General features: G+C 44.0%; 1 protein-coding gene and 2 pseudogenes across 1 annotated transcript; 1 reads left to right on the top strand and 2 right to left on the bottom strand.

Annotated features, from left to right (window-relative positions):
- Positions 1–24,922: 24,922 nt before the first annotated feature.
- Positions 24,923–26,354, bottom strand: LOC147988212 (protein FAR1-RELATED SEQUENCE 5-like; annotated as a pseudogene).
- A 4,592-nt stretch (positions 26,355–30,946) lies between these two features.
- On the bottom strand, positions 30,947–32,305 carry LOC125538312 (uncharacterized). Its single transcript, XM_048701600.2, has one exon. The coding sequence runs from the start codon at positions 32,223–32,225 to the stop codon at positions 31,107–31,109; it is 1,119 nt and encodes a 372-aa protein (XP_048557557.2). The 5' UTR covers positions 32,226–32,305; the 3' UTR covers positions 30,947–31,106.
- A 3,354-nt stretch (positions 32,306–35,659) lies between these two features.
- Positions 35,660–48,510, top strand: LOC125538399 (F-box/LRR-repeat protein 14-like; annotated as a pseudogene).
- Positions 48,511–51,066: the final 2,556 nt, after the last annotated feature.

The following is a 51,066-nucleotide window of genomic DNA, read 5'->3' as shown; positions in this document are numbered from 1 at the left end:
GTGCGCCCTATCCCCTGGGCGTGCCCCCTATCTCGTGGCTGCCTCAGGGACCCCCCTGACTTGTTCCCGACTCAAACACCTCTTATTTATACCCAAAGTTCCAGAAAGAAACCTAGATTGGAAGTTCCACTGCCGCAAGCCTCTATAGCCACGAGAAATCAATCTAGGCCCTCTCTGGCACCCTGCCTGAGGGGGCCATCATCACCGGAGGCTATGGAGGAGGATCCTAGAGGGGCCATCATCACCATGAAGGCCAAGGACCAGAGGGAGAACCTCTCCCCGTCCAGGGGGGAGGCCATGGAGGAGGAAGCACAAGGGGGAGAACCTCTCCTCCTCCCTCTCGGTGGCACCGGAGTGCCATCGGGAGGGGAATCATCGTCGCGGTGATCGTCTTCATCAACATCGCCATCATCATCACCATCCTTATCTCTTTTATGCGGTACGAGTTGTATGTTTTGTTTTGGTGTTGTCCTATTGTGCCCTCCGTGTCGCCCAAGCGTGAGGGATTCCCGCTATCGGGTGTTGTAATACGTTCATGATTCACTTATATTGGGTTGCTTGAGTGACAGAAGCGTAAACCCGAGTAAGGGGGTTGTTGCGTATGGGATAAAGGGGACTTGATGCTTTAATGCTATGGTTGGGTTTTACCTTAATGATCTTTAGTAGTTGCGGATGCTTGCTATAGTTCCAATCATAAGTGCGTATGATATAAGAAGAGAAAGTATGTTAGCTTATGCCTCTCCCTCATATGAAATTGCGATGATGACTATCGGTCTTGTTAACAATTTCCTAAGACAATTCCGCACACCGATCCACCATTATTCCACACTCGCTATTTATAATATTTTGTAATATATTCTAACTTTATGATAACATCGCCTACTTTTATATTTTATCTCTCCGATACCATGCAAAGTTATCCTTTTCATTCCCACAACATAGTTTTATTTCTCGTTTCTTGTTGGAAGCAAATGTTCGGTGTACGTAGAGTCGTATCAGTGGCAGATAGGACTTGAGAGAATATTGATCTTACCTTTAGCTCCTTGTGGGTTCGACACTCCATACTTATCACTTCCACCTTTGGAAATTGCTACGATGATTCCCTGCACTTGGGAATTATCAGTGCCAAACCCCATACCAGCATGTGCGGTAGAGCATCCAATGCATGGCTTAGTAAGAGTGTGTTTTGTTGATGAACCAAATGAAATTTCTAGAGATGATGAGATTACCTCCCATATGTTGAAGTTGTACAATCAAAACAAATATAGCTTTTGCAATTTCAATTACTATTCAATTTTTAACCAGCATTTAATTTGCACCTATAGAACATACAATTAACATAAAAACCCTAAGACACATATATGTGCGTAGGTATAATGGCGTGAGTGAGTCCTTGTGATCTAAAGAAGAAGAAGCTCCACCAAATAGAAGCTGTCTGCTCCACCAAGTGGAGGTAAAACAAATGCAAGGGGATACGTGCACGTGAATGCGAACCACGTTAGGACTCAGCTGCTAAGTAATCATCGTCTTCCTTCTAATCATCATCAGGGTTTGCAGTAAGACAATGCATTAGCCAAGATAGCTTTTGGACTGTGGAAGAGGCAGTACGCAAGGCAAAAGAATTACTCTCTCTATTCCAAATTAAGCGTCGCTGATTTAGTACAACTATTCAAAACAAAGGGAGTACTAAACACCGAATTCTCTTCAATTAAGAAACAATATTTTGTGTGGCTCCCATTCCCACTCGCATGAGGACTGTGGAAGAGGCAGTATTGCGTGTCGCCTGAGCCATCCCCGCATCGCCGGTTGGCGAGAGGTGATTGGCACGTTGCTGGGTCCGTGGCGCGACCAGCGAGAGGCGGCCTCATGTCGCCTGCAGAGGCGGACGCTGCAGCGCATGCGCCCGCGGCTGCACCCGCATCTGTTGCGACAGATCCTGAGGGGGATCGGAACAATATTGATGATCACTTGTTGTCTAATCCCGCTGATATTCTGCATGAGACTTGTGTTGATGAAACAGGCACAAATGGTGAAAACAATGCAGAAAATGTTGCAAATATTGGGCCTTATTTCATGTGTCCAGAAACAAGAGACATAGTCTCCTCGGGATCGGCGCAGCATCAGGAAATCAGAGACAGGCGGAAACATCTTACCCGATCTAGGGAAACGTGCTGCATGTTTAATAGGCAGGGTGCGACCTGATATGCGTACAAGAGTTTGTTGGAGATACAACTTGGGAAGAAAGAAATACAAGAGATAAGCTAGCTAGTGGTTACAACAGAATATATCCTATGTGCCTAGCTATCCAATATCTCTCCAACCGAATGATCTTCTCAGCCTCCTGTACGTGACACATAACCATGTGTTTAACACCCTCCCTTAGTCACAACTTGGTCAAGTTGAGATTATGTTTGAAGTCTCCAAAGCTTCGTACATGCAATGCCTTTGTGAATCCATCTGCAACTTGATCTCTGGAGTGCACAAAACGAAAGTCAAGTTTCTTCTGAGCAACTCTTTCTCTGACAAAATGGAAGTCAATTTCTATATGCTTTCTCCTAGCATGAAAAACTGGATTTGCAGAGAGATAAGTGGCACCAAGGTTGTCACACCACAAACATGGAGCTTGTGTGGTTTTCACGCCAAGTTCCTGCAACATAGACTGAACCCATTATCTTTGTTGTAGCACTTGCCAATGCTTTGTATTCTGCATCTGTACTTGACCTGGAGACAGTGGCATGTTTTTGTGCACACCATGATATCAAGTTAGGTCCAAAGAATATAGCAAACCCACCAGTTGATTGCCTGTCATCCAAGCATCCTGCCCAATTCGAATTGGAAAAGGCACTGACCAGAGTAGAGGGTGACTTGCTGAAATTTAGACCAATGCTCAAGGTGTTTTTAACATATCTAACTATGTGTTTTGCAGCAGTCAAGTGAACACTGGTGGGTGCATGAAGAAACTTACAAACTTTGTTAACTTCAAAGGAAATGTCAGGTCTAGTAAGAGTAATATACTGTAATGCTCCCACTAAATTTGTGTATCTTGTGCTGTCCTCTTGGTTCAAGAGTGTCCCTTCTGTGAGAGATAATTTTTATGAACCGGATAGTGAAGTAGGTGAAGGTTCACAATCTTGCAAACCAACCCTTTTTACCATATCAGTTGCATACTTTTCTTGAGAGAGGTGAAGTCCATCCTTGTTTCTCTTTACCTCAATCCCAAGAAAGAAGTGCAAGTCTCCAAGATCCTTCAAGGAAAAATCTGCACCCAAGTCCTTTTAAGAGCCCTGTGTTTGCTTCATTAGATGAGCTTGTCACAATAATGTCATCTACATATATGAGGACAAATATACATGTGTTGGACTTGTTGTAAATAAACAATGAGGTGTCAAACTTGGATGGGACAAAGCCAAGTGCCTGCATCTTATGACAGAGATGAGAATACCATGCCCTTGGAGCTTGCTTTAACCCATATAGTGCTTTATCAAGTTTGCACACATGAGAGGGAGCACTTTTACTTACAAACCTAGGAGGTTGCTTCATGTACACTTCCTCTTCCAGAACACCATGGAGGAATGCGTTATGGACACCTAGCTGTCTGAGACTCCAGCCCCTGGAAACAGCAATAGATATGACAAGGCAGATGGTAGCAGCTTTTACAACGGGACTAAATGTGTCCTCATAGTCTATGCCATACGGATGTTTAAAACTTTTGGCAACAAGCCTAGTTTCATAACGATCAATGGTTCCATCAGATTTTCTTTTAATCCTGAATACCCACTTGTAGTCAATCAAATTTTTACCTTGCTGTGGGGGAACCAAATGCAATGTTTTATTTTTCTTAAGTGCCATGTACTCTTCATTCATTTGCGCTATAGCTCTCGCGCTCGGCAAAGGCAATTTTGGAGCATGGAGCAACAATACCATTCCCACCTTTGTGATGTCCACTTCAAGAACTTGCTAGCTTTCCATATGAGCAGATCCTAGTTTATCTAAGAAGTAACCTAAGCAGATAATAACACAAGCTTTAACTATCAACAAATTCTGGAAGTACAAAAATGACGTATTGTATAGAAGAAACAAAATAATTAGAGGTGCATGAAAGGGGAAAAGCCAAACCACGTGTTTTTTTGCATTTGCTCAAAAAAGAAACATTTTTTTTGCAACATTACCAAACGACTTGGATGTTGTCCGGTTTAGATCGTGTGGTTGCAATCTCCTTATTCGGTTGCTGAAAAAATGGAGAAGATAGAGTTGAGACGAATTAATGCACATATGCCAGCACAAACTAAAGCGCGTAACGGTTCACTTGATCAAAATCAGGCGGTGGCCGTTTCCTCTGTTCTCTCTCGCACCCTGCCGCGTGGATAAGTTGGAATTCCAGTTTGTTGTGTGGATAAATTGTCAAAACTTCTACCAAAGCGGCAGTTTTAGTTGTACATTATCTAGCTACTTTGCAGAAAGGATTTGTTTGCGAAGATACCGTCAGATATATTAATTGGCCAATAGAAATACAAGGCAACCCTGTGTTGGAAATATGCCCTAGAGGTAATAATAAATTGGTTATTATTATATTTCCTTGTTCATGATAATCGTTTATTATCCATGCTAGAATTGTATTGATAGGAAACTCAGATACATGTGTGGATACATAGACAACACCATGTCCCTAGTAAGCCTCTAGTTGACTAGCTCGTTGATCAATAGATGGTTACGGTTTCCTGACCATGGACATTGGATGTCGTTGATAACAGGATCACATCATTAGGAGAATGATGTGATGGACAAGACCCAATCCTAAGCCTAGCACAAAGATCGTGTAGTTCGTATGCTAAAGCTTTTCTAATGTCAAGTATCATTTCCTTAGACCATGAGATTGTGCAACTCCCGGATACCGTAGGAGTGCGTTGGGTGTGCCAAACGTCACAACGTAACTGGGTGGCTATAAAGGTACACTACGGGTATCTTCGAAAGTGTCTGTTGGGTTGGCACGAATCGAGACTGGGATTTGTCACTCCGTGTAACGGAGAGGTATCTCTGGGCCCACTCGGTAGGACATCATCATAATGTGCACAATGTGACCAAGGAGTTGATCATGGGATGATGTGTTACGGAATGAGTAAAGAGACTTGCCGGTAACGAGATTGAACAAGGTATCGGGATACCGACGATCGAATCTCGGGCAAGTATCATATCGATAGACAAAGGGAATTGTTTACGGAATTGATTGAATCATTGACATCGTGGTTCATACGATGAGATCATCGTGGAGCATGTGGGAGCCAACATGGGTATCCAGATCCCGCTGTTGGTTATTGACCGGATAGTTGTCTCGGCCATGTCTGCATGACTCCCGAGCCCATAGGGTCTACACACTTAAGGTTCGATGACGCTAGGGTTATAGGGAAAGTATGTACGCGGTTACCGAATGTTGTTTGGAGTCCCGGATGAGATCCCGGACGTCACGAGGAGTTCCGGAATGGTCCGGAGGTAAAGATTGATATATAGGAAGTATGGTTTTGGCCACCTAAAGTGTTCCGGGCATCACCGGTAGTGTACCAGGACCACCGGAGGGGTCCGGAGGTCCACCAGGTGGGGCCACCAGCCCCAGAGGCCTACATGGGCCAATAGTGGGAAGGGACCAGCCCCTAGGTGGGCTGGGGCGCCTCCCACCAAGGCCCAAGGCGCCTCCAAGAGGGGAGGGAGGCAAACCCTAGGGCAGATGGGCCCTAAGGCCCACCCCAGGTGCGCCTCCCCCTCTCCCCCTTGTGGCCGCCACCCTAGATGGGATCTAGGGCTGCCGCCCCCCTTGGGGTGGAAACCCTAGGTGGGGGCGCAGCCCTCCCTCTCCCCCTATATATAGTGGAGGCAAAGGGGCAGCCCAACACATGAAGTTCTTCCCCTGTTGGCGCAGCCCTACCCCTCTCCCTCCTCGTCTCTCGAGTGCTTGGCGAAGCCCTGCTGGAGTCCCGCGCTCCTCCACCACCACCACGCCGTCGTGCTGCTGCTGGACGGAGTCTTCCCCAACCTCCCCTTCTCCCCTTGCTGGATCAAGGCATACGAGACGTCATCGGGCTGTACGTTTGTTGAACACGGAGGCGCCGTTGTTCGGCGCTTAGATCGGAATCGACCGCGATCTGAATCGCTGCGTGTACGACTCCACCAACCACGTTCTTGCAACGCTTCCGCTTAGCGATCTACAAGGGTATGTAGATGCACTCCCCTTCCCTTCGTTGCTAGATTACTCCATAGATTGATATTGGTGATGCGTAGAAAATTTTAAATTTCTGCTACGATCCCCAACACCCTGGAAATTTAAGAAATTGTAAATTAGTCCCTTGGAAATTTAAGAAATTGCAAATTAGTCCATGGGAAGCCAGCTATACCCATCCTCTTGAGCGAACGATGGGGAGCCATCGCTGCCGCTCCCGATCCATAGCCAGAGCATGCAAAACTTTTCTCCACATGAATGGGAAGTCATCACTGCCAAACGACCCAAAGTAGGAACCGCCATCACTGATGTAGTCCAAAATCAAAGATCTAGCCACCCGACGCAAGCCGCATCAAGGCCGCCGTCGCCACCGCGTTAACCTCGCCCGGCAATTCCTCCTCCGAGATCCATGGCCAAACACAACAGGAGGTTTCCTGCATCATGTCAGTTTACCGTGTATTCCTCTTCTTTCTCAAATATTTCTATTACGGTCATCTTAAAACTATGTTTTCTGTGTACTATTCCCAACGTTCACAAATATAAGATGTTTTGGATATTTCAATATAAACTACACACCGACTTAAATGAGTGAACAAACACACTAAATACATCTATACACCCAAAACAAAGAAAAGGTAGAAGTAGAACATCTGATATTGGTGAATGAAAGGAGTATCATACTATGTGGAATATGTTGTTGCGTCAATATTTTAGTTTTGCTATTTTGAATAAATAAGAGGCCGTCAAATGGAGTGAAATGGTAACATAAAGCAAACTCATGATCCATGATAGCACTATTTTGATGATTTCATTTTCTATGCAGCTAGAGACGATGTGCTTGGCGATGGCTAAGGCTTATTTAAAGTTATAGCAATTAATGATGGCCAATGCTCGTTTAAAGAAGACATGACGCGCTTGATAATATTGGATGATGGAACAAAAAGTGAATGGCTACTAGAGGTTTGTCTTTCCATAACTTGAGCATTACTAATGATCCTTATATATTGAAGATGAATACTTGGCGGTTGTCTTAAATAGATTTCATGCATTGTTTATATCTATAACTACGTTGAGATGTCTCTCCAAAGTAACCAGAAAAACAACGCATGATGGCATACCGCGTACCCAAGGAAGCGCAAGCAGCATCGATCTATGATAAGAGGGGTACTTGGTATGTCTCCGCTTGAACCAAACACCAACGAACCCCACGTGTCCCAGTCAATTGGTTGCACGTAACTTTGTGTCCACATGCAGCATGCGTGTGATACTCTTGTTGCATGGCCTACTTTCGAGAGAGCACTTAAGGTATCTACGACGTCCAAGACGCCTTGCACGAGTGCATAACCACCACCATAACAATTTCATTTTCGTAACCACACAAGACACACATACAACCTCCAAAGCATAGATGATGCTTTCGGGTACACACACCCCATTGTTCCTCCAGATCTACCGCCAACACATCAGCATGGCTTGAATCACTTCGCCTAGCATGGAGCCGAGGAAGACAGGAGGGGAAGAAGGAGGTGGTTGGAGGACCCTGCTGCCGCTGGCAATGGCATGGGGGGTAGAGAGTTGACAAAGGGTCAGCTGCGACATGTGGTGCTGAGGCGCTAGGGTTTTCCTCGATGTTGCTCCACGGTCAATGTGGGTGCCTATTTCCAATGCACTCCAAAGATTCCCATGACTCGCCTTGTTGACCAGGTGGCTTCCTACCATGTTAGGGCTCCAGGGGCCTGGACGATGCTCGGATTTGGTGGGCATCATGGGTCTAACTGTGTTGGTGTTGCTTGTCTGGCAGCGTATCCCAGTCTTGGTGTGTTACCTCAATCGACCAGGCTCTTGGTCTTGTGGAGGCACGACACATTGCCCGAGTCGATCCTTTCCCACTGCCCTCTCAGGTGCCTTGTGAGTTGTTCTTGAATTCCGTTAAGTTTGTCGTCTTAGAGTGGTGCCTGATACGTCTCCAACGTATCAATAATTTATGAAGTATTCATGATATTATATTATCATCTTAGATGTTTAATGGGCCTTTATATGCCGTTTTATATGATTTTTGGGACTGACCTATTAACCTAGAGCCTAGTGCCAATTTCTGTTTTTTTCTTGTTTTTGAGTATCACGGAAAAGGAAAATCAAACGGAGTCCAATTGACCTAAAAATTCACGGAGATTGTTTTTGGACCAGAAGAAACCCATGGAGTACCAGATATGGACCAGGCGAGTCCCGAGGCCAACACGAGGGTGGGGGTGCGCCCTATCCCCTGGGCGTGCCCCCCTATCTCGTGGCCGCCTCAGGGACCCCCTGACTTGTTCCCGACTCCAACACCTCTTATTTATACCCAAACTTTCAGAAAGAAACCTAGATTGGAAGTTCCGCCGCCGCAAGCCTCTGTAGCCACGAGAAATCAATCTAGGCCCTCTCTGGCACCCTACCGGAGGGGGCCATCATCACTGGAGGCTATGGAGGAGGATCCCAGAGGGGCCATCATCACCATGAAGGCCAAGGACCAGAGGGAGAACCTCTCCCCGTCCAGGGGGAGGCCATGGAGTAGGAAGCACAAGGGGGAGAACCTCTCCTCCTCTCTCTCGGTGGCACCGGAGTGCCATTGGGAGGGGAATCATCGCCACTGTGATCGTCTTCATCAACATCGCCATCATCATCACCATCCTCACCTCTTTTACGCGGTCCACTCTCCCTGACCCCGCTGTAATCCCTACTTGAGCATGGTGCTTTATGCCACATATTATGATCCAATGATGTGTTGCCATCCTATGATGTTTTGACTAGATATCCTTTGTCTTTGGGTTGATTGATGATCTAGATTGGTACGAGTTGTATGTTTTGTTTTGGTGTTGTCCTATTGTGCCCTCCGTGTCGCACAAGCGTGAGGGATTCCCGCTATAGGGTGTTGTAATACGTTCATGATTCGCTTATAGTGGGTTGCTTGAGTGACAGAAGCGTAAACCCGAGTAAGGGGGTTGTTGCGTATGGGATAAAGGGGACTTGATGCTTTAATGCTATGGTTGGGTTTTACCTTAATGATCTTTAGTAGTTGCGGATGCTTGCTATACTTCCAATCATAAGTGCATATGATATAAGAAGATGAAGTATGTTAGCTTATGCCTCTCCCTCATATGAAATTGCGATGATGACTATCGGTCTTGTTAACAATTGCCTAAGACAATTCCGCACACCGATCCACCATTATTCCACACTCGCTATTTATAATATTTTGTAATATATTCTAACTTTATGATAACATCGCCTACTTTTATATTTTATCTCTCCGATACCATGCAAAGTTATCCTTTTCATACCCACAACGTAGTTTTATTTCTCGTTTCTTGTTGGAAGCAAACGTTCAGTGTACGTAGAGTCGTATCAGTGGCAGATAGGACTTGAGAGAATATCGATCTTACCTTTAGCTCCTTGTGGGTTCGACACTCCATACTTATCACTTCCACCTTTGGGAATTGCTACGATGATTCCCTGCACTTGGGAATTATCAGTGCCAAACCCCATACCAGCATGTGCGGTAGATCATCCAACGCATGGTTTAGTAAGAGTGTGTTTTGTTGATGAACCAAATGAAATTTCTAGAGATGATGAGATTACCTCCCATATGTTGAAGTTGTACAATCAAAACAAGTATAGCCTTTGCAATTTCAATAACTATTCAATTTTTAACCAGCATTTAATTTGCATCTATAGAACATACAATTAACATAAAAACCCTAAGACACATATATTTGCGTAGGTACAATGGCGTGAGTGAGTCCTTGTGATCTAAAGAAGAAGAAGCTCCACCAAGTAGAAGCTGTCCGCTCCACCAAGTGGAGGTAAAATAAATGCAAGGGGATACGTGCACATGAATGCGAACCACGTTAGGACTCAGCTGCTAAGTAATCATCGTCTTCCTTCTAATCATCATCAGAGTTTGCAGTAAGACAATGCATTAGCCAAGATAGCTTTTGGACTGTGGAAGAGGCAGTACGCAAGGCAAAAGAATTACTCTCTCTATTCCAGAATTAAGGGTCGCTGATTTAGTACAACTATTTAAAACAAAGGGAGTACTAAACACCGAATTCTCTTCAATTAAGAAACAATATTTTGTGTGGCTCCCATTCCCACTCGCATGAGGACTGTGGAAGAGGCAGTATCGCGCATCGCCTGAGCCATCCCCGCATCGCCGGTTGGCGAGAGGTGATTGGCACGTTGCTGGGTCCGTGGCGCGACCAGCGAGAGGCGGCCTCGTGTCGCCTGCAGAGGCGGACGCTGCAGCGCGTGCGCCTGTGGCTGCACCCGCGTCTGCTGCGACAGATCCCGAGGGAGATCAGAACAATATTGATGATCACTTGTTGACTAATCCTGCTGATATTCTGCATGAGACTTCTGTTGATGAAACAGGCACAAATGGTGAAAACAATGCAGAAAACGCTGCAAATATAGGGCCTTATTTCATGTGTCCAGAAACAGGAGACATAGTCTCCTCGGGATCGGCGCAGCGTCAGGAAATCAGAGACAGGCGGAAACATCTTACCCGATCTAGGGCAACGTGCTGCATGTTTAATAGGCAGGGTGCGAACCTGATATGCGTACAAGAGTTTGTTGGAGATACAACTTGGGAAGAAAGAAATACAAGAGATAAGCTAGCTAGTGGTTACAATAGAATATATCCTATGTGCCTAGCTATCCAATATCTCTCCAACCGAATGATCTTCTCAGCCTCCTATACATGACACATAACCATGTGTTTAACACCCTCCCTTAGTCACAGCTTGGTCAAGTTGAGATTTTTTTTGAAGTCTCCAAAGCTTCATACATGCAATGCCTTTGTGAATCCATCTGCAACTTGATCTCTAGAGTGCACAAAACGAAAGTCAAGTTTCTTCTGAGCAACTCTTTCTCTGACAAAATGGAAGTCAATTTCTATATGCTTTCTCCTAGCATGAAAAACTGGATTTGCAGAGAGATAAGTGGCACCAAGGTTGTCACACCACAAACATGGAGCTTGTGTGGTTTTCACGCCAAGTTCCTGCAACATAGACTGAACCCATTATCTCTGCAGTAGCATTTGCCAATGCTTTGTATTCTGCATCTGTACTTGACATGGAGACAGTGGCATGTTTTTGTGCACACCATGATATCAAGTTAGGTCCAAAGAATATAGCAAACCCACCAGTTGATTACCTGTCATCCAAGCATCCTGCCCAATTAGAATTGGAAAAGGCACTGACCAGAGTAGAGGGTGACTTGCTGAAATTTAAACCAATGCTCAAGGTGTTTTTAACATATCTAACTATGTGTTTTGCAGCAGTCAAGTGAACACTGGTGGGTGCATGAAGAAACTTACAAACTTTGTTAACTTCAAAGGAAATGTCAGGTCTAGTAAGAGTAATATACTGTAATGCTCCCACTAAATTTGTGTATCTTGTGTTGTCCTCTTGGTTCAAGAGTGTCCCTTCTGTGAGAGATAATTTTTCTGAACTAGATAGTGAAGTAGGTGTAGGTTTACAATCTTGAAAACCAATCCTTTTTACCATATCAGTTGCATACTTTTCTTGAGAGAGGTGAAGTCCATCCTTGTTTCTCTTTACCTCAATCCCAAGAAAGAAGTGCAAGTCTCCAAGATCCTTCAAGGAAAAATCTGCACCCAAGTCCTTTTAAGAGCCCTGTGTTTGCTTCATTAGATGAGCTTGTCACAATAATGTCATCTACATATATGAGGACAAATATACATGTGTTGGACTTGTTGTAAATAAACAATGAGGTGTCAAACTTGCATGGGACAAAGCCAAGTGCCTGCATCTTATGACAGAGATGAGAATACCATGCCCTTGGAGCTTGCTTTAACCCATATAGTGCTTTATCAAGTTTGCACACATGAGAGGGAGCACTTTTACTTACAAACCCAGGAGGTTGCTTCATGTACACTTCCTCTTCCAGAACACCATGGAGGAATGCGTTATGGACACCTAGCTGTCTGAGACTCCAGCCCCTGGAAACAGCAATAGATATGACAAGGCAGATGGTAGCAGCTTTTACAACGGGACTAAATGTGTCCTCATAGTCTATGCCATACGGATGTTTAAAACTTTTGGCAACAAGCCTAGTTTCATAACGATCAATGGTTCCATCAGATTTTCTTTTAATCCTGAATACCCACTTGTAGTCAATCAAATTTTTACCTTGCTGTGGGGGAACCAAATGCAATGTTTTATTTTTCTTAAGTGCCATGTACTCTTCATTCATTTGCGCTATAGCTCTCGCGCTCGGCAAAGGCAATTTTGGAGCATGGAGCAACAATACCATTCCCACCTTTGTGATGTCCACTTCAAGAACTTGCTAGCTTTCCATATGAGCAGATCCTAGTTTATCTAAGAAGTAACCTAAGCAGATAATAACACAAGCTTTAACTATCAACAAATTCTGGAAGTACAAAAATGACGTATTGTAAAGAAGAAACAAAATAATTAGAGGTGCATGAAAGGGGAAAAGCCAAACCACGTGTTTTTTTGCATTTGCTCAAAAAAGAAACATTTTTTTGCAACATTACCAAAAGACTTGGATGTTGTCCGGTTTAGATCGTCTGGTTGCAATCTCCTTATTCGGTTGCTGAAAAATGGAGAAGATAGAGTTGAGACGAATTAATGCACATATGCCAGCACAAACTAAAGCGCGTAACGGTTCACTTGATCAAAATCAGGCGGTGGCCGTTTCCTCTGTTCTCTCTCGCACCCTGCCGCGTGGATAAGTTGGAATTCCAGTTTGTTGTGTGGATAAATTGTCAAAACTTCTACCAAAGCGGCAGTTTTAGTTGTACATTATCTAGCTACTTTGCAGAAAGGATTTGTTTGCGAAGATACCGTCAGATATATTAATTGGCCAATAGAAATACAAGGCAACCCTGTGTTGGAAATATGCCCTAGAGGCAATAATAAATTGGTTATTATTATATTTCCTTGTTCATGATAATCGTTTATTATCCATGCTAGAATTGTATTGATAGGAAACTCAGATACATGTGTGGATACATAGACAACACCATGTCCCTAGTAAGCCTCTAGTTGACTAGCTCGTTGATCAATAGATGGTTACGGTTTCCTGACCATGGACATTGGATGTCGTTGATAACAGGATCACATCATTAGGAGAATGATGTGATGGACAAGACCCAATCCTAAGCCTAGCACAAAGATCGTGTAGTTCGTATGCTAAAGCTTTTCTAATGTCAAGTATCATTTCCTTAGACCATGAGATTGTGCAACTCCCGGATACCGTAGGAGTGCGTTGGGTGTGCCAAACGTCACAACGTAACTGGGTGGCTATAAAGGTACACTACGGGTATCTCCGAAAGTGTCTGTTGGGTTGGCACGAATCGAGACTGGGATTTGTCACTCCGTGTAACGGAGAGGTATCTCTGGGCCCACTCGGTAGGACATCATCATAATGTGCACAATGTGACCAAGGAGTTGATCATGGGATGATGTGTTACGGAATGAGTAAAGAGACTTGCCGGTAACGAGATTGAACAAGGTATCGGGATACCGACGATCGAATCTCGGGCAAGTATCATATCGATAGACAAAGGGAATTGTTTACGGGATTGATTGAATCCTTGACATCGTGGTTCATACGATGAGATCATCGTGGAGCATGTGGGAGCCAACATGGGTATCCAGATCCCGCTGTTGGTTATTGACCGGATAGTTGTCTCGGCCATGTCTGCATGACTCCCGAGCCCGTAGGGTCTACACACTTAAGGTTCGATGACGCTAGGGTTATAGGGAAAGTATGTACGCGGTTACCGAATGTTGTTTGGAGTCCCGGATGAGATCCCGGACGTCACGAGGAGTTCCGGAATGGTCCGGAGGTAAAGATTGATATATAGGAAGTATGGTTTTGGCCACCTAAAGTGTTCCGGGCATCACCGGTAGTGTACCAGGACCACCGGAGGGGTCCGGAGGTCCACCAGGTGGGGCCACCAGCCCCAGAGGCCTACATGGGCCAATAGTGGGAAGGGACCAGCCCCTAGGTGGGCTGGGGCGCCTCCCACCAAGGCCCAAGGCGCCTCCAAGAGGGGAGGGAGGCAAACCCTAGGGCAGATGGGCCCTAAGGCCCACCCCAGGTGCGCCTCCCCCTCTCCCCCTTGTGGCCGCCACCCTAGATGGGATCTAGGGCTGCCGCCCCCCTTGGGGTGGAAACCCTAGGTGGGGGCGCAGCCCTCCCTCTCCCCCTATATATAGTGGAGGCAAAGGGGCAGCCCAACACATGAAGTTCTTCCCCTGTTGGCGCAGCCCTACCCCTCTCCCTCCTCGTCTCTCGTAGTGCTTGGCGAAGCCCTGCTGGAGTCCCGCGCTCCTCCACCACCACCACGCCGTCGTGCTGCTGCTGGACGGAGTCTTCCCCAACCTCCCCTTCTCCCCTTGCTGGATCAAGGCGTACGAGACGTCATCGGGCTGTACGTTTGTTGAACGCGGAGGCGCCGTTGTTCGGCGCTTAGATCGGAATCGACCGCGATCTGAATCGCTGCGTGTACGACTCCACCAACCACGTTCTTGCAACGCTTCCGCTTAGCGATCTACAAGGGTATGTAGATGCACTCCCCTTCCCTTCGTTGCTAGATTACTTCATAGATTGATATTGGTGATGCGTAGAAAATTTTAAATTTCTGCTACGATCCCCAACACCCTGGAAATTTAAGAAATTGTAAATTAGTCCCTTGGAAATTTAAGAAATTGCAAATTAGTCCATGGGAAGCCAGCTATACCCATCCTCTTGAGCGACCGATGGGGAGCCATCGCTGCCGCTCCCGATCCATAGCCAGAGCATGCAAAACTTTTCTCCACATGAATGGGAAGTCATCACTACCAAACGACCCAAAGTAGGAACCGCCATCACTGATGTAGTCCAAAATCGAAGATCTAGCCACCCGACGCAAGCCGCATCAAGGCCGCCGTCGCCACCGCGTTAACCTCGCCCGGCAATTCCTCCTCCGAGATCCATGGCCAAACACAACAGGTGGTTTCCTGCATCATGTCAGTTTACCGTGTATTCCTCTTCTTTCTCAAATATTTCTATTACGGTCATCTTAAAACTATGTTTTCTGTGTACTATTCCCAACGTTCACAAATATAAGATGTTTTGGATATTTCAATATAAACTACACACCGACTTAAATGAGTGAACAAACACACTAAATACATCTATACACCCAAAACAAAGAAAAGGTAGAAGTAGAACATCTGATATTGGTGAATGAAAGGAGTATCATACTATGTGGAATATGTTGTTGCGTCAATGTTTTAGTTTAGCTATTTTGAATAAATAAGAGGCCGTCAAATGGAGTGAAATGGTAACATAAAGCAAACTCATGATCCATGATAGCACTATTTTGATGATTTCATTTTCTATGCAGCTAGAGACGATGTGCTTGGCGATGGCTAAGGCTTATTTAAAGTTATAGCAATTAATGATGGCCAGTGCTCGTTTAAAGAAGACATGACGCGCTTGATAATATTGGATGATGGAACAAAAAGTGAATGGCTACTAGAGGTTTGTCTTTCCATAACTTGAGCATTACTAATGATCCTTATATATTGAAGATGAATACTTGGCGGTTGTCTTAAATAGATTTCATGCATTGTTTATATCTATAACTACGTTGAGATGTCTCTCCAAAGTAACCAGAAAAACAACGCATGATGGCATACCGCGTACCCAAGGAAGCGCAAGCAGCATCGATCTATGATAAGAGGGGTACTTGGTATGTCTCCGCTTGAACCAAACACCAACGAACCCCACGTGTCCCAGTCAATTGGTTTCATGTAACTTTGTGTCCACATGCAGCATGCGTGTGATACTCTTGTTGCATGGCCTACTTTCGAGAGAGCACTTAAGGTATCTACGACATCCAAGACGCCTTGCACGAGTGCATAACCACCACCATAACAATTTCATTTTCGTAACCACACAAGACACACATACAACCTCCAAAGCATAGATGATGCTTTCGGGTACACACACCCCATTGTTCCTCCAGATCTACCGCCAACACATCAGCATGGCTTGAATCACTTCGCCTAGCATGGAGCCGAGGAAGACAGGAGGGGAAGAAGGAGGTGGTTGGAGGACCCTGCTGCCGCTGGCAATGGCATGGGGGGTAGAGAGTTGACAAAGGGTCAGCTGCGACATGTGGTGCTGAGGCGCTAGGGTTTTCCTCGATGTTGCTCCACGGTCAATGTGGGTGCCTATTTCCAATGCACTCCAAAGATTCCCATGACTCGCCTTGTTGACCAGGTGGCTTCCTACCATGTTAGGGCTCCAGGGGCCTGGACGATGCTCGGATTTGGTGGGCATCATGGGTCTAACTGTGTTGGTGTTGCTTGTCTGGCAGCGTATCCCAGTCTTGGTGTGTTACCTCAATCGACCAGGCTCTTGGTCTTGTGGAGGCACGACACATTGCCCGAGTCGATCCTTTCCCACTGCCCTCTCAGGTGCCTTGTGAGTTGTTCTTGAATTCCGTTAAGTTTGTCGTCTTAGAGTGGTGCCTGATACGTCTCCAACGTATCAATAATTTATGAAGTATTCATGATATTATATTATCATCTTAGATGTTTAATGGGCCTTTATATGCCATTTTATATGATTTTTGGGACTGACCTATTAACCTAGAGCCTAGTGCCAATTTCTGTTTTTTCTTGTTTTTGAGTATCACGGAAAAGGAAAATCAAACGGAGTCCAATTGACCTAAAAATTCACGGAGATTGTTTTTGGACCAGAAGAAACCCATGGAGTACCAGATATGGACCAGGCGAGTCCCGAGGCCAACACGAGGGTGGGGGTGCGCCCTATCCCCTGGGCATGCCCCCCTATCTCGTGGCCGCCTCAGGGACCCCCTGACTTGTTCCCGACTCCAACACCTCTTATTTATACCCAAACTTTCAGAAAGAAACCTAGATTGGAAGTTCCGCCGCCGCAAGCCTCTGTAGCCACGAGAAATCAATCTAGGCCCTCTCTGGCACCCTACCGGAGGGGGCCATCATCACTGGAGGCTATGGAGGAGGATCCCAGAGGGGCCATCATCACCATGAAGGCCAAGGACCAGAGGGAGAACCTCTCCCCGTCCAGGGGGAGCCCATGGAGTAGGAAGCACAAGGGGGAGAACCTCTCCTCCTCTCTCTCGGTGGCACCGGAGTGCCATTGGGAGGGGAATCATCGCCACTGTGATCGTCTTCATCAACATCGCCATCATCATCACCATCCTCACCTCTTTTACGCGGTCCACTCTCCCTGACCCCGCTGTAATCCCTACTTGAGCATGGTGCTTTATGCCACATATTATGATCCAATGATGTGTTGCCATCCTATGATGTTTTGACTAGATATCCTTTGTCTTTGGGTTGATTGATGATCTAGATTGGTACGAGTTGTATGTTTTGTTTTGGTGTTGTCCTATTGTGCCCTCCGTGTCGCACAAGCGTGAGGGATTCCCGCTATAGGGTGTTGTAATACGTTCATGATTCGCTTATAGTGGGTTGCTTGAGTGACAGAAGCGTAAACCCGAGTAAGGGGGTTGTTGCGTATGGGATAAAGGGGACTTGATGCTTTAATGCTATGGTTGGGTTTTACCTTAATGATCTTTAGTAGTTGCGGATGCTTGCTATACTTCCAATCATAAGTGCATATGATATAAGAAGATGAAGTATGTTAGCTTATGCCTCTCCCTCATATGAAATTGCGATGATGACTATCGGTCTTGTTAAGAATTGCCTAAGACAATTCCGCACACCGATCCACCATTATTCCACACTCGCTATTTATAATATTTTGTAATATATTCTAACTTTATGATAACATCGCCTACTTTTATATTTTATCTCTCCGATACCATGCAAAGTTATCCTTTTCATACCCACAACGTAGTTTTATTTCTCGTTTCTTGTTGGAAGCAAACGTTCAATGTACGTAGAGTCGTATCAGTGGCAGATAGGACTTGAGAGAATATCGATCTTACCTTTAGCTCCTTGTGGGTTCGACACTCCATACTTATCACTTCCACCTTTGGGAATTGCTACGATGATTCCCTGCACTTGGGAATTATCAGTGCCAAACCCCATACCAGCATGTGCGGTAGATCATCCAACGCATGGTTTAGTAAGAGTGTGTTTTGTTGATGAACCAAATGAAATTTCTAGAGATGATGAGATTACCTCCCATATGTTGAAGTTGTACAATCAAAACAAGTATAGCCTTTGCAATTTCAATAACTATTCAATTTTTAACCAGCATTTAATTTGCATCTATAGAACATACAATTAACATAAAAACCCTAAGACACATATATGTGCGTAGGTACAATGGCGTGAGTGAGTCCTTGTGATCTAAAGAAGAAGAAGCTCCACCAAGTAGAAGCTGTCCGCTCCACCAAGTGGAGGTAAAATAAATGCAAGGGGATACGTGCACATGAATGCGAACCACGTTAGGACTCAGCTGCTAAGTAATCATCGTCTTCCTTCTAATCATCATCAGAGTTTGCAGTAAGACAATGCATTAGCCAAGATAGCTTTTGGACTGTGGAAGAGGCAGTACGCAAGGCAAAAGAATTACTCTCTCTATTCCAAATTAAGGGTCGCTGATTTAGTACAACTATTTAAAACAAAGGGAGTACTAAACACCGAATTCTCTTCAATTAAGAAACAATATTTTGTGTGGCTCCCAATCCCACTCGCATGAGGACTGTGGAAGAGGCAGTATCGCGCATCGCCTGAGCCATCCCCGCATCGCCGGTTGGCGAGAGGTGATTGGCACGTTGCTGGGTCCGTGGCGCGACCAGCGAGAGGCGGCCTCGTGTCGCCTGCAGAGGCGGACGCTGCAGCGCGTGCGCCTGTGGCTGCACCCGCGTCTGCTGCGACAGATCCCGAGGGAGATCAGAACAATATTGATGATCACTTGTTGACTAATCCTGCTGATATTCTGCATGAGACTTCTGTTGATGAAACAGGCACAAATGGTGAAAACAATGCAGAAAACGCTGCAAATATAGGGCCTTATTTCATGTGTCCAGAAACAGGAGACATAGTCTCCTCGGGATCGGCGCAGCGTCAGGAAATCAGAGACAGGCGGAAACATCTTACCCGATCTAGGGCAACGTGCTGCATGTTTAATAGGCAGGGTGCGAACCTGATATGCGTACAAGAGTTTGTTGGAGATACAACTTGGGAAGAAAGAAATACAAGAGATAAGCTAGCTAGTGGTTACAATAGAATATATCCTATGTGCCTAGCTATCCAATATCTCTCCAACCGAATGATCTTCTCAGCCTCCTATACGTGACACATAACCATGTGTTTAACACCCTCCCTTAGTCACAGCTTGGTCAAGTTGAGATTATGTTTGAAGTCTCCAAAGCTTCATACATGCAATGCCTTTGTGAATCCATCTGCAACTTGATCTCTAGAGTGCACAAAACGAAAGTCAAGTTTCTTCTGAGCAACTCTTTCTCTGACAAAATGGAAGTCAATTTCTATATGCTTTCTCCTAGCATGAAAAACTAGATTTGCAGAGAGATAAGTGGCACCAAGGTTGTCACACCACAAACATGGAGCTTGTGTGGTTTTCACGCCAAGTTCCTGCAACATAGACTGAACCCATTATCTCTGCAGTAGCATTTGCCAATGCTTTGTATTCTGCATCTGTACTTGACATGGAGACAGTGGCATGTTTTTGTGCACACCATGATATCAAGTTAGGTCCAAAGAATATAGCAAACCCACCAGTTGATTACCTGTCATCCAAGCATCCTGCCCAATTAGAATTGGAAAAGGCACTGACCAGAGTAGAGGGTGACTTGCTGAAATTTAGACCAATGCTCAAGGTGTTTTTAACATATCTAACTATGTGTTTTGTAGCAGTCAAGTGAACAGTGGTGGGTGCATGAAGAAACTGACAAACTTTGTTAACTTCAAAGGAAATGTCAGGTCTAGTAAGAGTAATATACTGTAATGCTCCCACTAAATTTGTGTATCTTGTGTTGTCCTCTTGGTTCAAGAGTGTCCCTTCTGTGAGAGATAATTTTTCTGAACTAGATAGTGAAGTAGGTGAAGGTTTACAATCTTGCAAACCAATCCTTTTTACCATATCAGTTGCATACTTTTCTTGAGAGAGGTGAAGTCCATCCTTGTTTCTCTTTACCTCAATCCCAAGAAAGAAGTGCAAGTCTCCAAGATCCTTCAAGGAAAAATCTGCACCCAAGTCCTTTTAAGAGCCCTGTGTTTGCTTCATTAGATGAGCTTGTCACAATAATGTCATCTACATATATGAGGACAAATATACATGTGTTGGACTTGTTGTAAATAAACAATGAGGTGTCAAACTTGCATGGGACAAAGCCAAGTGCCTGCATCTTATGACAGAGATGAGAATACCATGCCCTTGGAGCTTGCTTTAACCCATATAGTGCTTTATCAAGTTTGCACACATGAGAGAGAGCACTTTTACTTACAAACCCAGGAGGTTGCTTCATGTACACTTCCTCTTCCAGAACACCATGGAGGAATGCGTTATGGACACCTAGCTGTCTGAGACTCCAGCCCCTGGAAACAGCAATAGGACAAGGCAGATGGTAGCAGCTTTTACAACGGGACTAAATGTGTCCTCATAGTCTATGCCATACGGATGTTTAAAACTTTTGGCAACAAGCCTAGTTTCATAACGATCAATGGTTCCATCAGATTTTCTTTTAATCCTGAATACCCACTTGTAGTCAATCAATTTTTTACCTTGCTGTGGGGGAACCAAATGCCATGTTTTATTTTTCTTCAGTGCCATGTACTCTTCATTCATAGCTTTCTTCCATTTTTCATCGCCAAGTGCTTCTTCAACTGTACTTGGTTCACTTGGTTCACCTGTAGAACAGATCATACCATATTTGACTATATGTCTGTAATTCACAGGTTGTGTTGCCCCTTTTTGCAGTCGTGTGCGCCGTGGTGATGACGCAGCCAAGTCCATGGCCACAGAAGATCCAGCCGCCTGCACAGGAGTTTCAGCCGAAACTAATCCGGAGGAGGATCCCGCAGGTACAACAGCGCGAGTTATCTTGAGCGGATCTTCTGCGGCTCGTGACGGCACTGTTGCATCTGAGGAGGCCTCGGAGAATCCCGGCCTCTGGACCCTCTGGACCGGACTATCATCCTCTAATGATGGCGGATCAGCACCGGTTGCCGCACCAGGGCCCGCACTGGGGGAGCGACCCAGAGTCCGCCGCTTGTAGCATACCGGTTGGCCGTGGTATCGCGCGTCGCCTGAGCCATCCCCGCATCGCCGGTTGGCAGGAGGTGGTTGGCACGTCGCTAGGTCCGTGGCACGACCAGCGAGAGGCGGTCTCGTGTCGCCCGTAGAGGCGGACGCTGCGGCACGTGCGCCTGCGGGTGCGCCCGCTTCTGCTGCGACAGATCCGGAGGGGGATCGGAACAATATTATGATCACATGTTGACTAATCCCGCTAATATTCTGCATGAGACTTGTGTTGATGAAACAGGCACTGAAACAGGCACGAATGGTGAAAACGATGCAGAAAACGGTGCAAATATTGGGCCTTATTTCATGTGTCCAGAAACAGGTGACATAATCTCCTCGGGATCGGCACAGCATCAGGAAATCGGAGACAGGCAGAAACGTCTTACCCGATCTAGGGCGACGTGCTGCGTGTTAAATAGGCAGGGTGCGAACCTGATACGCATACAAGAGTTGTTGGAGATACAACTTGGGAACAAAGGAATACAAGAGATAAGCTAGCTAGTGGTTACAAATATATCCTATGCGCCTAGCTATCTAATATCTCTCCAACCGAATGATCTTCTCAACCATGTGTTTAACAATATGAATTAATTTGTATTGTTATTCTTTTTTTGCATATTTTTGCTGTTTTTTGCTAAAAAGTAAACTGTCGTGGTCACTTTGAAGGGTTATATTGTTATATTTTTCGAACTGTCTCATACTCACTCCGTTCCGAAATAGAATAGTGCATATAAAGATTGTCACAAGTTGAACTTTACAATGTTTGACCGAGTTTATATATAGGGGTAAATATGGACACCCACAGTATCAAATGTGATATTTATTTGGCATTGTAGCTGTTGATATACATTGCATAATTCAGTGTTGATTATTTCATTCTTTTGAAGAATCCCACTATTCCACATTTGATCAACGTGCTTGCATGTCCTTCGACGGTGGGTGAAGTCAAACAATGCATGTTTCCTTTCAAATCACCCATCTCTAGGTGCCATATACTATGAGTAAACAAAATTAGTTCTCATCGGTTAGCTTTTGTCGAGTAGTAGATCTGGCTAGATATATAGTTGGCCTATCGTCGTCATTGTATCACATATCACTGGTTGACCCCCATGTGGTAACTATTTGTCAGGTACCAAGCTCGGGTGTTGCTCCATTCAACTGTTGGACATGTAATAACCCTGAGAACGATTCAGATCTATTAATTCTGAGAGAGCTAACTGGAAACTTAATTTGTGATTGACATGTTCATCTCCTAGGGAATGGACTGGAAGCACCTTGGTAGATGTTAGAAATGGGAACTTTGAAGCTGGGGTGTCTTCAATAGTAGTCAATTTCATATTATTTTGCAGGTTAATCGTGTGGTCAATTTAATGTACTCAAACACTAGTGCTAATATGAATTATTATTTTTTGCATAATTTATACTATATTTGCCACAAAAAAACAAATTGACAACCACGTGTACTTGCCACAAAAAAACCACATATAGAGTATGATGGATGTATCTGTAATACCTTGCAATTAATGACGATGTTGTCCGCTAGTACAAATAGCAAAAATAAAGATGCGAGAAAGACACATCAACAGCAGGGAACAGGTGAAGAACCTATAAATAGGGCTGGGATCAAAGGTGTAGGTAGAGGGTGCAAACTAATACCAACCAAACACACACACTTACAAAGAGAGAGGGCCACGGGAGATGGCGAGTGCCAACAAGAAGGCGGCACTGGGTGTGATGTCGATGTTGGTGGTTCTGCAGCTGCTCGTGGCAGCTCCGATGGCCATGGCCCGCTCGCCGCGGGCTCTGGAGGAGATGACGCTAGCGATAGCAATGGAACACTTCATCCTGGAAACACTTCTAGGAGCCAGCTATTGTAGTGAAACATGCTTCAATGTTTTCTGCAACACCGATGGTTGCACTTGTCACTTTCCTTTCTGCATGCGGGCCGGCTCCCTCCATGACTGACGCTACTTAGCTCTGAAATGTCGGCGGGGCGACGTCGGTATGTGTTGTGGTTGCTTTCTACATGTGAAGTATTTATGTATTTGTGTGTATGTATGTGCAAATGTGGTGATCAAGCGAAGGGAAGGCGTGCGTATATGCATGCGTGTATTTAGGCTACATACAGTACACTATGATTCATACAAACGCCATCACGTGGAATATACATATATACTCAGTATGATTTGCATCTCCTGCCCTCGCTTTAATTTCCTGGATGATCGATGTGCCCATGCATCGTTGCACCCTGGATGCCATTGGGGCAACTGCTCACCAAACATGAGTTGTTGGACAATGCGGCGTCCACGTTGACCTTCATCTTGAACCCCGGGGTTGGTTCAATCCACGTCGCTCCTACCGGCTGCCACACGCCTGTCCTTATTGCTTCCAGCTTGAGCTGCTCTAGTTGAGAGATAAATAGTATTACATCCGTAAACAAATGTAAAACAGTTTAGGTCCACTGCTTACAGAAGAGAGAGTTGAATGAATCCAAACAATTTTCATCATCAAGAGGACTTAATCTATCGTTCAACATTGTTCGAATGATGTATGATGTGCTCAACACGTTTAGCACATAATGTCCCGCAATTACAAGCCATTTACATTGGTTGATAAGACAGTTTGATCTTAAATCTTCTACGTAATTTAGAGATAACAACAAAAAATGTACAATGAATTATCTCTTAGACTTATCTCCAAAAACTAGCTATTCTCCTAAAAACGTGCTGAGACATATTGTGCAAGGATCATCTCTTAATTAAGAGAAGGCAAATCTGTTTTCCTTGTTTCTCTTTCCTTCACATCACCACTTATCTTATGTGACACTCCTAAGATAGCACCATTATTCTACACGCCCTAATATCCCGCAATTACTGTTCATATAATCGCTCGTTTCTCCACTGCACACAAAACATGTATGCTCAGTGAACCGCTCCTAATCCATTTTCCTTCTCTATGTGATATATGGGTCATTTCAGCAACTGGGGGGGGGGGGGGGGGATAACTATGACTGTGTTATTTTTTCCTTATTATTTTATTATTATTATTTCTAGATTCCTATTCTCTTATACTCATCTTCACTTTTTTTTTCATCCTTTATATTTTCTGTTTAGTTTTCATGTTATTATTTTCCTAGGTAAATAATGAGTATTTGTATGAGATACATGAGCACTTAATTTTTAACACGTGCCGAAGCATGAGCATCTCTTTAAGATATATGAACATTTCCTTCACATGTGAGAATCCTTCCGAAATACTCTTATGGATCTACATGAGCATTTATTTTTAAATACAAGAGCATTTATGAAAATATACATGCCCACTTTTTCATAAAGGCAAACATTTATTTTATTTTGATACATGTGAACATTTTTCATCACACATGAACATTTTAAAAAGTTGCTACGCATTTTAAAAAGTAGATGATGCATGACTAAAATTCGTTAACTTACGGTACCTTTGCAGGGTTGCAGATTATTCATACATTTCGGTCTTTCTGGTTGGTGCGAATGCACATTTTGCACTCATTGTCCACCTAGTGGAAACACAACACCTGGACAGTGTTTCTTCTTGTAAAATTCTCAATATGTAAAATATGTGGGAACATGGTGTGCCTACGCATTCCAATTTGCGGCAAGAAAAAGTGATCCTGCGAAGCAGACCTTCCTTCGACTCCGTGCGCACTTCAATCTTTTTATCCATTCTTTCCCTCTTAGACACAACGTATGTGGTAACTTCTGCTGCATCAAGTACCTCTCTGATCTCACATTTTCTTACAACATTTATGCTCCATAAGACCAACTTAAACACAGCAGGAGTGAAAACTTTTGCGGCGTATTTCTCAAGACTTGAAGCATTTTCCTCTGTGAACGGAATGGACTGCAAGGCCTCGATGTCTTGGAGAGCCTCGCTCAAGCGTCGCGACACAAGGCAACGCTCATAGTGCTCTAGCATTTGAAACAACGTCATCTTAGCCTCAAGATGCGTATGTAACACCGAGTTTAAACTCTCACTCTACTGATTGCTACTCAATCCTAGGAAACAACGCCTCTCAAGATATGGAGCACACCACAGTTTTCTCATCTTATACATCCGATGCAGCCAGGACTCCTCACTTGTTACTTTATTCCGTTGTAAGAATTGTAACCATTTTCTCTCATGCTCTTCAATGGAAGATATATCATATATGAAAGATCTGAATTCTTCCTTTATCGTGTCATCATGCAGATGACGTACAATGTTCTGTTGAATGTGCCATATACAGAGCCTATGGTTTGAGTCAGGCCACACCACACTGATTACTCTCTGCATTGCAAGGTCCCTATCCATGATCACAGATATAGGATGATTCTATCCCATAACATCAAAAAAGGTCCGTAACATCCACTCGTATGTCTGGCTTGTTTCATGTGAAATGATACCACATGCAAAAATAATAGTGTCGCGGTGGTGATTCAACATGACAAACGACACAAATGGCAGATTGTACTTATTGGTTTTGTATGTGCTATCAAAAACAATAACGTCTCCGAAAGCCTCGTAGTCAAGTCGGGATTGACTATCACACCAGAACAATCCATTCAGATGGCCAGCTTCATCAACCAAGTACCTGAAGAAGAAAAATCTGAATCTCGCTCTCGCCGCGCCACCATGTGATTGACCACCGTTTGAGCATCCCCGGAAGCGATTGATTCCTGCTTGTTAGCATGGCAGAAATTGTAAATGTCCCTCATCGTGCATCCAACCTCGTCATATCCACTGTATTGCATGCACAAAATATCCATAATATGGTGTTTCCTGATCACTGATTTTTCCATGTCTGCAATGTCCGCTTTCTGCTCATCGCTAATTCTTCTGTGTGAACACAAAAGACACGACAGATCCCGTGGGGCTAGAGGATGGTTGTGTTCATTGATGAAATCCTTCACAAACCACTGACATGTTTCCTCCTGTCGTGCAATCACCAATTTAGCTTTACACCCTACATGAGTTATACTCCATGGCCTCCTCTTTCTATCTTCCATTTTCCTCTTCATGTGCTTCTCTTCACGAACCTCTTCACGACTACACACAAATTTTCTTAAACCAAACATGAGCTGTTGGACAATGCGGCCTCCACGTTGACCTTCATCTTGAACCCCGGGGTTGGTTCAATCCACGTCGCTCCTACTGGCTGCCACACGCCTGTCCTTATTGCTTCCAGCTTGAGCTGCTCTAATTGAGAGATAAATAGTACTACATCTGTAAACAAATGTAAAACGGTTTAGGTCCCCTGCTTACAAAAGAGTGAGTTGAATGATTCCAAACAATTTTCATAATCAAGGGGCCTTAATCTATCATTCAACATTGTTCTAATGATGTATGATGTGCTCGGCATATTTAGCACCTAATGTCCTGCAATTACAAGCCATTTATATTGGTTGATAAGACCGTCTTATCTTAAATCTTCCACATAATTTAGAGATAACAATAAAAATATGTGTACAATGGATTATGTCTTAGCCGTATCTTCAATAACCAGTTATTCTTCTAAAAACGAGGTGAGACATGTTGTGATAACACATCATCTCTTAATTAAAAGAAGGCACATATATTTTCTTAGTCCTCCACCTCATCACTTACCCTACGTGACACTCCTAAGATAGCACCATTCTACATGCCCTAATGTCCCTCAATTATTGTCCATAGTTATTATTCCCGTAATTATCTCATATAATCGCTCGCTTCTTCACTGCAAACAAAACATGCATGCTTAGCGAACCGCTCCTAATCCTTGCAATCACCACGACTACCGACTAATGAATAGGCACAACCCAATGTCGCCTTTCCGTCGGTAGCCTCCCCAACCGTTTGCCTCCCTACGCACCGGTCACCCGCGGAGTCCACCTCTTGCCTTCTTGGCGATGTTCCCACATCGGCGATGTCACCTCTGATCCACACACCACCTTGGCTCCGCTCCTAGGCGAGGCCACCGTCCATGAGCCCCCATCCCACCTCGAATTGGATGTCGAAGCCTTGCGTGTCCCAAAATGTTGACTCCCTCATGTCCCGATGCTGAACAAGACCTAGATCTGACCAGACACCGAGCACCAACCATTACGAGGCACTGCCCTCTACCCGGAGTCCTCCTCCTCCACCTCGGTGTCTTCGTCTACCCTGGCATCCCCTCGGTGGTCTTCTCCCCACCTCTTTTTTTATATGTATTCCGTATGTGTTTGTTATAAGAATGTTGCCAATTAATAACATTGTGTGAGAACATATGTCATACATTTGTTTAGTCCTCATATTTCTTTTTGTATGTTTTTCTTCAATTTATTTTCGTAGATGGTGTGTACAATCTATGAACATTGTGGTTGGATTACCGATGTTATTGTTTGATGTATACCATTGTTAGATGGGGACACTTCATCAGTGGGTATATACAAGCCTGACAATTTTAGTTTATTTGATAATTACCATTTTTAAATGGGGATACTTCATCAATTTTACCACTGTTTGATGTTTCCCCTTCCTTTTTTAAGCAACAAACATGCATAACAACAATAACATTTTACATCTACAGAGCATGTCAAAAAAGAAAGCAGTTGACAATAATAACTAAATCTAATGGAGTAGTGAGGATGACTCTCTCCCCGCGCATTGCTGCGGTAACTTTGTTAAAAAATGTGTAAGTAGTTGACAATAATAACTAAAGCTAATGGAAAAGAAAGTATAAGCTTGAAAATCAATAAAAGAAAGTGTCTAAAAATATAGAATAAAAACTTTTGAAATACCGTTAAAATGTCATTTCAAACCAAAATGTGAAGGATGACTAACATGAATATATGATGTGGTAGTGTGACATGCATAGACTAATGCAAAAATAATTGTAAATGCATAACTCGCTTATGTGGCAGATTTTGCATGGCTTAGCGGGAGAGAACACTTCAATGCATTGCTTAGTGGGACGTTGAGGTGGACACTTTGCATGTTGAGAGAATTGGGACCAACTTCTTAAGAATGTAAGATATAGATTAATTAGAGAAAAAGTTGTTGGTGCAGTATTTTCTTAATACTGTCAACATTTACTAATGGCATGGTCGAAAAGTGTCATGTCAGTAGTATATTATTTACTAAACGCAAGTACGGTGGGCAACGCCACTAACTCGGAATGTATCTCTTGCATTTAGTTATCAATGACGTTTGGGCGTGATGCCACTAACGTTTTTCTACTAGCGGCGTTGGCGGCCACCGCAACTGGTGACACCATACCAAAGGCGTCATACTAGCGGCGCCGGCCTGCAACGCCAATGACTGTGTTTTACGAACGTCGCTAGTAGGCATTTTCTGCACTATTGAAACAAAATCCTTAACTGGTTTAAAACACGTATTTTCCTTCTCTATGCGATAAATGGGTCATTTCAGCAACGCACGGGTCATGGCGCAATCAATGATTGTCTTATTAATTTCCTTATTCTTTCATTATTTTTATTTCTATATTCCTATTCTCTTTTACTCATCTTAACTTCTGTTTTTCACCCTTTATATATTTTGTTTAGTTTTCTTGTTATTATTTTCCTAGGTAAATAATGAGTATTAGAATGAGATACATGAGCACTTCTTTTTGAACACGTGGCAAAGCATGACCATCTCTTTAAGATACACTATCAACATTTCCATCACATGTTAGAATCCTTCCGAAAATACTCTTATGGATGTACATGAGCATTTATTTTTACATACAAGTGCATTTATGAGAATACATGTCCAGTTTTTCATAAACACAAACATTTATTTTATTTTGATACATGTGAACATTTCGCGACACACATGAACATTTCTTTTTTGTATACAGGGACATTTAAAAAAACTGCTAGACATTTTAATAAGTAGATGAAATTTTGTTTCATGGACATGGACATATTTTAAAATGCCTTAAAATTTTACTCATTTACTGAAATGATTATATAAACATTATATATATTTTTCTTACTTTTAAATTTCTCTGTGTTTATCAAGAAAGAAAATGTGTAGAAGGCCGAAAAATAGCGCTCGTCGGCCCGCAGCCATTCTGGGTGTGGAATGCCCACATCTTCCTCCGCTCCTCCGCTGGAAATTACAGAGACAAGTGAGGTCATACCATGACCACCTCGACACCGCTATGCCACACCCCCCTCCCCTCACATGGCACCAAGTGAGGAGATAGATGGGGGGGAAAGGTAAAAAGTTGAGCAGTGACGAGTGGGCTCCATATGTCATAATAAAATAGGGATGTAAAAGGTTGCTTCTGGAGTTGGAGGCTTTTTTGGGATGAAAAAGTAGGGGATAGAACCTAGCTGGCCTTGGGGGATTGTTTTAGGGGCTATTGCAGGGGATGCTCAAGATGGAATCAGATGCATTGACTTTGCTCTTTGCCACATGTGGACCCACAACTGAACAAACCACTCCTTCCCCCAAAGGGGTTCAGTGATATGGTATTTTGGCTTGAAGACGTGATCTAAACAATTTTCAATGAGGGTGTGCAAAGTAGACTCAAGCAATAACACCGGAAATAGAGTTATCAAAGAATAAAACAATAGACCAACATATGTCATGTATGTTTTGCTATCTCTCCATCGTGCACATGAATGGGCTATATTGGCTATATTTCCCCTCCTAATCTTTGGTTAGAGTTTGCTCCTGAGGACATTGTCCCAATGCTTGTAAACGGTGCGACCATTCTTATGAATTAATGAAGGAGGGTTGGAGTTTAAAAATTCTTGTCTCCAACACCCATAATATATGTAATGAGAGTGTGACTAGCACAACCTTTAATAAATGCTTCCGACCATTGGCCAGTTATACCAAACAGACCATCTTCGTCATGATCATATTTCTGCAGGTAACTTGTAATACTATAATCTTTAATCCCAAGTTACATGTGCAAGCGAACTAGAAAGAATAAATTCAATCATCCCTTCATCTTGTCTAGTTGCAAGAAATCAATATGGGGTAAGGTGCAAGTGAGTATTTTCTAATGTAAGCAACCATCCATTAAAGAGGCTATTTGAATAATTACAAAATGCAACACAAAGTCGTCATGATCTCCCTCCCTTCCATATAAAGTAGGTACTGAGAATAACACCGAGACCAAAGATCGGTCACCATATCTCCATATCTTTAACCATATGTCGCCTCATATGCACCTCGACTGTTGTAAAAATATTGTGTTTATGTACAATCTAGAATCATATCATACAAGAAGGTCACACAATTCATATGGCTAGCTACCGAAGAGATAATTTACATTTACTCATTAGTTTGTATTACTTCAATTTAAACCAAGTTTCACATCCACTGGTTATGTTAGGTTCATATGACTTCACTTTATAAATAGGTAGATAATGCATAAGACTGAGATTGTAGTTAGGGATGAAAATTTAAATGTGGCATGAATGTAAAATTACTAGCAATGTCTTTGTGACAAGAACTTTCTTTGTCTTTTATTCCCATGTTTGAACTAGTATAGGTCGGGGTTACACATGATGGTGCACATCACTTTATTTATCATCGTTACATTGAACGCTCATTGACTAAACAACGATGATCCGTCCATCTTGCATTACAGGTCTTCATTTCATTGGCCACCAATGCTTGTTACACTACTCCCAGATGGTTGTTGTTGTTGTAGATAAGGTTGTTGAGGTTGGTGTGGTTGCTGGGGGGATGGTTGTTGGGGTTGCTGGGAAATTATTTGTTCTGCTTGCTGGGGTAATGGTTGTTGGGGCTGGATAAATGATTGTTGTGGTTGTTGGGGTTGCTGGGGTAATGGTTGTTGCGGTTGCAAGATGGATGGTTGTTGGGATTGTCGGGGTTGGGGCTGGGGAAATGATTGTTGTGATTGTTGGGGTTGCTGGGGAAATGGTTGTAGGAGGAGTAGTTGTTGTGATTGTTGGGGGAATGGTTGTTCAGGCTGGGGAAATGGTTGTTGCGGTTGCTGCGGGAATGGTTGTTGCAGTTGTTGGGGGAATGGTTGTTGCGGTTGCAGAGGAAATACTTGTTGTGGTTGCTTGGGAATTGGTTGTTGGGGTTGGGGAAATGGTTGTTGTGGTTGCCAGGGGAACTGTTGCTGGGGCTGGGGAAAAGGTTGTTGTGGTTGTTGGGGGAATGGTTGTTGTGGTTGCAGGGGGGTTGGTTGTTGGGGCTGGGGAAATTGTTGTTGGGGTTGGTGGGGGAATGGTTGTTGGGGCTGGGGAAATGGTTGTTGCGGTTGCAGGCGGAATGGTTGTTGGGATTGCTGGGAAATTATTTGTTCTGGTTGTTGGGGGAATGGTAGTTGCGGCTGGGGAAATGGTTGTTGTGATTGTAGAGGGAATGGTTGTTGTGGTTGCCAGGGAAATGGTTGTTGGGGCTGTGGAAAAGGTTGTTGTGGTTGTTGGGGTTGCTGGGGAAATGGTTGTTGTGGTTGTAGGGGGGTCGGTTGTTGGGGCTGGGGAAATGGTTGTTGTGGTTGCTGAGAGAATTGTTGTTGGATTGTGGGAAATGGTTGTTGCGATGAATATGGTTGTTGTGGTGGATATGGTTGTTGTGGATATGGCTGCTGCGAATATGATTGTTGTGTTGGAAATGGTTGTTGTTGATGGAAAAATGATTGTTGGGGTGACTGTAACTCTTTGTTGCTAGGGTTTAGCTGCCTAGCGGCAGTGGCGATGTTCATCACCATGCCAAGGAGGACAAAGATGAGGAGGGTCTTCATGTTGAATTTCTATTTACTACTGCTTGCTTGTCTTTGATGTTTGTGGTCTAGGTGCATGAAGTTTGGATGATGGAAGGTGGCCTTGATGGTGTATGTGTATTTATAGTTGTCATGGCATGGTTTCTTTTCATCTTTGCATCCGCTTTTTGAAAAAGTGCACCAATGCTTATCCAACTAATCATTTGGTATGTTGTGTTTGGTGGCACTACTTACTAGCGAGATTTTGGATTTTCATGATAGTTGCTTTTTGTTGCACATATCATCTGATTATAAAGAATGTTGGATAACGACCAATGACTCATCTTCTTCACTTTACACTGCAAACATTTATCTAAATTTTGTCCCTTTTTGAAATTTAGTTTGTGAAGCTCTACATGATGTTAGGCTTATCCATATGGACATAGCTTGAGTGGAATTAAGTTCGTAAGCTTGCGTGCGTCATTATGATGGATTACACTATTATTGTGAAGATTGTTCTAGAAACTTTCTTTCCAAAAGTAACTTTATGTTTTTTGCCCAATATGATTCTAAGACAGATAACCAAACATGACTCATCAAATAACCAGATAAACCAAGTAGCAAGTTGAGGGTTATAAGTTATAACGTGGACTTTTTCTCTAAGATACACCATCTTGTTTTGCATGCTTTGTGTACTTGAAAATCACCTAGCAATTTTGATGCAACTAAAACAAAAGTAGACTGGAAAGATAAGCAAAACGAACTGAGAATACTATAATGTGAAGCTCTACATGTCTGATAAATAGTAAGATACTGCATACATCTATATCTTTCAATCCTCACAGTCTTCCTCATCCCTATCATCTCTTTATTGGCTACTTTCATTGTAGTCATCTGTTAAATAAAAGGGTTTTCTATTTCTATGCCCTTGGTTGGTTCGTTTTGCTCAGTTTTTCCCCTGGCAACTAACGTTGCTCACTTTTGCCCTCCCTACTCCACCAGGTGCTCACAAAAAGCCCCAGCGGAGCATTTCCATCCGGTCAAAGTCTTTGATCGTTACCTCCTGACTAGTGGGGTTGCTCTACTCTCTCTCTCTCTCTCACCACAGTGGGTGTCGCGGTAGGGGTTGAGGCAACTTATGACTAGTGGGGTCGCGTAATATCCTGACAGGTGGGGTCGCTCCACTCTCTCTCACCATAGTGGTGACGCAGTAGAATCCTGGCATGTGGGAGCGACGCAACTTATGACATGTGGGGCCGCTTGATACCCTGGCAGGTGGGGTAATGCCACTCTCTCCCCACAGTGCTGACGCGGTAAGATCCTGACTTGTGGGGCCGAGGCAACTTATGACAAGTGGGGTATATTCTCTTTATATTTTGTCAATGGCCAACCACGCACAGCCTCGAGCACCTTCCCCACGGAGCAGCCACAGCCATGGCTGCAGCTTGCTTGCATCGACGGATCTGATTCCTACGCCTACCAGTGGCCAGCGGCGGTGCACATCCGCCACGGCACCGGCATTATTTCTCTGCCTACATTGTCCCTCAAGGCCAACATACCGCACGCAGAGCTGCCACCCCACCCCTCCCCACCATCTGGATTTGCTATGCCGTCGAAGACAACCACCGGCATTATTTCTTAGTAAGCTCTCGGATCCTGATCCCCCTTATTCAAGCGCTTCTGAACCCTTTCCCTTAATCAGTACGTATGGGAGGAGTGTGTGCTTTCCACGTGAAGCATATTTTCCTTCTTGCATGAAGCACATGTGTGCTTCATGAGTGAAAAGCATAGTTGCACTTCATGGTGAAGCACAGTTGTGCTTATGTGTTTTTTCAAAACATATATGAATATTTTCTTCACATGTAAGAATCCTTCCGGAATATGAGGTAATTCCTACTGACGTACATGCGCATTTATTTTTACATACAGGAAGACTTATGAAAATATGCGTGCCCACTTTTTCATTAAGACAAACATTTATTTTATTTTGATATGCAAACATCTTTCGTTGCACATGCACATTTCTTTTTGCACACATGAACTTTAAAAAAAGCTGCTAGACATTTTAATACGTACTAGATGAAAAATTGTTCTTGTGGACATGGGCATATTTTACAATGCCTTAAAATTTTGCTCATTTACTGAAATGATTCTATGAACATTCTATATTCCTTCCTCGCAAAAAAAAAACATTCTATATACTTTTCTTACTTTTAAATTTCTGTGTTTATCAAGAATAAAAATGTGTAGAAGGCCGAAAAATACCTCTCGTCGGCCTGCAGCCCATTCCGGGTGTGGAAAGCCCATGTGAGTGAGGCCCACATCTTCCTCCGCTCCCTCCGCTGGAAATTACAGAGATGAGCGAGGCTAGTTCTAGGGTTTACACTCTGCTCTGCTCTCTTCCTCCTCCGCCATCTCCGAGCGAGGCCGAGCGGCGGCGGCGGCTACGGTCTCCCGGCCGGCCGTTTTTCGATTCTCCTCTCCTCTCCTGAGAGACCCCTCCCTCCCCGATTCGACATGTAGACGCTTTTTCTTTTCTTTTCTGATTCACTTTCTTGTTCTTGATTGATAGGGGAAACCAATCCGGTAGTATCATCCATCCATAAGCTTAGTTATTATATAATGTTGGAAAGCCATTCTCCTAGGTAGTAGTAGAAAGTAAGCTTTTTGGCTAGGGTTGCAGAAAATACTACTACTCCACACTGCTGCGGTTCAACATCTCCAGAAAAATTAAAATCATTCTCGGGTGTGTGCAAAACAGGAACATCACAAAACAGTTCACTCATTAGATGTTTTGGATTAGAATGCTAACTGAATTCAGACTACTAAAGTTCACTTGCCAGACAGAAATTTCGGTCATTTCAAACTGAATGTCCATGCGCCTGTGTCGGGGAGCGACGTTTTGTCGATTGGAGACGACGAGGAGCGCGGGTTGTGTCGGGAGTTTGGCAAGGGGTTTTCTGTAAAAATGTCACTGCGACAATAATTTCAGGACGGAGGGAGTAGTATTTCTAGTTGAACAGGTATTAGATTGGCCCTGTGAACTCAGTAATCCAAACAATACAAAAAGAAAAAAATTGGCCCTGTGAACTCATCCTGTTGTGGCAAAATTATTGATTTCCCTAGTTTCTTTCTTGCCCAACCAAGACCTGTAAGTACATACTAATTTGCATAAATTCTCTGGTTTTCATGTTCAGATTCTGCAATTAGTAGTAATTCTTCTTGCAGAATTGCTTGCTTCAATTGTAGCTCATTATTCAGGCTTTTCTACTTAATCATGGTAGTAGCTAGTTTAATTTAATGATGTGGCCTGCCTGGAGCGTCATTTTTTCTTCCTAATTAAGTTTTGGACATACAGCAGAGAGTGCTCAAAGTTCATCAGTAGTTGGAATTCTTCGTAATGAGTGTGTCTGCCATTGTGATCTCCATCTATCTTCACATGCATGCATTATTCTGATATCATATCATAGAAGTTTGAGTCCAGCTCTTTCGGTTGTTTTTCTGAACCTTGATATATATTTCCTGATGATTGGTACAGCTGAAGTGTTCGATGGAGGACCTACCGGAGGCTCTGCCGACTGAGATTCTCAAGAGGATCACCAGGACAAGTGATCTCAATTCTCTTTCCCTTGTGTCAAAGCAGCTCTACAAGATACAGGGGAATCAGAGGGATGCTATCCGTGTTGGTTCTGTTGAAAATATTAGCACTTTTCCGATTAGACTTATCCACGAGTAAACAGTAAGCATGCATAAAAGGTATGCATCTCATAGCGATACCTAACCATACTAGCACGTATAGAACATAGAATCGAACCATCTATGAGCAGCACATATACGGCTAGCATAAGTACGAGTAAACGAGGGATGAACAGATCATACCCTCCGGTTGGCCAGGCCAACGCGACGGTGGCAGCAGCAGCCTCGGCGTCGTCCGTGGCCTTCTTCTTGGAGGCGGCGTCGTCGGCCATGGTGTCGATGCAGGGAAAGTAGTGGAAGCAGAGGCGGACGAAGTTGGGGACGGATCGGGAGCAGTCGCGTCGAGACGCTCCCCAAAAATCTTATTGCCGTTCTCCCGGGCAGGATCTCGAATGACAGGGTTTCGGAGGCACCTGCTCTCCCGACCAACCGTGCACGCGGTCATCGGGATGAGATCGCCAGAAGCAGCACAGAGAGAGGAACAGTAGCTGACGGCTAGGGTTGTACGAGAGGGAGTGAGTGAACTGAGTTAGGGTTCACTCCACTGGCCAGTGCCTTCTTATATAGGCCGTCAGGTAGATGGGCCTGAGCCAGGCCCACGACCGAGTCCGTGAACAGCCCATGGTCCAACGTCTCGGACAGTGGCGCTTATGTAAGCGACTCGTTAATTAATTAACAATTAATTAACCATTCCTGAGCGGCAAAAATAAGCTTCGGCTCGGCTCATTCCCGCAACCCGCAGAGCGCGTCGTGACGAGGCGAGGCGGGCGGCGGAGGAGGAGGAGCGCGCGTGTACAACTCCTATTCCCAAGCTCCCAATAGCAAGTGGTAGAGCAGCCCTTATAAAGAGGTCTCACTCTTCTTACTGTAGCAGTATGTGTTGGGGAACGTAGTAATTTCAAAAAAATTCCTACGCACGCGCAAGATCATGGTGATGCATAGCAACGAGAGGAGAGTGTGATCTACGTACCCTTTGTAGATCGACAACGGAAGCGTTTGGTTGATGTAGTCGTACGTCTTCACGGCCCGACCGATCAAGCACCGAAACTACGGCACCTCCGAGTTTTAGCACACGTTCAGCTCGATGACGATCCCCGGACTCCGATCCAGCAAAGTGTCGGGGAAGAGTTCCGTCAGCACGACGGCGTGGTGACGATCTTGATGTACTACTGCAGCAGGGCTTCGCCTAAGCTCCGCTACAATATTATCGAGGACTATGGTGAAAGGGGGCACCGCACACGGCTAAGAATATGATCACCTGGATCAACTTCTGTTCATAGGGTGCCCCTTTCCTCAGTATATAAAGGATGGAGGAGGAGGAGGCCGGCCAAGGCTAGGTGCGGCCAGGATGTGGAGTCCTACTAGGACTCCAGTCCTAGTAGGAGTCCACCAAGAGGGGAGGAAGGGAGAAGGAAGTGGAGGAGAAGGAGAGGTGGCCGGCCCCCTTTCCCTAGTCCAATTCGGACTAGAGGGGAGGGGGGCGCAGCAGCCCCTTGGCCCTTTCTCCTCTTCCCACTAAAGCCCATCAAGGCCCATTGCTTCTCCCGTAACTACCCGGTACTCTAAAAAATACCCGAATCACTCGGAACCTTTCCGATGTTCGAATATAGTCGTCCAATATATCAATCTTTACGTCTCGACCATTTCGAGACTCCTCGTCATGTCCCTGATCTCATCCGAGACTCCGAACTCCTTCGGTACATCAAAACTCATAAACTCATAATATAACTGTCATCGAAACCTTAAGCGTGTGGACCCTATGGGTTCGAGAACAATGTAGACATGACCGAGAACACTAATCCCGAAAGTATAGGGAGTGTGCGATGATGATCATATCAATCTTGGAACCACTTCCAACACACATCGTCACTTCACCCTTAACTAGTCTCTGTTTATTCTGCAACTCCTGTTTTGAGTTACTAATCTTAGCAACTGAACTAGTATCAAATACTGAAGGGTTGCTATAAACACTAGTAAAGTACACATCAATAACATGTATATCAAATATACTTATGTTCACTTTGCCATCCTTCTTATCTGCCAATCACTTGGGGTAGTTCCGCTTCCAGTGACCAGTCCCTTTGCAGTAGAAACACTTAGTCTCAGGCTTAGGACCAGACTTGGGATTCTTCACTGGAGCAGCAACTTGCTTGCTGTTCTTCTTGAAGTTCCCCTTCTTCCCTCTGCCCTTTTCTTGAAACTAGTGGTCTTGTCTACCATCAACACTTGATGTTTTTCACGATTTCTACCTTCGTCAATTTTCGCATTATGAAGAGCTTGGGAATCGTTTCCGTTATCCCTTTCATATCATAGTTCATCACGAAGTTCTACTAACTTGGTGATGGTGACTAGAGAATTCTGTCAATCACTATCTTATCTGGAAGATTAACTCCCACTTGATTCAAGCGATTGTAGTACTCAGACAATCTGGGCACATGCTCACTAGTTGAGCGATTCTCCTCCATCTTTTACCTATAGAACTTGTTGGAGACTTCATATCTCTCAACTCGGGTATTTGCTTGAAATATTAACTTCAACTCCTGGAATATCTCATATGCTCCAGGACGTTCAAAACGTCTTTGAAGTCCCGATTCTAAGCCATTAAGCATGGTGCACTAAACTATCAAGTAGTCATCATATTGAGCTAGCCAAATGTTCATAACGTCTGCATCTGCTCCTGCAATAGGTCCGTCACCTAGCGGTGCATCAAGGACATAATTCTTCTGTGCAGCAATGAGGATAAACCTCAGATCACGGATCCAATCCGCATCATTGCTACTAACATCTTTCAACATAATTTTCTCTAGGAACATATCAAAATAAACACAGGGAAGCAACAATGCGAGCTATTGATCTACAACATAATTTGCAAAATACTACCAGGACTAAGTTCATGATAAATTTTAAGTTCAATTAATCATATTACTTAAGAACTCCCACTTAGATAGACATCCCTCTAATCCTCTAAGTGATTACGTGATCCAAATCAACTAAACCATGTCCGATCATCACGTGAGCTGGAGTAGTTTCATTGGTGAACATCATTATGTTGATCATATCTACTATATGATTCACGCTCGACCTTTCGATCTCCGTGTTCCGAGGCCATATCTGTATATGCTTGGCTTGTCAAGTATAACCTGAGTATTCCGCGTGTGCAACTGTTTTGCACCCGTTGTATTTGAACGTAGAGCCTATCACACCCGATCATCACGTGGTGCCTCAGCACGAAGAACTTTCGCAACGGTGCATACTCAAGGAGAACACTTCTTGATAATTAGTGAGAGATCATCTTATAATGCTACCGTCAATCAAAGCAAGATAAGATGCATAAAAGACAAACATCATATGCAATCAAAATATGTGACATGATATGGCCATCATCATCTTGCGCCTTTGATCTCCATCTCCAAAGTACTGTCATGATCTCTATCATCACCGGCATGACACCATGATCTCCATCATATTGATCTATATCAATGTGTCGTCACACGGTTGTCTCGCCAACTATTGCTCTTGCAACTATTGCTATCGCATAGCGATAAAGTAAAGCAATTATTTGGCGCTTGCATCTTATGCAATAAAGAGACAACCATAAGGCTTTTGCCAGTTGCCGATAACTTTAACAAAACATGATCATCTCATACAATAACTTATATCTCATCACGTCTTGACCATATCACATCACAACATGCCCTGCAAAACAAGTTAGACGTCCTCTACTTTGTTGTTGCATGTTTTACGTGGCTGCTACGGGCTTAAGCAAGAAGCAATCTTACCTACGCATCAAAACCACAACGATAGTTTGTCAAGTTGGTGCTGTTTTAACCTTCGCAAGGACCGGGCGTAGCCACACTCGGTTCAACTAAAGTTGGAGAAACTGTCACCCGCTAGCCACCTTTGTGCAAAGCACGTCGGGAGAACCGGTCTCGCGTAAGCGTACGCGTAATGTCGGTCCGGGCCGCTTCATCCAACAATACCGCCGAACCAAAGTATGACAGGCTGGTAAGCAGTATGACTTATATTGTCCACAACTCACTTGTGTTCTACTCGTGCATATAACATCAACATATAAAACCTAGGCTCGGATGCCACTGTTGGGGAACGTAGTAATTTCAAAAAAATTCCTACGCACACGCAAGATCATGGTGATGCATAGCAACGAGAGGAGAGTGTGATCTACGTACCCTTTGTAGATCGACAACGGAAGCGTTTGGTTGATGTAGTCGTACGTCTTCACGGCCCGACCGATCAAGCACCGAAACTACGGCACCTCCGAGTTTTAGCACACGTTCAGCTCGATGACGATCCCCGGACTCCGATCCAGCAAAGTGTCGGGGAAGAGTTCCGTCAGCACGACGGCGTGGTGACGATCTTGATGTACTACTGCAGCAGGGCTTCGCCTAAGCTCCAATACAATATTATCGAGGACTATGGTGGAAGGGGGCACCGCACACGGCTAAGAATATGATCACCTGGATCAACTTCTGTTCATAGGGTGCCCCTTTCCTCAGTATATAAAGGATGGAGGAGGAGGAGGCCGGCCAAGGCTAGGTGCGGCCAGGATGTGGAGTCCTACTAGGACTCCAAGTCCTAGTAGGAGACCACCAAGAGGGGAGGAAGGGAGAAGGAAGTGGAGGAGAAGGAGAGGTGGCCGGCCCCCTTTTCCCTAGTCCAATTCGGACTAGAGGGGAGGGGGGGCGCAGCAGCCCCTTGGCCCTTTCTCCTCTTCCCACTAAAGCCCATCAAGGCCCATTGCTTCTCCCGTAACTACCCGGTACTCTAAAAAATACCCGAATCACTCGGAACCTTTCCGATGTCCGAATATAGTCGTCCAATATATCAATCTTTACGTCTCGACCATTTCGAGACTCCTCGTCATGTCCCTGATCTCATTCGGGACTCCGAACTCCTTCGGTACATCAAAACTCATAAACTCATAATATAACTGTCATCGAAACCTTAAGCGTGTGGACCCTACGGGTTCGAGAACAATGTAGACATGACCGAGACACGTCTCCGGTCAATAACCAATAGCGGGACCTGGATGCCCATATTGGCTCCTACATATTCTACGAAGATCTTTATCGGTCAGACCGCATAACAACATACGTTGTTCCCATTGACATCGGTATGTTACTTGCCCGAGATTCGATCGTCGGTATCTTAATACCTAGTTCAATCTCGTTACCGGCAAGTCTCTTTACTCATTTCGTAATACATCATCCCACAACTAACTCATTAGTTGCAATGCTTGCAAGGCTTAAGTGATGTGCATTACCGAGAGGGCCCAGAGATACCTCTCCGACAATCGGAGTGACAAATCCTAATCTCGAAATACGCCAACCCAACATGTACCTTTGGAGACACCTGTAGAGCTCCTTTATAATCACCCAGTTACGTTGTGACGTTTGGTAGCACACAAAGTGTTCCTCTGGCACACGGGAGTTGCATAATCTCATAGTCATAGGAACATGTATAAGTCATGAAGAAAGCAATAGCAACATACTAAACGATCGGGTGCTAAGCTAATGGAATGGGTCATGTCAATCACATCATTCTCCTAATGATGTGATCCCGTTAATCAAATAACAACTCTTTTGTTTATGGTTAGGAAACATAACCATCTTCGATTAACGAGCTAGTCAAGTAGAGGCATACTAGTGACACTTTGTTTGTCTATGTATTCACACAAGTATTATGTTTCCGGTTAATACAATTCTAGCATGAATAATAAACATTTATCATGATATAAGGAAATAAAGAATAACTTTATTATTGCCTCTAGGGCATATTTCCTTCAGTATGGGACTAAACTTCCCACATTTCCCATCACTTGACGTACGCATGCATGGGCCTTAGAGATTAACCAGGGATTAGTGTGTTATATGGGCCTAGGCCCATCCATAATCCAACAATCCCCCACCAGATCTCGAGGCACATAAGTTTGTCAACTGTTCCAAACAATGTTTGATATACCAAAATTTTCAGTGGAGACTATTAAGTTGAACTTCCACCTAGAACAACGGGATTAGACTTCTTCACAACTGAACAATGGACTATGCCTTGAATTGTCAGTTTGGCGTGCAGAAGTTTCGCCTATTGTCAGCTGATACATGGCTGCCGAAGGCTAAACCCCATGGGTGGAGCCTATTAGTCATACTCCGTACCTTCTCATGAGCTTACTAGAGAGATTACCCAATCTCATAGACTGTGACCAGCAGTCGGACTCACATAGGTGTGTTCCTCCAAAGAATGCTATGTAGGTTAGCATCTTGCTTACATAAGCTTTGGAACACATTAAGACAAAAGTCAGCCTGCCTTACAGAATTGAGAGTATTACTGCATCTCCAATGGAGTGGGTTTATTAAGAATACTCTCCTCAGTTGACCGCTGGATTGTTTTCCCAGGTCCTAATTCACGGGATCTCCGATCACATAGGTTGGGTTATCCCCATGGCAACTTACGTGGGTCTCATACCCATCTCCCTCGATGCATTTTCTATCACAATCCGTGATAGCCCTTTCGTAAAAGGGTCTGCCAGATTCTTAGCCGTCTGGATGTAATCCAACGCTATTACTCCGGAGTTTCTTGATTTTCTGACAGATTTCAATCTTCTTATGTGCTTTGTGGATTTCATGTTGTACTTTGAACTCTTAGCCTTGCCAATCATTGTTTGATTGTCACAGTTCATAAGGACAGCCGACACTGGTTTATCAACCACCGGCAAATCCGTCAAAAGCTCTCGAAGCCATTCTGCTTCGACGCATGATGTGTCTAATGTTGTGAGTTCTGCTTCCATAGTCGATCTGGTTGATATTGTCTGCTTGCAAGACTTCGAGGAAACAGCACCACCACCAAGTGTGAAGACATGTCCACTTGTGGCTTTCATCTCATAAGCATCAGATATCCAATTCGAATAACTATACCCCTCAAGTACCGTCGGGTACCCAGAATAGTGAATTCCATAGTTCGCAGTACCTTGCAAATAACGCATCACTCGCTCAACAGCATGCCAATGCACATCTCCCGGATTGGAAACAAACCGGCTCAGTTTGCACACAACAAATGAGATGTCAGGACTAGTAGCACATGCTAGGTACATCAATGAACCAACCACTTGAGAATATCTCAATTGATCTACAGCCGTGCCTTCGAACTTTCGAATCCGCACGCTAGGATCATATGGTGTTGCAGAAGGTTTGCAGTCCGAATATCCAAAACGGCTCAAAATCTTCTCAACATAGTGGGATTGCAAAAGTGTAATTCCACCCTCAGAATTTCTCAGTAGCTTGATGTTCAGGATAACATCAGCCACACCCAGGTCTTTCATCTCAAAGTTGTGAGATAGAAAAGACTTGACCTCCTCAATGACCTTGAGGTGGGTCCCAAATATCAGTATGTCATCGACATACAGACATAGTATAACTCCTTCGCCTCCACCATAGCGATAGTATACACATTTGTCAGCTTCGTTCACAATAAAGCCAGCAGATGTCAGCGTAGTATTGAACTTCTCATGCCATTGCTTAGGCGCTTGTTTCAGGCCATACAAAGATTTCACTAGCTTACACACCTTTCTTTCCTGACCATTTACTACAAGCCATCCGGCTGTTGCATGTAAATTTCCTCGTCTAGCTCTCCGTTAAGGAAAGCCGTCTTAACGTCCATCTGATGAACAAGAAGACCATGCGAGGCAGCCAAAGCGAGTAACACTCGAATGGTTGTCAGTCTAGCCACAGGTGAATAAGTGTCAAAGAAATCCTCTTCTTCTTTCTGGGTATAACCCTTGGCCACAAGCCTAGCCTTGTACTTCTCAACAGTACCATCGGGCCTAAGCTTCTTCTTGAACACCCACTTACATCCTAATGGTTGACAACCATAGGGACGATCAGTGATTTTCCATGTCCCATTAGCCAAGATGGAATCAATCTCACTACGGACCGCATCCTTCCAGTAGTCAGCATCCGGAGATGCATAAGCTTCTAAAATGGTACTGGGAGTATCATCATCCACGAGGTACACGAGGAAATCATCACCAAAGGACTTTGCAGTCCTCTGTCCCTTGCTCCTAACAGGAACTTCCTCGTCATCCTCCATGGAACTCTCATCGCTTTTATGTTCATAGTATTCCATCGGAATAGCAGGTTCAGGAGTCTCATCAGATTCCAGTCTAGAAACGCTTTGCATATCTCTTGTGGGGAAAATATCCTCAAAGAATGTAGCATCCCTAGACTCTATAATTGTACGGAGCTTCTGGTCAGGTACCTCAGATTTCACCACTAGAAATCTGTAGCCAACGCTATGCTTGGCATAGCCAAGAAAAACACAGTCCACGGTCTTTGGTCCCAACTTGCACTTTTTGATTATCGGCATGTTGACTTTCGCCAAACAGCCCCAAGTGCGCAAGTAAGAGAGTGTAGTTCTTTTCTTTTCCCATTGCTCATAGAGAGTAGTCTCATTATCCTTTGTGGAAACTTTATTCAGGACATGACAAGATGTCAATACAGCCTCCCCCCACCATGCCTTGGATAAACCCGATGTATCTAACATGGCGTTAACCAAATTAGTTAGAGTATGGTTTTTCCGTTCGGCAACCCCGTTTGACTGGGGTGAGTAGGGAGGCGTCCTCTCATGAATAATGCCATGTTCCGCATAGAATAAATCAAACTCATTAAAAAAGTACTCTCCACCACGATCAGACCGGACTCGTTTTATTTTCTTCTCAAGTTGGTTCTCAACTTCAGCCTTATAGACGTTAAAGTAGTGTAGAGCCTCATCCTTAGTATTTAACAAATACACATAGCAGAATCTAGTGGAATCATCAATCAGAGTCATGAAGTATTTCTTTCCACCTTTAGTCAACACACCATTCATCTCACAGAGATCTGAATGTATGAGCTCTAATAGTGCCAGGTGTCTCTCCTTCGCAGGCTTGTGAGGCTTACGAGGTTGCTTAGCTTGCACACATGCATGGCACTTAGAGCCTTTGGCTAAAGTGAAACTTGGGACTAAATCCATTTTAGCTACCCGCGTCATACAACCGAACTTTATGTGACAAAGACGTGAATGCCAAACCTCAGATTCGTTCACATTAGAATGAATTTGGTTCACGACTTCATTACAGAAATCCTCCGGGGAAAGGCGGAACAAACCACCACAATCATATCCTTTTCCAACAAATAGTCCATACCGAGATAGGACTACTTTGTTAGACTCAAATACTAACTTAAACCCTTATTTAGATAGAAGGGAGCCACTAACGAGATTCTTCTTTATGGTGGGGACATGCTGCACGTTCTTCAGTTGCACGATCTTTCCCGAAGTAAACTTCAGATCTACCGTGCCAACACCATGAACAGAAGCATGCGAGCCATTCCCCATCAGGACGGAACAATCTCATGTGACCTGGTAGGAAGAAAATAAAGACACATCAGCACACACATGAATATTGGCCCCAGTGTCAATCCACCAATCGGTGGACTAACAGACTGAAAGTATGGTAAACAGATTACCATACCCAGATGTCGCATCATTGTTGCTTAGAGTGACATTCACAGACTTGGAGTCCTGTGCTGGCTTCTTATACTTGTTTGGGCACTTGTTTGCCCAATGTTCGTCTGAACCACAAGTAAAGCAGCCATCTCTCTTTTTTTTTCTTTCTTCTTATCCTTCTTCTTAAAGGTAGTATTCTGCTCGACAGAGTTCTTTCCCTTGAACTTGTGGAAGTTCTTCTGCACCACATTGGCGCTAGAAGAACCCTCTGCCCCTTTCACGTGTGAGTCCTTTGCTCTCGAGTTCTGCTCTACACTGAGATGACCAATGACATCCTCAACAGAGAATTCACGTCTCAAGTGCTTGAGAGAAGTAGCAAAGTTCCTCCAACTAGGAGGGAGTTTTGCAATAATGCAACCCGCGACAAACTTGTCCGGTAACTCACACTTCAGGAGCTCCACCTCCTTAGCAATGCACTGTATCTCATGAGCCTGGTCCAATACAGAACGGTTATCAACCATCCTGTAGTCATGGAACTGCTCCATGGCATACAACTCACTGCCAGCATCAGTTGCGCCGAATTTGACTTCGAGCGCATCCCACAAGTTTTTGGCAACACCCATATGAATATAGGCATCAAACAACTTGTCTCCAATCACACTTAGAACTGCTCCCAGAAAGATTATGGTTGCCTCCCTAAACGCCTTCTCCTGTTCAGGAGCAATCGTTTCTGTGAGGGACACACCACCAACCCAGAACACGTTCATCGCTGTGAGCCACAAGGTGGTCCTAGTCTGCCAACGCTTAAAATGCGTTCCGGTAAACTTTTCCGGTTTCAGAGTAGCAGCAAAGCCTTGAATCGAAAAGTGCCTAAAATAAGGTTTTTGGATTGTTGGAAATATTAGCACTTTTTCGATTAGACTTATCCACGAGTAAACAGTAAGCATGGCATAAAAGGTATGCATCTCATAGCGATACCTAAGCATACTAGCACGTATAGAACATAGAATCGAATCATCTATGAGCAGCACATATACGGCTAGCATAAGTACGAGTAAACGAGGGATGAACAGATCATACCCTCCGGTTGGCCAGGCCAACGCGGTGGCGGTAGCAGCACACCGAGGCCTTCTTCTTGGAGGCGGCGTCGTCGGCCATGGTGTCGATGCAGGGGAAATAGTGGAAGCAGAGGCGGACGAAGTTGGGGACGGATCGGGCGCGCGCGCGCGTCGTGACGAGGCGAGGCGGGTTGCGGAGGAGGAGGAGGAGGAGCGCGCGTGTACAACTCCTATTCCCAAGCTCCCAATAGCAAGTGGTAGAGCAGCCCTTATAAAGAGGTCTCACTCTTCTTACTGTAGCAGTATGGTACTAAACTTCCCACACTTCCCACCACTTGACGTACACATGCATGGGCCTTAGAGATTAACCAGGGATTAGTGTCTTATATGGGCCTAAGCCCATCCATAATCCAACAGGTTCCGGTCTTTGCACTGCTAAAAAAGCGCTGACATCATTGTGCGCCCGGTTCCCAAATCTGCGGAAAGTGGAAATCGATTACTCTGGTTGGATACCTGGACATGGAAATCAGCTGGATAACAAAGGCCTTCTTGTGTTTTCATCTCACTATTCCATGCTGATTGATCTCACATTAAGCTTCTGCTCACACATCGATGACTCTGGGCTTGATTGCTTAGCGAATTGCAAGAAATTGGTGTCTCTCAGGCTGAACTCGATACCACAAATAACTTCGATTGGGCTTTTCTCAATTGTAGTTGGTTGCACAAGTCTATCTGCTCTCCACCTTATTGATTGCAAGAAAATCGACAGTGTAGAGTGGCTGGAATACCTTGGTAGGGATGGATCATTGGAAGAGCTTGTAGTGAAGAATTGCCAAGGAATCAATCATCATGACTTCCTAAAGTTTGGTTCAAGATGGTGAAGCTCCAGAAGTTTGAGTTTGAGAGCAAAAGAGGAAAATATGAATGTCTTACGGAAGATGTGGTCTATGACTCCTCGTACGATGCTCACAGCACGGATATATACGATTTCTGCTGTGAGAGTTTGAAGGATTTAAGGTTGGCGCATATTAAAACTTGGCCAGAAGTAGGACTTCGTGTTGTCCTAGGGAAATGTAATGCATTGGAGAAGCTTTGCCTTGAGTATGTTTGTGCCCTAAATGACAATGACATGATTGCATCATCTCGGAGCTGCAGCAACCTTAAAAGCATCTCACTTTGGCTCAACCTGCAGCCCTACTCTAGTGATGTCGGCTATTGTGAAACCAGGACGTCATTTACTGATAACAGCCTTTACGCTCTAGCCCTAAACTGTCGTATGCTTCAGATGGTGGACCTCAACTTTAGAGGATGTTCCCCTGACTGGCCATCACAAATAGGATTCACACAGCAGGGTTTTCTAGTGCTCATTCAGTCCTGCCCGATTCGTGTTCTTGTGCTAAATACCGCCAACTTCTTTGATGACGAGGGGATGAAGGGCCTCTCATCCTCACCACATCTGGAGACACTTCAGCTTATATTGTGTCATGCGGTAACTGATGCTGGGATGCGCTTCATTGCGCACACCCCAGGCTTGAGTAATCTCACACTTTAGTTGTGTCATTACATTACTGATGTTGGAGTGGCTGAACTGAGGCGTGCACATAAGTTAGAGTCTTTGGTCATTGAGTGTTGTGGTGAGGTCTCTCTGCAAGCTGCGCAGGGTGTCGCCAAGTCAGTTCACTACTCCAGCAAATATTCAGATGTCCTTAGGAAGAGAATTGGTCTTGGTGGCTATTGGTGAAGTGGTCTCCAAAATTTTCAGTATAAATTTTCTGCTGAAGACATTAAGTTGTTCAGTGTGCATCATTGGACAAGGTTGTGTGCATCATCCGACCTAGATTCACTTGTGTGGACTTTCTATTGCCTTCTACCGTTACTGTATAATTTTTCTGTATGACAGTCTAATGATGACCTTTGGATGGCATCTCGTGAATGAAACTTTAATATTGTAATAGGCACCACTGGTGTATTACTATCAACCATAATTCTGGTTGCTTAATTTCTACTCTCTGTAACCGTTTTGAAACCGACATAAGTTAGGCCCCAAGATTCTCTGTTTTTGCTGTGGAGGCACTATATGACAGTTTGGTGCTACTTATTTGTATTATTTAAGCAAATGCCATGGACCCTTTTTTATTGTGCAAGTGATTTTGAAGACATATATCTCTGCCTGCTATGTTCGCGTGGCAATTTTGGTATGTATCGTTGTAGTAATAATATTATGTCCAAGTTTCGATGGACACGTACAAAGGCGGCATGCTTGTTTTGTTGATATCAACTCTACCGGAGGATGTCTTTGATTGCTTCTCAAAAGTATAGTGCTAGTTACCAGTAGCATAATTGTAGATGTTTAGATTCTAAAATGGCCTGAAGTTGAGGAACAAGTGAAACTTGAGCGACTAATTACATCTCAGGTACTCACATCGTGTCTTTGCTCTGCACATTTTGTTTTTACCTTTTTGAGGGGTCGCGTCTCTTTCACCTATCATGTGTTTGATTGGTACAAAGATTCATCTCTTTTTTGAGCCTTTCAGATTTCTGAATCCTTTTATTTTAGTAACAGGACAGCTTCGTTGCATCAGTTCAGCTCATAGAAACAGCATTTGCCTTGTATTTGTAGCTCATCAAGATGCCAACTTTGCTTTGCTGGCTATGTAATTTGTGTTGTACTTTATATTTGAGCTAAAATGAAACATGCACCTTTCCCTTGTTAAAAGAAAGGGTGAATACATTATTTTTCTTCTACATTAGCTCCTGCACGCCCTGATTGTGGAATATTTACTAGTTTGTTTCTATTTGTAATTAGCTGAGAGTGTTCAACTTCTGTGTTGGCCTGACCGAGGAGCTCGTCCAGAAGACCGAATATAAGAGAAATTTAGGGCGTTTGGTTTGCCCGCATCCACCTCAGCTAGACGATGTTTTTGGGGGCCGGAACTTACCCTACGCATGGTCACGGGTTTGAGCGTGTATGAGGGGAAAATCCTAAATGAGAAAAGTCCAAGTTTTCTGAGAGCTTCGATCTATAAATGTTTACGGTTTATACTTACTAAGTTTTCTGAGATTTTTAGTGGAGCTGAATGCATATGCTTAGTAAGTTCTCTGAGTTTTTTAGTGGAACTGAATGCATATACTTAGTCTGTAGTGTGTGTGCACTTCCTGTAAAGCACAAGCAGAGCAGTCTTCCTTCAGCCAAATCACCAGCCTTGGGAATTCAGTGCTTGCTTTCTCCAGTCTGTCATCTGTATTTACTGATAAGAGAAGTTGATACCAATTCAACCTAAAAATTTCATCAAAACTCAACTCAGCTTGAGTAATCTCACACTTCGGGCGTGTCATAAGGTGACTGATGTAGGAGTGACTGAACTGGGACGTGCACATAAGTTAGTCTTTAGTCATTGAGTATTGTGGTGAGGTCTCTCAGCAAGCTGCGCAGGGTGTTGCCAAGTCAGTTCACGACTCCAGCAAATGTTCAGATGCCCTGAAGAAGAAACTTGGTTTGTCAGTATGAATTTGCTGCTGAAGTCATTATTAAGTTTTTGACTGTGCATCATCCGACGAGATTCACCTCTCTGAACTTTTTGTTGCCTTGACCTTTACTGCAATGATTTTCCTTTTTGACAGTCTAATGATGATCTTTGGACGGCATTTGGTGAATGAAACTTTAATAGTAGGCACCACTTGTGTATTAATATCAATCGACGTAATTCTCTACTCTCTGTAGCCATTTCGAAACCGGCCTCAAAAGAATAGTGCTAGTACTAGTAGCATAATTGTGGATGTTTAGATTAAGAAATGACCTTAAGTTGAGGAACAACTGAAACTACTGAAGGCCTATAACATAGTTGTGTGCTAATTACAAGTAGGTAGCCACATCATGGCCTTGCTTTGGACATCCAGAACTAGACAACATTTTGTTCTTACCTTTTTGAGGGGGTTTAGCTATCAATAGTATATATGGTGAGTGTATGAAAATAGCAGAAACTAAGACACCATTTGAGGGATGAGTTATCGAGATTCATGTGTTTGCTTGGTTCATCAGTCTAGTACAAAGATCCTGGAATTGTAGATCTTTTATTTTAGTAGCAAGACAGTTCGTTGCATCAGTTCAGCTCGTAGGAACAACATTTGCCTTGTATTTGTAGCTCATCAAGATGCCAACTTTGCTGGATACTTTATTAGCTCATGTACTTTGTACTTTGTGTTGTACTACTTGATAAGTACTTGAGCTAAAATGAAATATGCGCCTTTCCCTTGCTAAAAAAGGGAGAATAATTTATTTATGTTTACATTATTAGCTCATGCACGCCCTGATTGTGGAATATTTACTAGTACAAAACAAACACTGGCAAAGAGAGGTTGAAAGAGAGGAAGCTAGAAGTTAATGAGCTACAGGAAGCTAGTGGAACCAGACATGCTAAAAACAGGACGTACAACCGTATCGGGAGCAGCTCCCTCTATCACTCGCTATTATTCCAAAACAATAGTAGTAAAGAGACATTTCATTGTTCAACCAGGATCAGGAAGGGGAAAAAATCAAGTTCTTGCAACCAGTCTAATTTACATGTACACATAAACACAGGCGCCAATTGGAGCTACCAAAGTATGGGAGCAATACTAATCATTTGCACACTTTT

Source organism: Triticum urartu, chromosome 1A, assembly GCF_056163025.1.
Source record: "Triticum urartu cultivar PI428250 chromosome 1A, HENAU_Tu73, whole genome shotgun sequence".
Taxonomy (NCBI): domain Eukaryota; kingdom Viridiplantae; phylum Streptophyta; class Magnoliopsida; order Poales; family Poaceae; genus Triticum; species Triticum urartu.
Note: the sequence above shows the minus strand (reverse complement) of the source record. Positions and strands in the feature narration are given on the sequence as shown.

Excerpts from the sequence above, each read along its gene's own strand:
- LOC125538312 (XM_048701600.2), bottom strand. The coding sequence starts at position 32,225 with ATGAAGACCCTCCTCATCTTTGTCCTCCTTGGCATGGTGATGAACATC.